Source organism: Mobula birostris, chromosome 30, assembly GCF_030028105.1.
Source record: "Mobula birostris isolate sMobBir1 chromosome 30, sMobBir1.hap1, whole genome shotgun sequence".
NCBI classification, from domain to species: Eukaryota; Metazoa; Chordata; class Chondrichthyes; order Myliobatiformes; family Myliobatidae; genus Mobula; species Mobula birostris.
In genome coordinates this window covers 16,304,724-16,376,812 of record NC_092399.1, presented here as the reverse complement: position 1 = coordinate 16,376,812, position 72,089 = coordinate 16,304,724, and the positions used below count along the sequence as shown (strand labels likewise).

At 41.2% G+C, this 72,089-nt stretch overlaps 1 protein-coding gene and 1 long non-coding RNA gene across 2 annotated transcripts; one reads left to right on the top strand and one right to left on the bottom strand.

Moving 5' to 3' along the window:
• Positions 1-22,525: 22,525 nt before the first annotated feature.
• rragca (Ras-related GTP binding Ca) lies at positions 22,526-65,949 on the bottom strand. The gene is made up of 6 exons (XM_072247062.1): positions 65,440-65,949; positions 42,770-42,969; positions 34,034-34,148; positions 32,341-32,483; positions 27,852-28,000; positions 22,526-25,133 (listed from the first exon to the last, which is right to left on the bottom strand). Exons 1-6 carry the CDS (start codon positions 65,827-65,829, stop codon positions 24,982-24,984), a joined length of 1,149 nt encoding a protein of 382 aa, XP_072103163.1. The 5' UTR covers positions 65,830-65,949; the 3' UTR covers positions 22,526-24,981.
• LOC140190453 (uncharacterized) lies at positions 65,446-68,638 on the top strand. The gene is made up of 3 exons (XR_011883614.1): positions 65,446-66,330; positions 67,442-67,517; positions 67,702-68,638. It is a non-coding gene; the product is annotated as an uncharacterized lncRNA (long non-coding RNA).
• Positions 68,639-72,089: the final 3,451 nt, after the last annotated feature.

The window sequence follows — 72,089 nt, the reverse complement described above, 5'->3', positions numbered from 1 at the left end:
ACCTAGTGCTGGGTCAAGTGTTGGCTCTGAGTTACACAAAGCAGCTGATGAAACAACAAAATGACAAGAGACATTTGACCAACCTGGGAGCTGATATTTATAACAAGGACCCAAGTTCCCTGCCTGCACCCAGCCCTGATACAAGAAGGATCACTATATAAAGCAGGCAATTTGCTTCAGCTAGCACAAGAAGGGGGAAAAAACACACACACACACTTTTTTTTTGGGAATAGATCAACGCTGACCGCAGTTTAAAATTCTGGTTCGTTCAAAGGCGGCAAGAAGCTGATCCCAAGTCAAACACCACAGGGCTGAAGAAGTAGTAACAACAGCTCTGTGCCCACTGCCTGTCTAATGTGGTTTGGTAACTGCAAGAGCATCTCACATTGTTAACTCCCTGCTGTGAGAGACGTGAGTTATAACCCTACATGATCAGATTAAAAATCTTGTCAGCCTGTGGAATGGCTGGGTCTGAACTCTTAAAATCCTGACATCAAACGCTGTCCTCAAATACAAAACTTGAGTCCAATTCAAACCAATCTGGATATTATCAAAAATTAACTAAAAGTAAGTTACGTATTTAGCATAAAAGGGAAAGATACAGGCAGGTTAAAAAAACTAGTGGAGGGGATAACAAGGTCAAAAATAGGTCAACAGACAGATTGGTAAGAGTGATACGACAATTTGCATTTACGTAATGACTATAACACTACAAAATGTATGCAAGATATTTAAAGGGAATATTGTTGTCAATCACGTCATAGGGTATGTTACAACTTTTTAATCAAAAGGAAAGTCGAAGGAGCATCTCAAAGGAGTAAGAGTAAAGAGGTGAAAAATTGAGGCTTGAGGAGAGCTTGGAACTCTGGCGGCTGAAATGGAAAAGCAGCAGTTTTGGAGAATTAAAATATTAAAAAGGGCAAGAGCTGGAAGAATGCAGATATAATGGGTCCTGAGAAGATTGCAGAGAAAGGGTATGGTAGAGGCCAAGGAAGATTTATACTTGTGTGAAATCTTTAAAAATGCCTTGGCAAAGTTTTAACAGCTAGTTGGAAATATGGAACCCATAAACACCTTCAAAGAATATATGTACTTACTAAACTACCCTGTCACCCATATAGTTCATATCCTTTCTCTACATGTTACCTGCAAACCACCTGTACCTCCCATTAAAAAAACATGAATATCTCTCACTGTTTCCACAAAGGCGGAGTCTCAGGCTCCTGCTGGGATATCAGAAAGTGGTGACAACCTTTGGTGAATGCTACTGTGAATTTGGGTGGAAGAAATCTATAAGAGAAAATGGTTTTACATTGGTCTTAAAATTCTCTTCAGATTAGTCCTTCGTCAATCCCCAATTAAAATGCCCTGGTGAATTTCAAATCAAATTTAGATCTTTTGTTTTGGAACGATTTCATGGTAGATTTAATTTTAAAAAAACGAGCAGGAAATCTAAACGGGGCCACCTTCCCGGCAACTTTCCAGTTCACATTTTGCCCTGACTTTACCCGCCATAGATTACTGAAGTTAACCATTTCACGGTAGTGTAGTGGTTAGCACAACGCTTTACAGTACCAGTGACCCAGGTTCAATTCCTGTTACTGCCTTTAAGGAGTTTGTATGTTTTCCCCATGACCACACAGGTTTCCTCCGGGTGCTCTGGTTTCCTCCCACAGTCCAAAGACGTATTAGTTGGTAGGGTAATTGGTCATTGTAAAATTGTCCCGTGATTAGGCTAGGGTTAAATCGGGGGTTTCTGGGAAGCATGACTCAAAGGGCTGGAAGGGCCTATTCCACAATCGATCTCAATAAAATAAATAATAAATAAACTGCCAGCAAGATGACATCTACCTTCCCACAGCCATTACTATCATCTCAATATTTACGATCATTCCAAATTCATTATGACAAACCTGAGGCCATCAGGACCCCTTTCGCCTCCAGTGATGTCCATCAGTCACAACTACTTAAAGCTCTATTTGAAACCTTGTTGTGAAGTTGTTTACTTGCGAGAACTATTTTGCACACAGTCGATTATTTACTTCTTCTTCCTTTGTGTAACTGTTTCTCCAATTTATGTATTTCTGGCACTTAAGATGTTTTAAGCTTTCAATTCTTTTTAAAAAAATATCTAAACTTTAATGTTTTATTGGTATAATTAATTTAAAATAAGTTTTGAATAATTTTCAGTTATTCAAATTCTCAGAGATATTCAGGTTTTCAATGCCTCTTGACAGCTTTACAAGCGGGAAATCTTCTACCCCTGGTGTGGCAAGCGGGAAATCTTCTACCCCTGAGTATCGCCCTGTCACTGTTTAGGGCCTTGAGGCTGAAGATCAGGCCACATCAAGAGCACAAGTTAACAATGTCAGGTTTGCAAAGGGTAAAGTTTTAGCTATCACATGGACAGTCCGGGGTGTGATGACACTGGCAGCTAGTTTTGGCCCAAATAGTTGAATACTTCCCAACTTACGGCAATGTTGTTCAGTCTTGAGGACCTGAGCCATAGATTGAGTAGGTTAGGAGTTTATTTCCTGGAGTGTAGAAGAGTGAAGGGAGATTTGACAGAGGTATACAAAATTATGCAGATTACAGATCGGGTAAATGCAAACAGGCTTTTTCCATTGAGGCTGGGTGAGTCTAGAACTGGAGATCATAGGTTAAGGGTGAAAGGTGAAATGTTTTAGGGGAACATGTGGGAGAATTTCTTCACTCAGAGGGTGAATGTGAATGTGTAATGGGCTATGGGCTGCCAACAAAGTGGTGAATGCAGATTCGATTTGAACATTTAAGAGAAGTTTGGGTAAGTACATGGATAGGAGGGGTATGGAGGCCAATGGTCCGGGTGCAGGTTGTTGGGACTAGGCAGGATAGCAGTTTGGCATGGATTAGATGGGGTGAAGTGCCTCTTTTTCTGTGCTGCAGTACACAGGCAGGGACACAGCAAACAGCTGATGCTGGTAATCACAAAATGTTTCTTTCAATTCCCAGCCGGCATAGAACAGTATTGCACAGTACTGGTCAAGTCATTGCATTAAATCTAGAGATAGTTTACAGCATCAGCAACTTCAGCTCTAACAGTCCCTTCCTGACCTTCTCACTCCCCCACTATTTCGCTTTCTGGAACTTTTTACCTTGAGCGACCTTTGGGACACCAGTCCAACTACTTGCTCATACAGTCCAAAAGCTGATGATCCTTAGTACCAGCTTGTGGTATTTCAGTTTGTTAAAATAATAATAGAGCTGTTGCTCTTGAAAGGAGGAAGGAAAATTCACCAACGATAACCATGATAAAATACCCGCTGTGTCCCAACTTTTCCTAAGCAAAAGCAGTGGCAATTCCGATGGGGGAATTTCAGGAGCTAGCTCCCTTCCCAGGCCTGATGCTGAGGCTGCTGGGCCCCTTTAGCACCTCCGGATGGACAGAGGCTGCAACCAGGAGGTGCCCTGCAAAGGGAGGCCTTCGAACTACTTTTAATGCCCGGACCCAGTGATGTACCCAGCACACTGTTCTGAGCTTCCCTTCAGAACCTATTCAGCCCACTGCCACGTCCGCCAGAACCATCAATGTTTTTTTAACTTATTTATTGAGAAACAGTGTGGAATAGGCCCTTGGAGCCACACCAATGAGCAATCCCCTGATATAATCCTACAGGACAATTTACGATGACCAACTAACCTACCAACCAGTACATCTTTGGGCCATGGGAGGACACTGGAGTGCCCGGAGGAAACCTACGTGGTCACGGGAAGAACGTACAAAATCCTTGTGAGCAGCGGCGGGAATTAAACCTTGGTCACCCGTACGGTAAAGCGCTGTGCTGACCACTACGCTACCGCGGGGCGTGTGCAATAAATATGTTGTTACACCAGGTGCCTGCACCTCACCATTCATGTGTGCACGACAATAAACCTGCCTCGAGGCACAATGACAACTTCCAGTCAAAAGTAGAGTTTTAAGCCAATTAATGATATTAATATTAAACCAGCAAGCACAAGTATTCTAAGTGAATTGGAAACAACTGGGCTGAAAATATTAGACCTTGCTCAAAGTGAAATTGTGCTAAACGTGAATGGAAAAGCAAATCTTCTCGCAGACAAGAAATGGATGCCAGCACGTGAGCTTAGAAATAATAGCATAAAATAACAATATGCCATTTTTTAAGAAGCTGTGAAAAGGATTAATGTACAATTCTTTACAAGAAATTAGTGACCTAATGAAGTGGCTAAGAATACTATCATAGATTTTTTATTAGATCTAAATTATGTAGCACAGGAGTTAAGTGCCTAACACATTATGACATAATGAATAATGACTTGAGCTGGGCTGCTAATTTGTCCCAAATCGAGTCAAGGCTGAGGGTTAACTTGCCAGAAAATGTTATATTTTCACACCATTTAAAGGCTTCTGGGATCAGTATAATAAACCACTGACACTATACCCTGGAATGCATCATATATGGTTGGTGTAGTGCATCGCTCAAGTGTCCTGTTGTGTCCTCTTCCATCCAGTCAAACTCAACGATCTAGTAAGGGCAATCGCCCAGCTTAGGGAGCTAGATTTTTCTGATTTTTACACAATGCCAATGATATGGTGTCAGACCAGTCACAAAGAAACAAACATGGGGAGTCAGTTTGCCTTAACTCACTTGGATCAGTAAATTTGCATAAATGCAGTTAGAGATGCTCAGGAAATTAAAGATTCCAATACAATCGTACGTTTCAGATAATATAGTACACCCACTTGCCTAGCGTTCCTGTTTTCGTGTCTTCAAGTTCCACTACTGAGTTAAGAGTGCAATGTGGAGAGATTGTTCAGACAGTCCTCACTAGGTGAGAAAGAATGGTAGCTCGTTAGTCACGTTTTATCAGAATCAGGTTTAATATCACTGGCATATATCATGAAATTTCTTAACTTTGCAGCAGCGATACAAAGCAAAACATGATAAATATAGAAAAAACTGTGAATTGCAGAAAGTATATCTAGGTATGTCAAATAGTTAAATTAAATAGGTAGTGCAGAAACAGAAAGAAAACAGTAGTGAACACGAGGAAATCTGCAGCTGCTGGAAATTCAAGCAACGTACACAAAATGCTGGTGGACGCAGCAGGCCAGACAGCATCCGTAGGAAGAGGTACAGTCGACATTTCGGGCCAAGACCCTTCGTCAGGACAAACTGAAAGGAGAGATAGTAAGAGATTTGAGGTAGTCGTGAGGTAGTGTTCACGGGTTCAATGTCCATTTGGAAATCTGATGGCAGAGGGAAGCAGCTGTCTGTGAATCACTGAGTGTGTGCTTTCAAGCTCCTGTAACCTTCTTCCTGATGGTTACCATGAGAAGAGGGCATGTCCTGGGTGATGGGGATCCTTAATGATGGACACTATCCTTTTGAGGCATCGCTCCTTGAAGGTGTCCTGGATACTACGGAGGCTAGTGCCCTTGATGAAGCTGACTAAGTTACTTCGATCCTGTGCAGTAGCCCCCTCCACCCTCCTCCACACCAGACGGTGGTGCAGCCAGTCAGAATGCTCTCCGCGGTATATCTGTAGAAATCTGCGAGCGCTTTAGGTGACAAACCAAATCTCTTCAAGCTCCTGATGCTCTTCCAATACCACTTTCCGTTCCAAAGGAATGGAAGCTGGCCCAGTAATTTGACCTCTGACGTGTCCTTGCAAACCATTTGTTTTTTTTTTATTAACATAGTATGAAGGTCTACAATAAGAATAAAACTGGGGCAACCTAGCAAAGTCCCAGTAACCAGTTCTATAGCAACAAAAGAGATTTTGAACTTGGTTAATCCTGAATTATCCTCCTCTCTGCTTTCCTGCAGAACGCCCAGTAGCTAGCTTGCCCGAGACATTAGGACTACGTTAGACATCACAGACTCCAGTAGAAATAATCCTGGTTATGTGATCTCTCACAGGAAGTGTGGTGCAGCGGTAAACGTTCAGAGGGCAGGTGCCTCGGATGCCTCTACTTTGACTCCAGACACGTGTCATCAGTTCTAATCCAGGCAAGGGAAGCGGGAGGCGGGAGGAGAAGATGGCGGCGCGATGCTGCGCGCGCAGCTCTCCGGTGAAATGATATCGTATTTGTAAGTAGGATGCTGTGCACAATTCTGATTTGATGGAGACAAACATGAGAAGCAGAGGAACATCTGGAGAAATTTCTGAAATGCCCGGTTTGCTGCCGCTGCTACTGTGCGATCGAGAATCTCCGGAGGGAAGGCCCCAAAATCCCCGGCTTTGCCTGCTGCTGGCGACCGAGGCTGAGGTCAAAGCGTTCGGCAGAGATGGTGCTCGGTACTCGGTGCCGGAGGGCTGATCAGAGCTCGAAGTTTTCGGCTCAGAGTCGGACTGTGGTCGGGCATGGCAGGGGGAGTTTTCTTCTTTCTCCTGTCTGCATGAGATGTGGGACTTCCAAGATACTTTGAACTTTTTTTTACTGTACCATGGCCTGTTCTTCATCAAGTTATGGTATTGTTGCACAGTTGTAACTATATGTTATAATTATGTGGTTTTTGTTAGTTTTTCAGTCTTGGTCTGTCCTGTGTTTCTGTGATATCACACTGGAGGAATATTGTATCATTTCTTAATGCATGCATTACTAAATGACAATAAAAGAGGACTGCGTGGTCCTCATAATCCAAAAAAAATCTCTCCCTAATTATCACCTGCTCCCTCTTTCAGATGATAAATCCATACACCTCCGTACTTGCAAGTAGTATTGAGAATAGCAAAGATACAGAAAGAGGGGTAGGGATAATGAAGTGATAGTGAATTGGGAGGGCATCTTCTAGATTCTTACTTCACCCCCCTCGCATGTCTTCACCTATCACCTTCCAGCTCCTTCCCCTCCCTCTCCCAGCTTCTGCCCCTTTCCTTTCCAGCCCTGATGGTCTCGGCCTGAAACGGCGACTCTTTATTCCCTCTCCACAGATGCTGCCCGACCTGCTGAGTTCCTCCAGCATTTTGCGTGCGATGCAATGCTCGGATATTTCCAACCATCCTCCATCAGAAATGTGAGGTCAGTAAGAACAGGAACGGCCTCCTCTGCGGCATCAAAGCCAGTCTTCCATCAATACAATTCACTCCACATTCTATTAAGAAGCAAGTGTCTCCTGGCAGTATCCCAGATCAACAATCAATATCCGGAATGAATTCTGCTCCACGGGGAAGCTAGAGGTCAGTTATTTTGTGACGAGTGGCTCACCTTGGAAATTTGAAAGGCATCCTGCCCTCTAGAAGGTGTGATCAAATGCTGCCCATATGCCCGTACTCTAAAGTAGCTGCAATGACACGAGATGCTCAAAAATATTCACTGATTCAGGAATAGCTTCTTCCCCTCTGCCACCCGATTTCTGAATGGGCGTTGAACCCACAAACACTACCTCACTACTTTATTTCCATTTTTACACTACTTATTTATTTAGGCTTTTGAATAAAAGAGGATAACTACATTCATTCTATTTCTTGTATTCCCACAACTAATGATCTCACTTTAAGGACTCTTTATCAAATGAAGTTGAATCATCATTCAAATCATACATGGATACAGTCGAACGAGACGCCGTTTCTCTGGGGCTGAGGTGCTTAAGATGCATACAAGATAGTGAGAGAGAGAAAAAAAACACACACACTTTGTTATGCAAGAAAACACATGTATAGTCTGAGACCCTGAGCGAAATGCAAATTGATGGTACAGATCCTGGCAGTTCAGCCTGCCATTCCACTGGTTAAACACTGGAGGGCAGCACTGACAGGAGCAGCCAGCTCCCAACCAAGCATGGACTCCACGCTACACCGCCTCCAGCGTCACCTCACCTGGACTGCAGCTGCAGGCACGCCCACTTGAGGCCAAGTCCTCGCTACTGCCTTGTCGCCGGTCTCACCACTGGGCAAGGGAAGCAGGCCTGTGGCATCTTACATCATCAATGCCCAACAGTGTCTCGCGATCGCAAGAGAAATGCCCAGGTCAGTCACTCACGGTTACGCTGCACGCTGCTTTCATGCACAAACTCCGACGCCTTCGAGTAACAGGCAACAACACGTTCTGCACCCTGGTCAGCTCCTCTGAACCTTCTCCTGGCCGACTGCCGGCTTTCACCTTCTCCCAGCGGAGTGCCAGCTCCTTTGACACCACGGCCGGCGGCTCCGCACAACGAACAAACCACTGATGCGGTAGACCCGCTGTACCATTGTTCTTGGAATCCAGTATAGACCTACGATCATAAGCAACATATTTTCAAAAGAATAGTGCACCTTTGGTTGGCCCCCAGGAGGCCACTGCGTTCAAGTGATCCGCCATCTTCCCAGAAGAGCCTTGTTATTTCATGCTCTCGTTACTTATCGCTATTTAGTTATATTTGCGTTTGCACAATTTATTGTTCATTGATCTTGTTTACAGTTACTATTCTATAGATTTGCAGGAAAAAGAATCTCAGTGTTATTTGTGGTGACACATATGTACTCTGACAATAAATTTTTTTAGTGTTGGCACATGGCCAAGTGGTTAAGGCGTCGGTCTAGTGATCTGAAGGTCGCTAGTTCGAGCCTTGGCTGAGGCAGCATGTTGTGTCCTTGAGCAAGGCACTTAACCACACATTGCTCTGCGACGACACCGGTGCCAAGCTTATGGGTCCTAGTGCCCTTCCCTTGGACAACATCGGTGGCATGGAGAGGGGAGACTTGCAGCATGGACAACTGCTGGTCTTCCATACAACCTTGTCCAGGCCTGCACCCTGGAGACCTTCCAAGGTGCAAATCCATAGTCTCACGAGACTAACAGATGCCTAAGAGAAGAGAATAAATTTTACTTTGAACTTACTGTATTTATATACACTTACCATAATTCACTGATTTTTTTCCTCTATATTATGATGTATTGCCTGACACTGCTACCTCAAAGTTAACAAATTCCACGACATATGACAGTGATTCGACCAGGTCAGCTCCTCTGTTACCTCAATTTAAAACGGGCACATTGGTCAACCTAAAACTTGTCCCTAGAGCTGCACAGCATCCCAATTTGGAAATACATTGCCATTCCGTCTGTGAGGTTAGGTTAAAATCCAGGAACGCAGCACTGACTGTTAGTTCATCTTCACCATACGTACTACAGTGATTCAGGAGGTGGCTCTCCAAAGGCAGTTACCAATTTGGCCTTGGTCCCTATGGCTCTAGTCCATGAATGAATAGATTGAACAAATTGGTCCTGTGTAAATGGATATCCAGCTACCACAACCTGTTTTCTTCCCCACTGGAAGCAGATAGGTTGGGCCCTCTAAACTAACAGTTCTACTAGTAGTGAGCAAGTGAGAAGTTATCAGACCGTATATTTTATGGATGTTAAACAAAATTCACATCTGCAGCTTTTTTTCTCATGCAACCTTATTTCACTCAATGATTAAAACCAAAGCAAAATTAAGCAAGAAAATTCAAAATTCTTGCCTAAATTACTATCCCCTTTATTAGCTTACCTTGTAAAATTGCTTCATGAGAATTCTTCAACCTTCAGCCCTGATGAAGGGTCGCAGCCTGAGATGTCGACTGCTCATTCATTTCCACAGTTGCTGCCTGGCCTGCTGAGCTCCTCCAGCGTTTTGTGTGCGTTGCTTTGGACTTCCTGCATCTGCACACTCTCTCACGTTTGTAATTCTTCTACCTTAAACCTTTTTGGCTTTGCACAAGAGGTAGGCAGTAATGCTGAGATCAGGAATTAGACTCAGCCTAGTTCTATCTTTTTTTGTCCTCTGAGTGCAACTTTTGATAACCAGTCTGCAGTATTAGTAAGCATATGGCTGTCATCTCTTAAAGAAATCCAGGTGACGGTACCATACCGTATGTGTTGTATCTTGGATATGTGATTTAAAAAGAGAAAATTTTACATTTACTAAATTATATAATAATTTCAAAAGATTTTTCATTGCACCCATGAATAGAAAGAGCCCAGCTATGTCTCAGGTGATATGAAGAGATGGCTTTGCAGCTCATCCTCTTACTAGCCCTAAATTTTTACCTGAAACACAGTTACCTAAAGACAAAGGCATATTTTAGAATATTAATCTTGTTTGTACATATAATGAATTTTGTTGTATTAAAATTTTCAATATACTTTACTTTTGTATTTCTGTTTTTGCACTATTTATTTAATTTAACTATTTATATAGATATATACTTACTGTGATTTTTCTGTGTTTATCATGTATTGCAGCCGTAAAGTTAACAAATTTCACGACATGTGCCGGTGATATTAAACCTGATTCTGAATTGAGTTACTGAATGGAAGACAGAATCTCATGCTTTGTAAATTCCCATCTGCAATAAGTAGAAGCATTAATTATTGTCGACATAAGGGTTCCTTGGGAAAGCGAAGAACACATTTCTTGGAAATGCAAAAGCTTCCTTATAGAACTCTGTAATATCGCTCCCAACTCCTTCAAGTGAATTCACTGCCATTTCTCGTCCTTCTTTGCCAAATTATCAGACGTAATTCCTAGAACTGCTCTTGCAAATGTCTCATAAATGGGTTAATTGAAACGAGTAAAAGAAGTCTAATTTGTTTAACCCAACCGGTTTGGCTAATTTTCTAACCTTGCCTCTTGTTAAAATTTAAGTAAATGCTGATTAGTGTTTCCACAGGCAGCAATCACCCCTCAGTATTTTGCTCAAAGGTTCATTGTTTGTTACTGATCCTGGAAAATGACTGCTAGCAATTCAGGCATAGACTGACCAGAGAAAAGCCTGAACGGCTGATAGGAGAAGACATTTTCAAAGCGTAGTCATCCACGGGGTGAAGACCAGTATGTGTTCCCCATCCGCAAGTTCCCTCAAGGACACAGCAGCAACACACTGCTGCCCTTGTCATGAAGAAACTTCTACGGTAATGTCGGGCAGAAAGTCCTGAGACTTCAACCCAGCCATGAAATAGCGGCTGCAAATCAGCATGGCAGAGGACTTTGAGATTATACGGTACCCACACAACTACTGCCTTTGCTTCATTGAGTAGCAGAGAGAGGAGGCAGAGGTTCTGGGGTGCATACGAAAGATAGCAGATACTCTAGCCTTGTGGCGCAAGGTGGAAACATTCAAGGTAGTGGATGAGGCAGTAAGCAGGCAGCTGCTTTGCTTTGATATTGACAACTTCCTTAAGCGGATAGTATTCCATTATTCTTTACTGCAGTGGAAAGAACGGAAACTAAAAGGATGGGCTCCTCACCCACCTCTCTAGACTTTGAACGTGTGTAGCTGGTCTGGTTATGTTTCTGGAGATGCTCACATTTCCTAGTGAGCTACTGGATTACAACCAGAGGCAGGATGATACTCCGTGGGTGCTGTGATCTGCACTCAAGATCAGCAACGCCGAGCACAACAGGTTCAGATCCGGACTTAGCTCACAGTGAAACACACCATTTGCGTGGACAACCGGCATACCCCAGGCAGTGCTGGGGGCAGCCCGCAAGTGTTGTCACACGTTCCAGCACCAACATAGCGCGCCTACAACCTTTCACAGAACAGCAACTGACACCTTCAGTTATTCAGGAGGCTTCAGTAAGTGAAAGAACCTGTCAATAGAAAACACAATCTCTCTGCACTAAACCCTTCCTGACCTGCTCCTAACTAACAGCAAGCCCACTGTAGCTAATAGTCAAAGTTCCAAACTTGGTTCTTCCTCCAGCTTCCTGGTTCTAAACTTCTCACATTTTCCTTTAGTTCCTTATATACATTTTAATAGCATATTTTTTTGGTTGAGAATCAGGAGTTTTAATAGATTGTTTACCAATCCATTTCTTCTTTTTCTGATCCTATTAATATGCTGTTCAGTGTTGAAGAATGCAAATTCAGATCCTAGATCGTTTGCTCTCCACGGCACACACCGACTGACCTGCTGAATGCTGCCACCCATTTCAAACGCTCCCAAGCCCATCTTGTAAATATTAAACCTGTATTGATTTTGAAACTATTTATATGCCCAGGAACTGCAGTCCTTGACAAATCTGAAGTGTCATTTCTCGCACTGGCTTTTCATATGCCAACTGCTCAAGATGACACACTCTTATTCTGTCAAGACATGGCGCTGCGAGGCATTTAAATGCAAAACAAAAAAAAAAGAAATAAAATGTTTAATGGATCAGCAAATGAACTTGACCTTTTCAAAATTGCTTCGCATGATGGTTTCAGACTGCCCACATCATATCAAAGCAATTAAAACGAATTAGCATCAACGATAGAAAACAGCTCCTACAAACCTAAGGTGTACCCAGTCAAAGTGGCTTCCTACAGATCAGCTGGAAAAGAGCTGCTTGAACATCACTTATGGATGCTGCCTTCTAATGTCATGTCACCAGTTTAATGAGACCTGAGGGACTGCCTAATATTTTTTGGCATAAATTGTTTTTTAATCTTTATGAAGTACTGCAATAATAGGCTGAGTAGAAATTCGATGTCTGTCAGAAGGTGGTTAGATTTCAGTAGAAAATCATGCTGGGTGCAAATTATGAAAAATTATTTCATTAATCAACATTCTTCACATTGCTTTCTTTACTAATCACATTTTGTTTATGACTTAAGGGCTGCTAATTTATTTTCATATTGAAATACACCAGATTCAATCTATACTTAAAGAATTTCTGTGCTTTTGTTTCAATAATATTTTATTTCCATGTTTGATAACCATCATTTATTGTCAGTTTTATTAAACTGATATTGCTGTTGAGAGCATGCCAGATTCATATAGCTGTTAATATAATTCAGCGTAATTATTTCAAATAAATATTAAGTTTTGGATTTAGGGCCAATAAATTTATTTGCATCAAATAACGAATATTATATGAAATTTCTTTAGGAGTATTGGAGTAGTTGTTGAAAAGTCTAGAATTAAAAGAGTTAACTTAAACAATAGAGTAATCATTTACTAATGCCTGCGAGTTATTAGCAGGCTTAGTTATGAGGATCTGCTGATCAAGTCTGCCACCTGCCGACGCATCTCATAAATGCAACCAAAGTAAATTAGTTTGTCCAAACACAAAATGCTGGAGGAACTCAGCAGGCTAGGCAGCATCTAGGAAAAGAGTTTTGGGCCGGAAACATTCACAAGGGTTTCAGCCCGAAACGTCGACTGTACTCTTTTCCTAGATGTTGCTTGGCCTGCTGAGTTCCTCCAGCATTTTGTGTGTGTTGCTCGGATTTCCAGTATTTGCAAATTTTCTTGTTTCTCCAAATTCAGTATCAGGAAAATGAAAGATTAAATTTAGCATGTTAGCTCCTGGACAGATAGGTAACAAGCTTTGACCTCATTGCGTGCATGTGATTGTCTCTAATGTTATTTCTTATCTCCATTATCTGTCAATCATAAACTTCAATTTCTTTCATTTATGAAATATTTCTAATTAAATCAATATGCCTTTTCAAAAGATATATATTTGCAGATTGGCAGAGGAAACTGACATTTCTACAACTAATACAAAAATATAAATACTGCAAATATTGGAAGTCTGCAATAAAAGTTACGAACCTGGGTAGGTCAGGCTGCGTCCATGTAGAAAAATGCAATGTTTCAGGGTCCTGCCAAAGAGTCTCAGCCCGAAACGTCGCCTGTACTTTTTTATCCCCCCATATGCTGCTTGACTTGCTGAGTTCCTCCATCATTTTGTGTGTTGCCAATGTTTCAGGTCGGAGCTGAAGAATTATTCAAAGCCAAATAATTAACTTGCTTATTAGCCATTTCTGAGGAATTGAACAAACGAATTTCGCACCTTGGGAGAGCAGCAAATACTTCAATCTGCAAAGATGTTCTGTTGGGTCTAGAATACATTGTGCGTCTTTTAAGAAAAATGCAAAGACTGATAAAGCCCAAAACAGCTAACAAAATGAGCAAAATTTGGCACGAAGCCACACAAGGGAAAACTCAGGGAGAGCGCGCATTTTTAAAAAAAAAACGTACACTTCAACAGGCAAAGAAATAGGTAGGAAAAGGAATTCCAGAGTTTAGGTAGCTGAAAACATAGTTGCTATGGTGAAAAATATAAACTGGGATTAGCACAACACTTTACAGTACAGGCGACCCGGGGTTCAATTCCTGCCACTGCCTGTAAGGAATTTATACGTTCTCCCTGTGACTGTGTGTTTCCTCCGACAGTCCAAAGACGTTCCTGTTGGTTGGTTAATCGGTCATTGTAAATGTCCCATTATTAAACTCAGATTAAATGGGGGAGGATGACTAGGTAGCTCAGCCCAAAAAGCCAGTGCTATGTTTCGTGCTACGTTTCATTAAATAAATAAAATTCTGGAACGCAGATACCTTGAAGAGTGAAGTCAAGAGGAGGCAGGAATTTCAGAGGCCATGAAGAGGGTCAAAAACAAGGATGGGAATTTTAAAACTGAGGCTATACTAGTGAATAATCATGGGAATGTTCCGTGAGTGGAACTCAATACAAGTTAGCAAACACAGGCAGCAAGTTTTTAATTATCTCAAATTTAGAGGGATTAGCCAAATTATACAGTGCAATCGTGAAGGAATGAAGTTCTTGGCAGTGGATGGACCACTACAAGGGCCAGGCTAGGTGCTGTTACAGATCTGGAAACAGGTAATATCAGCTACAACACAATTTGCAGTCCAAACTCACAAGATCAAACGTGCTACCAAAATTATAAACTCCAATTCATTTGCAAGGGAATATTTTGAAACTGATGGTTAAAGATTAACATTGGCAGCAGGACCTAAACACAATGGCCCAACCACTTTCTCAAAGAAATAAACTACAGAAGATCTTGAAGCAATTAAAAACAGAAGGTGCCTGTTACACTGTTGCCTCAGTTGTACGTACAAGGCCGGCGATGTTGCCATTTTTTTTTACTTTCACCTCCATTGGAGGGGAGGCAGAGATGAAATGAATGAAAAAGTTTAAATTTTTCAGTTAAGGACCTAAAGTCCATTTTTTAAATTTTTCTCTGCTTTTGATTCAGGGATTCTGCCTTATGATTTGAAGAACTCAGATTTAGAGAGAGCCATTTGAAAATCACTCACCAGAGTTTAACAACCACTGGTCTATTGGCCTTGTCTTTCCCAATCATCTAAAATGGCTGATACCAACATCTTTTCAGTCATAAGTAGAGAGTAACAAAGCTGGCCCCACTTAAATGCCTCCCCACCACAGGAGGGGAAAGCAAATTGCACCATCGCCAGCCTTGCACACCTGGGACAATGTGTTTGTGTCTTCAAATTCTTCAATCTGCACTTTATTCCTTTGAGGAAGAGGACTGGTCATCACCCTTGGGTCCTGCTACGAATGGTATTCTGCATCCATCAGTTCCGAAATATCCCCTAGCAACTGAATGGAATTGAACAGGAGATTGTAATTTTGGTAGCATGTTTGAACTTGTGAGTTTGAATTGTAAATGATGATGTCGCTGCTATCAATAAAAGAGTATATTGCTATCTAGTAACACATTTACCTTTCCAAAGGTATAGGAGAACCCCCTCCACACCCCCTCCCCCCCACCGGGAGGCAGGGACTCGTGGGCCAGAAGGGCAGGGTACTTGTACTGTTTCTCTAAGTAGTGTTTTGGGGCTTTCCCAGTTGAGCTGAAACTGCGTGTGAACGATTAAAGATGGTTATCTTCGTATTAAAACCCTTGCGCAATTAGATTACAATGAGATGATAATTCTGACATAATGATAGATGTGTCAAAATGGCTTTGTATCAAATCAAACGAAACATAATGGAGGTGGCTGCAATCACATGTTTTTAACGGTGGGGTTCTGACAAGTTCGCAGTAGCTGCAAAGATGCTGCTCTCACCAAATGCAATACAATTTTACTCGATGTCAGCAGCAAAACATATACATTACTGTGCAAACATCTTGAATATACAGAGTTAGGATGCCTAAGACTTTTGCACAGTGCAGTATTTGTCAATGTGCAGAAGAGCGCAAGTTTTTAAAATCTGGTGGGAGCAAAGGATGTGGGGAATGGTGAGGGTGGAACACCGTGGAAACGATGTGAGAGGGGTAGCAGAGGAGTAGTACCAGGGATGGGGCGAGGGGGTAGTGCAGGTGACCAGCCCTGGGACACCAGGCAAGGTCATCTAATTCCAAAAAGCTGGTTTATTGATCTTTACAGAATGTCTCTCTGGTGCTTCCCACTCCCTATCCTCTTCCTTCCCTTCCCACCCCCCCCCCCACCAACTATAATTCTCCCCTCTCTGCCCTGCCCCCTTTCCACTCTAAATCCACAATAGAGACACATATCAGAATCAGGTTTATCATCAAACATGTGTCATGAAATTTGTTTTTTTTTTGCTGCAGCAGTAAAGTGTAATACATAAAATATCTACAGTACTGTGTAAAAGTCTTGGGCATCTTGCTGTATACATGTGCCCAAGACTTCTGCACGGTAGTATTGTCTGAAACTCTACCCAAGAGTTATCCATTTCTCGTATTATAGAGCAGCCATCCCCTGTTAAACGTTCAACACATTGCCACTCATTTATACTATTGTGCATCTCCTGCCCTCTACTGGTGCAGGGCCAAAACAACAATGAGTGCAATAAATTTAGTTGTCAAATCCCAGATCATTTGCAAAGTTTAAACCAGGGTTATCAAATGTTAAGACACTCATTAATTACATTTTGTAGAAAAGAAATACCATGCAGAATGAAACTCCATTTCTATAAACGTCTGGTTGTCCTAGAGAAATTAAAACAGATTGTTAATAAATCACAATATCAGCTTCCAGGAACTTTTTTTTTGGCACTGCCTAGAACAACTGATTACATTTGTCCAGATATACACCGTTATTTGAATGTTGCTGTGTTAGACAGGTGAGCCCTGAATTATCGAGACAAATGCAAATCACTCGCTGAGATTGACAGACAAACTGCAAATTGAAATAATTACCATTTTTGATTACATTAGAGAATCAAACTTGGTGTGGAGAGGAAGGAGCGCAGGGATTTGCGAACCAAATGGGAGGAATATGGGAAGGGAATGAAAGTGAAACAGGGAATGACGTGCAGCTCTTTCTGCAGAGCGGGGCACACGAACATGGTAAAAGGAAGTGGGACTAAGAGGTGCAGTCAATAATTATATCCTCAGGTCTGTCTAGTGAACATGTGAGAACGCTTCCACTGGCGAATTAAAGAGATTAGCCTTACCTACCACATCAAAAGAGTGAAATGCATTGCTTGCATCAACGACCAACTCAGGCTGAGGATGGGTTGCAGAAGCCCACCGATGTGTGCATGCTTCTGGGACCAACACAGCATGTCCACAACTTACTATTTCCCACTTCTATTCCCTACTCTGGCCTCTTACCACTTCTTATCTGCCCATCACCTCCCCCTGAGTCCCTCCTCCTTCCCCTTCTCATATGGTCCACCCTCTTCTCCTATCAGATTCCTTCCTCTCCAGCCCTTGACCTTTCCCACCCACCTGACTTCACCTATCACATTCCAGCTAGCCTCCCTCCCCTCCCAAACCCCACCCTCACTATTTTTTTTATTCTGGTGTCTGCCCTCTTTCTTTCCAGTCCTGAAGAAGTGTTGGCCTGAAACATCAACTGTATATTCATTTCCATGGACGCTGCCTGACCTGCTGAGTTCCTCCAGCTTTCTATGTACGCTACTAACCTGTACGCCTTTGGAAAGTGGAAGGTAACCAGAGCACTCAGGATCTCCTCACTTCTTGCAGACAGCAGTGGGATTGAATCTGGCACTGTAAAGCATTGTGCTAATTGCTACACTACCATGCCACCCTAGGACAAAAGGCTCAGGGATCAAGGAGGGATGGCATGCTTCTGTTCTACATCGTCAGCTCCAGCCACCATGCACACCAGGATTGGCAGTGAAAGGCAGGCGAGACTGGAGATTGCAGATGTCACTCACCCCAGTATCAAGCCCCTTTATCAAAACTGACAGAAGATGTTGAGTGTGCAGTCAGGGCTCCAAGATTCACCAAACTTTGACCTCAGTGTACAGATAGGCCCATTCCTGCTTCCTGCTGTATGTTTTAACATAGCTTGAATAACACAAGGGACCAGATTTTTGAGCTAATCTCATTGCTGGACAAGCAGCAGCAGCAGCAAATTCAGAAGATCCTGGATCCAGGATAAAAATTATAGAGTAATGAAACACAGATTCAGTTATAAACAGTGAAAATGTGCGGATGCTGGAAATCCAGAGCAACACGCACAAAATATTCGAGGAACTCAGCAGGTCAGGTAGCTTCTATGGAAAAGAGGAAACAGTCAACATTCTGAGCCAAGACCCTTTTTCCAGATGGAGAAGGAAGGGGGAAGATGCCTGAATTAAAAAGTGGGGGGAGGAGGAGGAGGCTAGTTGGAAGGTGATGGGAGAAGCCAGGTGGGTAGGAAAGGTCAAGGGTTGGAGAGGAAGGAATCTGACAGGAGAGGAAAGCGGACCATAGGAGGAAGGGAAGGAGGGGACACGTGATAAGCGGTAAGAGGTCAGAGTGAGGTGGGGAGATATTGCAGAGGTGCTTCATGTGAACCCCAGTGCCCAACTAGCTCATTCCAAATTCCTGCAATCTGTCCATATTTCTCGCCCTGACCCTCCATCTACCTGTCCAGGTCCTTCTAATGAGTCTATAGTACTTGCTTTATTCACTTCCTCTGGCAACTTGGTCCATACACTCACTCCCGCTGTGAGAAAAGTTGCCCCTCAGGTTCCTTTTAAACATTTCCCTTCTTACCGTGTGCTTATGTGCCCTAGTTTTGGGCTCCGATCCTGGGGAAAATTACTTACCTTCAGCCAGGTTGATAACCTCAACATTTTAAACACTTCTGAAAGGTTGCCCTTTATTCTCCTACATTCCAAGGAATAAGACTTAGCTTAGACAAACTCTAATCAGGCCCTCTAGTCCTGGCAACATCCTCAAACCTTTGCTGCACTCTGGCCAACTTCATTGTCTTTCCTATAACAGGGGGTCCAAAATTCTACACAGGTCTCAAGTGCAGCCTCACCAACAACTTAATACAAGTGCAACATCATGTCCCAACACCTACAATCAGTACCCTGACTGATGAAGGGAGTGTGCCAAGTGCCTATTCCTCCATATCAGTTTCAACAAACTATGCACTTGTAAGACAACTGCGCTGCTCCAAGGAGCACTAATACGAGGTTGTTCTTACCCACAGCCATTAGGCTCCATAATGTGTTAGCCTATAGCTGCAGAGCCAATGACCCCCCCCCCCGTTAGACTTTTTTTTTTATTTGTTCTACTTCTCTTCTAATGTTTATATCTGTGCACTTGTAATGCTACTGTGACACTAATTTCCTTTGGGATCAATAAAGTATCTATCTATCCTTGGTCTCTGTGTTCTATTACACTCACTAGTGCCCTACGATCCATTGTCCACGTCCATGCTGGTTTCCAAAGTACATCATCTCACTCTTATCTGTATTGAAATCCATTCGCCTCTCCTTAGCCCACTTCCCTAAGTGACAAAACCCCTGTGTGACCTGCACCATCAACAACATCTAATTTTATGTCATCTGCAAACTTACCGATCAAGCCTGGTGTATTTGTAAACAAATCATTTATCTAAATAATGAACTTCAAAAGGTCCCAACACCGACCACCGTGGGACACTACTAATTACCGGCATCCATTCCGAGAAACCACCTTTCAAAGTAAATTTTATTATTAAAGAACATACGTGTCACCATATACAACCCTGATATTAAATTTCCTGTTGGTATACTCAACAAATCTATAGAAAAGCAACCATAATAGGGTCAATGAAAGATCATCCAGAGTGTGAAAACAAACTGTGCAAATGCAAATATAAATAAATAGCAATAAATAACCTGAGATAGTGTGATAGAGTCCTTATCATTGGTTGTAGGAACATTTCAGTGATGGGGTTATCCCCTTTCGTTCAAGAGCCTGATGGTTGAGGGGTAGTAACCGTTCTTAAACCTGGTGGTTGGGAGTCCTGAGGCTCTTGTACCTTCTACCTGATGGCAGCAGCAAGAAGAGAGCATGGCCTGGGTAGTGGGGATCTCTAATGATGGATGCTGCTTTCCTATGACAGCATTTTGCATACAGTAGATGTGCTCAATGGTTGGGAGGGCTTTACCCATGATATACTGGGCAGAATCCGCAACCTTTTGGAGGATGCTCTGTTCAAAGGCATTGGTGTTTCCATACCAAGCTGTGATGCAGCCAGTCAATCTCCTCTCCACTAAACGTCTGTAGAAGTTTGTCAGTTTTAGAGGTCATGCCAAATCTCAGCAAACTCTGAAGTAAAGGTACTGCCATGCTTACTTCACAATTGCACTTGCATGTTGGGTCCAGGACAGGTCCTCTGAGATAGTAGCACCCAGGAATTTAAAGTTGTCAACCCTCCCTATCTCTGATCCTCCGATGAGGACTGGCTCGTGGACCTTTGGTTTCCCTCTCAAGTCTATAATCAGTTCCTCGGTCTTGCTGACATTGAGTGAGACACTACTGTTTATGACACCACTCAGACCAATTTTCAGTTCCCTTCCTGTAAGCTGATTTGTCGCCACCTTTGATTCAGCCCACAACAGTGGTGTCAAACTTGAATATAGCACTGGAGCAGTACTTAGCCACACAGTCATAGACGTGAAGAGTGTACAGCAGGGAGCTAAGCACACACCTGTGCTGATGGAGATTGTGGAGGATATGTTGTTGCCAATTCCAACTGACTGGGGTCTATAAGCAAGGACATCCAGAATCCATTTGCACAAGGAGATATTGAGGCCAAGATTTCAAGTAAAATCACCACCCTGTACTTCCTACTTTGAGGAAATTCAGAATCGATCAAACTAGCTCCCCCTGAATTCCAAGGGAACTAACCTTCCAGACCAGCCTACCATGCAAGATCTTGTTGAAAGTCTTGCTAAAGTCAAAATAGACAATATCCACTGCCCTAACCTCATTTACCTGTACCCTTTTTAAAATCCAAGTTTCTTCAAGTATAATCTTCCAGTCACAAAGCCATGCTGACTCCCCCTAATGAGACTGTCCTTCTAGTAGTTTCCCCACTACTGATATCAGGCTAACAGGCCAGGACAGGCCAAGGTGCACCCAGTGAAGTCCTGTGATTGGCGAAGAACATTTTTAGCTTCCATTTCTTTGGCTAGCTTGCAGTGCACGTTGCTTATTTGGCATTTTGAGGACAAATTCTGAAACTGGGTTTGCACCCTGAATTGTACATTTGAAAGCTTATTTCTTCTAGTTGTCAGGGATACGCAAGAAATGTAGAACTCAGCACAATAAAGCCAAAATTCAGACATTGTTTACAGTAACATTTGCAAAACAAAACTAATCCCCATCCAAATGCGTCGAAGTTTTTGATGAATGCAGACCAGGACGTGAAATATTAGATCTTTCAAGTAGGTAGATCCCTATTTTCTGCTGTAGGTAAATAACCGATTAAAAAGATCAGATCTTTAACAAGTCTTTTTTCTGATATTTCCTAAAACAATTAAAATTTCATAGAAAGGAACTAGATACAACCTGATGGCATGAACATTGATTTCTCCTTCTAGTAGACTAAGCTCCTTCCACTCCCAACTGACCTTTTACCTCTTCTCACCTGCCTATTACTTCACCCTGGGTCCCCTCCTCCTGTGGTCAATTCTCCTCTATCAGATTCCTTCTTCTTTAGCCACTGACGTCCCCCCCCCCACCACCTTCCAACTTACCTCTCCTCCCCACCCCCCCACACCTTTTTATTCTGGCACCTTCCCCCTTCTGTCTCAGTCCTGAAGAAGTCTCAACCCAAAATGGCAACTGTTTATCTGTTTCCATAGATGTTGGTTGACCTGCTGAGTTCCTCCAGCATTTTGTGTGTGTTAGTTTGAACTAGATACAGCTATAGGTTCCAATTTGAAACTATACACACAAATTCTAATCTTAACTTCAAATCAGTGAAGATGGTGTTTATTGCTAAAAAAGTCAATGAGTTGCATCAGTTTACTGTAATTTTGAATAGACTTTGGGCCCCATTAACTTGGATTTTAATAGGCCTCTTGTTCAACATATCAAAGTACAAAGAACATGTGCCACATTACTTTGGGATGCTATCAACTATACAAGTTCTCCAACGTTTCATGGTTCGATGGTGTTTGTGGATTTGATCAGGCTAATTCCATATCTGGAATGCTGCTACTATTACCATACACAAAATCCTAAAAAGGAGCACGAAACATTTAACAATATTAACTATTCCTATTAAAATAAGACCAGTTATCAAAGATAACTGACAAAAGATTTTCAAGTGACATCTGTAAACAATATTCAAGATGGCTACCACTAAATGAGATAACTCATTACCAATTCATTAACTACTGTTCTCAAGTTTGACACTATTGGCAAGACCCAACAGCATTACCTTGTAATTTCAATTACAGGTATCACAAGTTTGTTTTTCCAAAAAAAATGTATTTTGATACTTTTAAGATTAGGGACATCAGAATGCCTCTGTGGGGAATGGAATAACAGGGAAAAGGGAAAGAAAACAATGGCACGCTGGAGGTGAAAAATTACAGATTTATTCTAGCACAAACACATTCTGACATCAGAATGTGTAGTTCCTTTTGGCGATGATACAAGGATTCAGTAGGCCATGTGTATATATAGTATCATTACACAATAATGAACCATGGGAATTACAATAATCAGCTTGGTGAAATATTAAAGCAAGGTATTTCACAGCTGACAGTAGGCAAGTAGGCTCCATTTTTGGTACGGGGTGCCAATGCACAAGCAGTTTTAAAGGAAGTGTGTCTTCCATTTTTAGGTCCCCATTTTCACCCATCACTTTAGAACAGGAACAGCAAATGACCAATACCAGAGACTCTCCCAAAAGCCATCAGACACTGGGTGTGTTCCAGTGAATAAAGTTGACCAGACTTCCCAATAAATTTATCTTGAAAGTAACCCCAATATCATTCTAACCATTACTAATCAAATTACAATGCAAATGAAACTTTAGATTAACTTTAAAGACCTGACTTAGTGAGTATTTCAATTAGACCACAATCACATACAATGCTGCATATCCTTTAGAATTTAACATTTTATCAAAAAACTTCTCAGCAGTTTCTCAAACCCTTTTGACTATAATTAAGAGATCTAGGGCAACTAAAACTATGCTTCTGTTCCCTTCTTCAAGATATTATCATATAAATTTTCTCTGACAGATTGTATTCACCATTTCAGAGCAAGCAAATTCAGTTGTGGAAATACAATTCTAGAAATGGGAAATTCAGAAACAGGTCTTCTTTTTCAAACAAAGGTCTGCACATTAACCATTGAACAGCAGTCTTTCTGATGACCAGTGGAAAATTTCCAAACAAATACCTACAAATCTCTACTCCTGTTAAGTGAAAGAAATGTACCGATTTATCTATCATACTCACTTAAATTGTTAGAATAGTGCCAAGAAGATTCAGGATTTCATGAAGAGTACAAAACATCCAATGCCAGTTACAGATTTATTGATAACCCAAGTTTAAAACAGTTTTGTGAAAGAAAGCTATAAATAAAAAAAAGGCATCACATTTCCAGCTGAGGAATATGGAGAGTTTTAAGTGAATACTGAAGCAATTCAACATCACAGTACAGTCAAGAATCACCTGCAGTGTCAGAATCAGATCTATTCACACTGTGAATGCATACAAGCATACAGTGGCATTTTTTTTTTAGGGAGTGTGAAACACAGAACAAGTAGTAACAAGAAATGTGCATTGGGATATGCAATATTGTTGTAAAGTCATAACAGTATCATTAAACACATGCTGGTTATTATTTGCAATATCTCCCTCTTTCACCCATATTATTTGATTGGCCAACTAGCCATAGTTTCAAGTGACTGAGTATTTTCCTTTAATCAAAGCTACGTCTCAATTCACTTTGTATTATTAATGATGAAATCCAATAATGGCCATCAATGCATGTGGCCATTATTGGTGGATTTTGAATGAAATATTATTCAATAAAACAAAGATAGGCTTCACACTCAATTTGCCTCATTACTAGTATGTATGCGGAATGTTCTGCACCAAACAGAATTGGATCAAAATTAAATAAACTTGTGACAATAGATTCCAACACAAAACCACGTCAGCTGCAATACAATTTGCAGAGTGCTGACAATTACTACACACAACCACACAGTAGGTTCAGCATTTCTATTTTACTTCACTCAAGGCTCCATTCATTTCAATTAAATCCAAAATTCTATGCATTTCAGTTGTGCATTTGCTCCCCCTGCATTTGCCGTGAAACTGGTCATCAAAAGAAATTGTGGCTGGAAAGAAACTGCATTCTGCAACGTACTGAACGGAATGATGTTAGTGCCAATACTTGCACACAAATTTGGAATCATTCTAAGCAGTAGGCAATGCAGATAGCATCTAGGTGACCCTGCATAAATCCCTCATAACCATAAGTGGTCTTTTCACAAAAGGTCAGGTGACTGCAGTCATTTTAACATTCTGGTCATATATGTGCTGCTACACTTTCACCATGGGTCCACAAACCAAAGCCTTCAGATAAAGGGACATGGGAAGAAAAACAAAATAATGGGAGGCAGTGGAATAGAGGTAAGAGTATTTATAACAATTAATTCAAAAGAGTTGTAGAAAATATTTAGGCCATGATAATGATGTTCACTTTTTCTATCTGTACTATAGTACAAATCAGATCAAAAGGCTAATCCAATGGAAATGTTATTCTGGCATGATTGCGGGTTTGGTACTTTGCAAAGCCACCACTGTACTGACACAGCTAGACCTCCCAGTGTACAGATACAGCTTACAGAATTGCTTAGCGTTAATCCACAAAAGTTCAGTACACAATGTTCTTCTCGAGAGGGCACCACTCTAGTCCTTAATGCAAGTCCTGATGTGCTCTGCTTCATTTTTTTGTCTACTGCTGCACCAGCAGACTTGAATCACAGGAACGTTGGCACAGTCATCCTTTGGTTGGCTACACAGCAGCTCTGGGTGTGCCATTGTGAGTTACTGTCTTCATGTTCTGCATATTGACTTGGTGGCTGCTTGGTCTATGAGCACTGACTCCAACCTCAAATACCTCGTGGATGGCTTTACGGAAACAATGGAAATTGTAGTCTATCAAACCTGTAAAAGACAGCAGCAACATAGAAACTTCAGTCCTCCACTTTTATCCATTCTGTATCTTACCTAAACAATTTTGTTGGAAGTGTAAGATTCTGTCAAGATCAGGAGCACAGATCCAAGAGATTTTACTGCACTATTCTAATGTGGAAACTAAATGACTTTATTGAATATTTATCTTTGCATTAAAACCATCTATCATGGTGGTTATGTTTAAGACTAAGTTATGCTAATAACTGAACAAGAAAACCATGCAGTAACTTTAGAATAAGGTACAATGAATGAGAATAACATATCTATACCTTAAGTGTTCCAATGTACAATGACATACAGTACAATTTAAATCTTTGAAGTGCAGTCTTGGGTCCAAACACATTTTATGACAATTTCCAGTGGGTGGTAAAGAACAAATCACTCGCATAATGACAACAAAACATAATTGTCTTGTGATATCAGAATTAGAACTGAATTGAACAAAACTAGTTGCATACTCATTAAGAAAACTTAATGAAAGTTCTGTGTAGGAATTGGTTACGGATGCATTCTCATACAAAGTGCCATTAGGATCATTCTTTTAATGTACAATCTCATAAAGCCATTAATAATACAATATACAGTGGATTCCAGTTAATTGGGATATATTTTTGGCCCATTTAAGCAGCTGCCCCAATTAGCAGAAGTTTCATGGAAATAGTTGAAAAGGTTTTTAAAAAAATACAAACTACCATTTAACTGAGTAACAAATTATGTATTTAAATGAAAAACAGAACAAATTAGACCACCAATACTGCTAAAGTATTATTAAACTGTGCATTCGTTCCTAATACCTATTGACAGAGGAGTTCAATGGTGTCTCGATCTTTTGACAGTATATGAACAAAATCAGCACAGACACCTAGCGCAAATAATAGACCGCCTTCATACAATCCTGTTGACGATTACATCCTCCAAATCTTCATTTCCATCGTAAAATTCAAGATTATTGTCAGTGAATGCACATTCTTTGTGGTTTCTAACTTGTGGTAAAACAGTTTCAGTTTCACTCCTGGCCATTTCTGGCATCTTCAAGCATGGTGTTGTGCACATCTGACTGACTAGTTAGAAATTATTCAGCAACTGTCTCCTGTCTCCATGAAGTGGCATAGAGTCCCAGATGAGCAAAAGGAGTCCCAGATGAGCGAAAGGAATCCCAGCTATTTTTTCAATAAGTTTTTGTTCTTTAAGAATTGTCAAATAAGTGGCTGCACCAATTAACTGTTGGCCCAATTAATCAGAATCCAATGTGCATGCAGGAGTTATTCTTTATATGAGATAAATAAATTACAAGCAGATCAAGAAGCTATTGGAAACGGATCCACCTCTGGCAGATTTTAATACTGACACATGTTGTATTCACAAGGGTAGAGGAAATGCCAAGGAGTAGATCAGTATCAGGCATGATAGCAAGCTCAAGGTAATCAATAGCAAAAGGATATTAGATGCACAATGTGGTGTGGCTACAGCAGAAGTATTAGAAAAAAATGAACAGACCATTAAATAATGTAGTTATGTTCTAAGCCCGTGGTTAGACCTTACCTAGAATATTGCATAGTTAATGGACTTAACTAATGCCAGTAATAACACAGGCAGAGATGGGGATCATTATTTGGAGGGTGAACAGGCTGAAATATTAATACCCAATTTAAAATGCTTTTCGTTACCACAAGTTGTTTATTTCCCCCACTCTAGAAAAGCAGACATTTTACACTTAAGTCGGCTTTTTTTAAAAACAAAATGCAGGTTAGGCCTATAATGGATATGTCTCTATTCCTTGCAACATAGGAGAATAAAGGGGCAACCTAAGTGTTTAAAATTATGACAGGCAGAGATAAGTTGGACAGTATCTCAGGGAAGGGTTCAAAGCCGGAGAGTATAGGTTTAGAGTGAGAGGCAATTTGACACACCCACCGACACAGAGGACAGTAAGTATATTAGATGAGCTACCAGAGGAAGATATAGCAGTATCATTTAACAAGCACTTCCAAGTGGACAAGCAAGAGAGGAGATTAGAGAGATACTGACTACGAACAAAGGAAGTTCAGAATAGCTGGATGGGCATTCGGTCAGCATGGACTGGTAGGGCCGAAGGGCCTGTATCCCTGCTGTATTAGTCCAAGACTCCTTGATCTCACCCAGTACAATTTGGGAGAAGAGAATTTTCTTCATTAATTCATCTACAGGTTAACTACTTTAAATCAAACAAGTGTGAAAGTTAATGTGATTAATGACAGGGAGATTTGGTGAGTATAATGATTCACTACAGAAGACATTCAACAGCCCGTTTATCTTCAGTACTATTTCTACATGGCTCAAACATTTAAAAAATGAAATTTAAACCAAACTAGTAGTAAAGTAACCAGAGAATTTATGTTCAACATGATCTGACATTCAGATATCATGTACCAATGATCAGAAATCACATTAACATATTTAAGGTTAAACATTGATTATAGCAAACTACCTCAAACTCAGGACTGTTTAGTGAAGCTTGAGGAAAACCAACAAAGCCCATTAAAATAAATTAGGAAAAATAACGTAAACAGCTGGAACCAAGAGCTCAGAACTAGAAACTAGTGTAACCAAGGCTCTGAAAAAATACAATAGAATTGATCTTACAAATGTGGTAGGGGGAAATTTTAGTGCATTATGGTGCTCGTCATTCTAGATCATGCTTTATATTACCTTTTCTTTCAAAGCTTTCTTCTCTCAGAATGCATACAAGAGCAAGAAACCTCGTCACTTCTTTAAGGTAGAGAACTGTTGTATTGTTGAGTTTGATAATTGCCATAGACTCCTTATCGTATGCACTTCCGGTGCCATCTTCTTTAAGTCTATAACCAAGATAATTCATTATAATTTTACATTCATGGGATACTAATTATATAATTTCAACTGCTAAAAAGTGTGTAATTGGCACCATAGATTGTATTTTAAAAAGTTCACTTCCAGAAATAAATGTCAAATCACAGCAGTATTACTGCGATGAGCAGACTGGAAGTTATCATGTGATTTCAAAAAGTGATAGCTGCCACACACTACAGTTGCAAGAAAAAGTTTGTGAACCCTTTGTAATCTGGTTCTCTGCATTAATTACTTGTAAAATGTGGTTTGACCTTCAAAGTCACAATAATAGGCAAACACAACCTGCCTTGACTAATAACACAAAAAAGTGTGCTTTTCATGTCTTTATTGAACACATTGTTTAATAATTCACAGTCCAGGCTGGAAAAAGTATGTGAACCCTTGTACTTAATAAATGGTAGAACCTCTTTTAGAAGCAATAACCTGCGCCAAACGTTTCCTGTAGCTGCTGACAGTGAGGAGGAATTTTAGACCATTCCTCCAAAACTGTTTCAATTCATCGGCATTTCTAGGATCCCTTGCCTAAACAGCCTTCTTCAGGTTATACCCCAGTATCTCAATTGAGTCAAGGTCTGGACTCTTGACATGGCCATTCCAAAACACAAATTTTCTTTTTAAAACATTCTATTTTTGATTTTTGGATCATTGTCCTGTTGTATTATTCAACTGCTATTAAGCTTCAGGTGATGAGCCACTACCCTGACTTCCTCCTGTAAAATGTCTTGATACAATTTTGAATTCATTATTCCCACAACTTTTGCAAGCTGTCTATACCCTGAGGCAGCAAAGTAGCCCCAAACCATGATGCTCCTTCCACCATGCTTCACAGTTGGGATGAGACTTTGGTGTTGGTGTACAGTGCCCTTTTTCCTTCAAACATAGTGGTGTGCGTTTCTGCCAAAAAGTTCAACTTTTGTCTCATCTGTCCACAGAACAATGCCTCAGAATTGCTGTGGAACATCCAGGTGGTCTTTTGTAAACTTGAGACATGCAGTAATTTTTTTTTCCCTCTTTGGAGAGCAGTGGTTTCCTCTGTGCTGTCCTCCATGAACACCATTCTTGTTCCATGTTTTTCTTATAGTGGACACATGAACAGAGACTTCAGCAAGTTCAAGAGATTTCTGTATCTCTTTTGCTGTTACCCTTGGGTTCTTTTTCACCTCTTTCAGCATTGCACATTGTGCACTTGGTGTGAACTTTGCAGAATGCCCACTCCTAGGGAGAGTAGCAATAGTACTGAATTTTCTCCATTTATAGACAATTTCTCTTCCTGCGGACTGATGAATACTCAGGACTTTACAAATACTTTTGTAGTCTTTTCCAGCTTCATGCATCTCTATAATGACGACTCATAGTCGGACTACTTTAAAGGCACTGGAAGGATACCAACAAAGTCTGCACAAAATTCACCAACAGGATAAGGGCACCAATGTTAGTGTACCTTTCCAAGTCACCATTGCTGGTGTCGAAATCTTAATTATACCCAATTCTCATAAGCAGATCGTATCATTAGGCCTGACACCCAACTTCCAAAACAATAGCATTCAAGAATTTTTCATTGCTCCTTGAAGTACTATATCTCCACCAACTGGTGGAAACCCCTGATACATGACTGTTTAAATGCAGCAGTAATATTTAGAACAGTAATGAGAAACTTGATTCCATTTCTCAAGAGCACAATCGTATGATTGCCAAATCTGTCCCATCAATCAACTCCTGCCTCATTAGTAGCAGAGTCTGCAGGTCCCACTTTGGCCTTAAAATTAGAGTACAAGATACTTTGAGTCCAAAAACTGACTCAGATGACATGGAGTGGTGTTTAGTTTCATCCACTAGATGGCAGAATATACACAGCTTCCACAAGTCCAAAGTTCAAAACATTACATATTTAAAGGGCATGCTGCTTTATTAGAAAATTGACAGTCTCATATGCCAAGACTTTCAGTGTGTTATTTTATATCTAAGCAAAAGGCAAGACTGATGTTAAGATTGTTTTTCAAAAACAAACATGGAATTCTTGGTTTCATAAGCAGAAAGTAGTACAAAAAGTAAATTAGCATATTTACTAATATGAATGCCATATTTTTGCCCATACCTAACTGCTCTCAAAATGATACTGGGTTCTTGAACCATCTTTAGATTTTATAACAGTGGTTTGATACAACTGAGGAGCCTATTAGCTCTTTTCTGAGTCAACCACAATAAAGTCTCAATCCATCACACTACCAATCCCAATCCTTCAACAGTCCATCATGATTATCTTTTAATAATCACTCTTACCTTAAAAAAATGTGTTCATTCTCCCTTCTTGCAGTGAATGTTTCTCATTTTAAATTAAAATATACTCACCTCTGGTTCATTCACCAGGGAGATTCAGCAAAGGCAACAAATCTATTTTCCTGTGAATAATTCAGTATTTTTTTATGGTCACCTTTATGGTTACAGTTTTTGCCTTCCCATTAACTAATTATGTGAACTTAATTCTCCAGGCTGTTATGATGGTCTTGAACTGTTGCCATTTGATATTTAGGCCAGATCTCTAGATGAATAATCCTGTAATAATCATTATGCCAGTATTCACATTACACCCTTGCTGGAAAAAAAGGAAGGAAATTGTCTTTTAAGCTCACGAGAGAGCATAGGCCATCAACTTTTTGCTGTTGATGTTTCTGTAGCAGGCAATTTCTTTTTTACGAGGTCGAGTTGCTAGCTCGACACTCAAACCAGCACGGATGGAAAGCGTGCACGGGAGCCGGCTGGATTCGAACTCGGGAGCCACTATGCCACCAGCCGGCTACACCCTTGCTGTGTTTATGTATAATTCTAGGCATTACAATTTAGAAAAACAGTCAGCGTCAGAAAGACTGACCAAAATACTTAGTTGAATATTACCATGAATACCAGACCCCAGTTACAGAAAAACTGGGGTTGTTTGATTTAGACTGGACAGATACAGAAAAATAAGAATACTCTCAATTGTGACTATTTTAATTAGTGAAAGTAAATACACACCATTTCTTCTGTTGAAGAGCAGGTAAACAAATAAGACCATAAGACATAGGAGCAGAATTAGGCCATTTGGCCCGTCAAGTCTGTTCCCCCATTCAATCATGGCTGATCCTTTTTCCCCCTCCTTAGACCCACTCCCTGGCCTTCTCCTCGTAACCTTTGATGCTGTGTCCAATCAAGAACGTATCAAGCTCTGCCTCAAATACACCCAACTACCTGGCTTCAGCAGCTGCCTGTGGTAATAAATTCCACAAATTCACCACCCTCTGACTAAACAGATTTCTCCACATTGCTGTTTTAAATGGACCCCCCCCCCCCATCCTGAGGCTGTGCCCTCTTGTCCTGAACTCCTCCACAATGGGAAGCACCCTTTCCACATCTACTGTCTAGGCCATTCAACATTTGTAAGGTTTCAATGAGATCCAAACCCCTCATCCTTCTAAATTCCAGCAAGTAGAGACCCAGATCTATCAAACGTTCCTCGTATGATAACCTTTTCATTCTCATAATCATCCTTGTGAACCTTCTCTGACCTCTCTCCAATGCCAGCACATCTTTCCTTAGATAAGGAGCCCAAAACTGTTCACAATGCCCAAGGTAAGTATGCCACAGACTTAATAATTGGCAAATGAACTGGGGAAGATGTGAAAAGTTTGGCATAAAATAAGCAACAGTTGTAATTGTATAATGCACTGCACAAAAAAAAATGGAGAGATTCAAAAATAACTTTCAAAAGGGAAGTGAGTGATTATTCATCCACTTCCCTCTTGAAAGGGAAGTTAATGAGTTGGGCTGTTTGGAAAAGGACAAGGACCAAGACTGATCATTTCTTCGAGCCAGAACAGATAATGGTCCAAATGGCATCATTTTGTGATGCAACATTAAATGCCTGCAGAATATCCTCAAATAGTCATAGTCATACTTTATTGATCCCGGGGGAAATTGGTTTTCGTTACAGTTGCACCATAAATAATTAAATAGTAATAAAACCATAAATAATTAAATAGTAATATGTAAATTATGTCAGGAAATAAGTCCAGGACCAGCCTATTGGCTCAGGGTGTCTGACCCTCCAAGGGAGGAGTTGTAAAGTTTGATGGCCACAGGCAGGAAAGACTTCCTATGACGTTCTGTGTTGCATCTCGGTAAATTATGTACAATTTAAAAGTACTGGCAGAATGTAGGTGCCACCTTTTTTTTACCACCCCTCCCCAGTCTACAATCATCAGTGATTAACTGTTTTGTCTGATTTCATCGTACAGAAATTGATCCAGAATTGCAAATGCTCATTATTGCTTACCCATAAATGCAGGAGACGTCAATCACCACATCTATCATATCACAGCACAACTCGTATGACTGCATGTCTACAGGTGAACTGTCTGTGGCAATATAGATTTTACTGACTACATCAAAAAGAAAGGCTTTTTCAATTCCTGAATTCTGTAAGGAAAAAAAAAGTTTGAACATTTAAGTTTTCTTAACAATTGCTCTAACTTAAAATCAACATAAAGCTTCAATAAGTTTTGCAATTTTTTTTAAATGCTCCAAAACTGTTACAGCAGTCAGTACAACAAGATGCCAAAACTGCTCAGATGATGATGCAAACAGGAGGGGGCACTCGGGAAAGTAATAACTTGTCTCTTAGGTTCTAGCTTTCCCTGTAGTGAATAAATGGATGCCACTCCTATGATGTAATAATTCAATTCTTTCAACACCAGGCTCCCATTTTGCTGAATTATTAACAATGCTTCATTAAATTATTCTAAAATTAAGATGCAAGCACTTAAGTATTATTACTCTATAACTCCAATGTTAAATAGTTTTGAACAACATTACTTACCAATTTTTAAAAAAACCTTGGGCTGGAGGGGCAAAGCAAGTTAATAGGAAAGACTGCAGATTTGCAAATTCTAATTAATTAAGTAATCCATTAAATACCAACCTCTATCAAGTACTTTGTTGAAAACTTAACGATTTAATTCACTGTGCTGGAGGAGTGAATTTGATGAAAAATCTTCAGAGAAAGGTTATTAGAGAAAAATAAGGCAGCTAAAAGCAGCTTGTGTTATACTGAAAATATGTTAAAAAAACATGAAAGGTTGCACTATTTCTCAGACAACTGTTAACACATTGCATGAATCCCACTGTTGTGACAACTAGGATTATGATCTAGGCAACTATCAATTACAGATCCAGTCTTGGTCTGAGAAAACCTCAAATATTATAGGAAAAAATGCTTGTAAACTAAGTAAACATTGAAAAATCAGGAGTCAACAAGTCATCTCTGGGTCTGTTATTATTCATTTACAGCTCAGACGTCCAGTTTCAGAAGTAAACTCTCACAATCTTGTTAAATGAAGAGTAGCCCCGAGAGCCTGTAAATGAACCACAGCAAGTGATCTTTATGCCTCCTTTTCCAAGAATACTTCGAAACTGCTGTTGAAAACCTAGCTCATTCATCACCAAAGCTTAGTGGTCTACACTGGTTCCTAAATGTTAAAACTCATCCCCATTTTCAAATCTCTCTATGGTATAGCCTAATTATAATCTTCTCTGGCACTGGAGCACTGAAATATCTGTACTCCTCCAATTCTGCTGTCATTACCTTCAAATTTAAAAATCACTCTTCCAGCAGACTTAGAACCATGTTCTGAATTCTCTCATTAAAACTCACCCTGTAAGGTACTTCTTAAAACTGGCTTCTTTTATCAAGCTTTTGGCCATCTGCAATAAATTCTCCTTACATAACTTAATGAGAATTTCTGTCTGAGACTGCTTTCTGTGAGAGCTCTTGATGTGTTAAGGCACAAAACTAATGGAAGCAGTTGATGTATTATTGGGATGGATCAACAAAACTACCTAAGACACATCACATTGAGTTTAACTGATAGTTTTACCATAACAGATAACTTCAGAGTGCACCAAAGTGTCAAATAAAATGTCTTTATTTAAGTAAAATCTTCATTCTTTATTCTGCAACAGATACTCACTGATATAAAGATGTTAAGTAGATTTTCCAGTGTTGGTAGCTGTGGGATAAGTTTCTGTACTACTTTACTAAATGCTTCAAATATTGAATGATCATAGATGCTGGTTAAGTAAAAGCTGAAAAAGAAAAGGGAACATTTTTAGTAATAATGAACAGATCTAAATCCATCAAGTCAAAAACATGAAGCTAACCAAAAGTATATTCACCCAAATTTAAAAAAGGTAGGAATATTAGTCACCAACATTTTTGAGAAGCCTATCAAATAGATTGTGCACTTCCTTGAATAGGCCAGCTGTTGCAAGAACTGGTGAAACAGTTTTACTGGGCAAACACTTACTTATTGAGATACAGCACAAAAATCGGCCCTCCCGGTCCTTTGAGCCACACCACACAGCAATCCCCAATACAATCCTAGCCTAGTCACCAGACAATTTTAAATAACCATAACCTACCAATCGGTATGTCTTTGGACTGTGGGAGGAAATCCATGTAGTTACAGGGAGAAAATACAAACTTCTTACAGGCAGCAACAGGAATTGAACACCGGTCTCCTGTACTGTAAAGTGTTGTGCTAACCACTATTTTACCGTGTCTCCCCTTATGTATAGCCATAGAGACATGAAAATTCACAATATTAATCTGTATTTTAGCCAAAAGGGCATCATTTTTGTTTAATTTTCAGAGATTCTATAGAGGAAGATACATGCTTATCAGACATACCAGCTCAGCGGTTGGTTAAATTTCTCCCTAACTAGCACCTAAGCAACAAGATCGCATCATTACCATAGAGAATGGACTGGTTTTTATGGAAGAATGACATTATTTTCACTAGCATCTATAATCACAACTATGGCCACAAATATCTGCCCGAACTGTTTCAGCAGTTGTTGCTTTATAAGCAGCAACAAGCCTGTCCAAGGTAAGTTTTTGATAAGTTTTGATTAAGTTTTTCCAAAAGTTTTGATTTCTAATGTTCCATCTTATATCATACCAAATTTATGTTACAAATGGGAGATAACGAATGTGCTACAGAACTGCAGCAGTCTTGATGAAAGATCTCGGCATGAAACATTGACTGCTATTCATTTCCATAGATGCTGCCTGACCACCCGAGTTCCTCCAGCATTTTGTGTGTTGCTCAAGATTTCAAGCATCTGCAGAATTTTTCATGCCTACGTTGCATACAGTGAATGTGCCAAGGTTACAGTGCACTCAAGCTCATCTTTAGCTGTTTCTACGCAGAGCTGCTCATATGATAACCTCACCTTGTACAGTCATGGAGATACAGAGAAATAACAGGCTGATGTCTGAAAAGTATAAAACTGGTCATCTTGGACATGTTCTCTTGCATTATTGGTAAATGCTGGGGAAGAAATATCCATTTAATTATTTTTTTTAGGTAAAGCTTCCACACGCTGCCACAATGTACTTAACTCCCTTTTTCATAAAAATGGAAAGAAAATGAGAATATGTAACCAGCAGGAACAAGTTGGTTTAATATTAAACTGAAAGGTAGCTTATTTCTGGAACTTAGCGTTCCTGGAGAGTACAGACTGGTTGATAGCTTGCTGTACGCTGCAGTTCAGTCTGCAAGGATGACAGAGCTTCCAGTCACCTGTCACTTCAATTCTCAGTCCCAGTCCCAACCTAACCTTCTTACACTGTTCTAACAAAGATGAAGGAACAGTGCCTCATCTTGCATTCTTTCAGGCATCAATACTGAATTCAATAATTTCAGGTAACAACATTCATCTCTCCACACACACGGTTGTACTTTCCTTTTACTTTATATTTTTTAAACTCATCTCTGCCAGTTTTAAAAAGATTGGTTCCTCGACCCATTCTTTCCATGCACCACCCCTACGGCCACCACCCCACCCCCGCAATTAAACGCACGATGCTTTCACACTCTGTCCACTTTAATGAAGGATCCTCAATCTGAAACATCCACTATGTTTCTCTACATATGGATACTGCATGACTTGGAGTGTTAAAACTTTTTTGCTTTTACTTACCGTTTTAGAAAGTGTTTCCACAAATAATTACATTCCAAATGTTACTCACATTAGCTATTTATGGAGAGATTGGTCCCTCCCCATGCATTACGTGACAACGGAATCAACTACATCTTCTATTACTAATAGAGAACAGACTCACTGGTTGGTGATGAATCTGAATAAACTCCTCCTGCTTTTTGTGAATGCTCCATACCTGTACAATTTCACTTGAAGCATTGTCAGGTGGAAGCTTCCTCTCAGTTAACTATTTAATCATACACCATTTCCAACTAGATATGACAGATCTCTAGGTCTTCAATTGGAAATATTGCTCGTGGGATCACTTAGCATGGTGATGGAACTTCAAAAAGAAAAGGTTAGCATCTTTTCATGCCAAGTGCCAATTCTGGTGTATCCTCCTGCATTTTTCATTTAAATGTTATCTCCTGGCATAACTATAACAGTGGACTGAAGGATATTCCTACCAGCAGGTTACGTATTGTAGTGGTATTTAATTTTTGCTGCTGTAGCTGGTTCATAGCACCTCAGACCTCCAGGTGTGCAAAATGTGTTGTGATTTGTACACCATGTCATACAACTGGTGCTAAATAATACAAGGCATTAATGTCCTCAGTGCGAGGCTGGGACTCCATAGAAACCATAAAAAAAACTACAGCACAAAAACAGGCCTTTTGGCCCTTCTTGGCTGTGCCGAACTATTTTCTTAGTCCCACTGACCTGCACACAGTCCATATCCCTCCATACACCTCCCATCCATGTATCTGTCCAATTTATTCTTAAATGTTAAAAAAGAACCCGCATTTACCACCTCGTCTGGCAGCTCATTCCATACTCCCACCACTCTGTGTGAAGAAGCCCCCTCCCTAATGTTCCCTTTAACCATTTCCCCCCTCACCCTTAACCCATGTCCTCTGGTTTTTTTCTCCCTGCCTGCTTGCATTCACTCTATCTATACCCATCATAATTTTATATACCTCTATCAAATCTCCCCTCATTCTTCTACGCTCCAGGGAATAAAAGTCCTAACCTATTCAACCTTTCTCTGTAACTGAGTTTCTCAAGTCCCGGCAACATCCTTGTAAACCTTCTCTGCACTCTTTCAACCTTATTAATATCCTTCCTGTAATTTGGTGACCAAAACTGAAGCCAATACTCCAGATTCAGCCTCACCAATGCCTTATACAACCTCATCATAACATTCCAGTTCTTATATTCAATACTTTGATTAATAAAGGCCAATGTACCAAAAGCTCCCTTTACAACCCTATCTACCTGTGACATCACTTTTAGGGAATTTTGTATCTGTATTCCCAGATCCCTCTGTTCTACTGCAGTCCTCAATGCCTTACCATTTACCCTGTATGTTCTACCTTGGTTGTCCTTCCAAAGTGCAATACCTCACACTTGTCTGTATTAAACTCCATCTGCCATTTTTCAGCCCATTTTTCCAGCTGGTCCAAGTCCCTCTGCAGGCTCCGAAAACCTTCCTCACTGTCCACTACACCTCCAATCTTTGTATCATCAGCAAATTTGCTGATCCAATTTACCACATTATCATCCAGATCATTGATATAGATGACAAATAACAATGGACCCAGCACCGATCCCTGTGTCATACCACTAGTCACAGGCCTCCACTCTGAGAAGCAATTCTCTACTACCACTCTTTGGCTTCTTCCATTGAGCCAATGCCTAATCCAACTTACTATCTCTCCATGTATACTAGCGACTGAATTTTCCTAATTAACCTCCCATGCGGGACCTTGTCAAAGGCCTTACTGAAGTCCATGTAGACAACATCCACTGCCTTCCCTTCATCCACTTTCCTGGTACCTCCTCGAAAAACTCCTCCACAAAGATTGCGCAGTGGGAGCAGACAACAATGAACTGCCACAGGAAGACTTGCAAGGAAGAGTCAAGATTGCTTGCCCCTCATTCCTTTTGCTTCCTGCAGTGCACTGTAAAAGTATTCCACCCCTATAACTATTCTCACATTTTACTGTCTCTCTTTCTAAATTTAATATATTGAAGGATTTTTCTTGAGCTAATCTACAACATAGTGCATCATATCAAATCAAAAGAAAAACTCCAAAACCTGTCAAGAATTTACTAAAAATTATAAACCAAACTTGAGGCTGAAAAGTTTCATCCTCTTTGTAATTACTACGCTCACTTTCCTCAGGTGCAATACGGTATATTACCTTACTAACTTACCCAATTTGTTAATGTGGGAAGTTGGAGGATCACTTGAATAAATATCCTGTCTGTAAGGTCCAACAGTATGGTAGAAATAACTCAATACAAGAGGACATGGCTTTAAGGTAGGGGGTGGGAAGTTCAAGGGGGATATTAGAGGAAGGTTTTTTTTTACTCAGAGAGTGGTTGGTGCATGGAATGCACTGCCGGAGTCAGTGGTGGAGGCAGATATGCTAGTGAAATTTAAGAGCCCACTAGACAGGTATATGCAGGAATTTAAGGTGGGGGGGGGGTATATGGGAGGCAGGGTTTAAAGGTCGGCATAACATTGTGGGCCGAAGGGCCTGTACTGTGCTGTACTGTTCTATGTTCTATGTTCAGAGGGTGATAAAACTGTGGAATTTGTTTCCACTAGCAGCTGTGGAGGCCAAGTCATTGGGTATATCTAAGGCAGAGATAGATAGGTTCTTGATTAGCCAGTGTATGAGATGAAAGCAGGGGAGTGGGGATGACTGGATGAAGTGGATCAGCCCATGATTGAATGGCAGAGCAGACATGGGCTGAATAGCCTACTTCTGCTCCTAAATCTTATGGTCTTATGGTCAAATGAAAGCAAAAGAGCATTCAAGCCAAGTCAAGGAAATTCTAACAGAAGCACAAAGTTGGGGAAAGGTACAAGACCACCTCAAAGGCACTAAACATACCTTGGAGTTCAGTGCATTCCATCATAAAAAAGTGGAAAAAATATGAAACCACAGCCACACTGCCTAGGTCAGGCAACCAACTCCTCTAAAGTTAGTTGCTGGAGAAGAATAGCACTTATAAAAGAAGCTACTGTGATGTCAATCGTCACTCTGGGTGAGCTGCAGAAGTCAGTGGCTGCAACTGGAGATGAAGTTCATAGCTCCACAATCTCCAAGCCTTGCACAAAAGGGGTATTTATGGAAGAGAGGCAAGGAAGAAGACCTGGTTTTTTAAAAAAAAAGCATATCCTTATCCATAAAGACTTTGCAAAGCGTCACTTAGAAGATATTGTAAAGATATGGAAGAAGGTCTTGTGGTTCAGATGAGACTAAAGTGGAACATTTTAGCCTCAACACAAAGCGGTACGTGTGGCTTAAATCTAATACTGTGCATCAGCCAAATTATAGTATGGATGGTGTGGTGGAAGTGTGGTGGAAGTAGCATCATGCTATGGAAATGCTTTTCAGCAGCAGAGACTAGAAATTTGGTCAGGATTGATGGAAAGATGAATGCTGTTAAATACAGAGATGTCCTGGATAAAAACCTGCTAGCTTCTGCCAGAAAGCTTAAATTGGGGAGGATTAGTCTTTCAGCAGGACAATGACCCAAAGCACACCACCAGAGCAACCATGGAGTGGCTTCAAATGAAGAAAATTGATGTCCTTAAGTCCTGACCCTAACCCAATTAAGACCTCAAGACTGCTGCCCACTGCCGCTCCCCAACTAACCTGGCACATCTTGAGCAATTTTGTAAGGAGGACTGAGCAAATCTTGCTCAATTACATTGTGCAATGCAGGATGGCTGGCATTTCAATTTTTGAATTTTTAGTTTTTCCATGCTTTACAATTTTCTGTTTTTTTTTTAGTTCTGTGAGAAAATGAAAAGGCGATTCACAAATAAAAATTTTCAGTTCAAGTATTGCAACCAGGGATTTTGATCAACTTATTTACATGAACAAAGGGTTGGGGGCTAAATACTTTTACCAGACACCCAGGCCCATCTGCAGCTGGATCCTGTGAGACTTTGCCAGCTCAATTACTCAAGTACTAATGTCACCCACCAGATGTCCATACCATTTGCTTACTCAAAGTGCAGTTCAACATTAAAGACGATAGAGAACATAGAACAGTTACAGGCCCTTCAGCCTAGTGTTCTGCTGAACCAGCTAAAAAGTAAATCAAAACATACAAACACTAATCCCTTCTACCCACACAATGCTCATATCCCTCCGTCTTCCTCACATACATATGCCTATCTAAACATTTCTTAAAAGCCTCTATTGTATTTGCCTCTTACCACTATACCAGTTAGCACATTCCAAGCATCCATCACTGAGAAAAAAAAACTTACTACTCACATCCCTTTTGAACCTAATCCCTCTCACCTTCAATGCATACCCACTGATATTAGGCATTTCAATCCTGCGAAACAACTACTCCCTGTCTACTGTATCTATGCCTTCCATAATAACTGATCCCTCAGCCTCCCCCACTCCAGAAAAAAAAACAACCCATGTTTTTCCAGCCTCTCATGGTAGCACATGCCCTCTAAACCATGCACGCAGCATCCTGGTAAACGTCCTCTGCACCCTCTCCAAAGCCTCAACATACTTCCTATAGTGGGGCAACCAGAACTGCATGCAATACTCCAAATGTGGCCTAAACAGAGTTTTACAAGGTTGCAACACAACTCCATGATTTTTGAACTCAATGCCTCGACCAATAAAAGCTAGCATTGACAAGCCTTCTTAACCACCTTATCGACCTGCGTAGCCTCTTTCAAGGAGCTATGAACTTGGGTCCCAAGATATCTCTGCTCAGCAACATCATTAAGGATCTTGCCCTTAACAGTATACTGTCTCCTTACATCTGCCCTACCAAAGTGCAACACCTCACAATTATCTGGGTTAGTAGCTAATAATCAGAAGCTAGCATCAACTATATTTGTGGGGTCTGTGGTCAGTGTTGAGGACATCTACAGCTACTTCCACCTGTCTGTATACTGTCATCCCTCCCCTTCTGAGGTTAACTTGCTCAGACACTGATGGAATCTTAACTGCACAGTACGATTTTGTGCATCACTGTCAACCATGAGGAACATCTTTCACAATTAAGACACCTGTCCCCCAGATGTTTGGGAAGGACTTTCCAAGGGAGAAATCATTCTAGAGCTGTAGTTTAACCTATTTAGGCAAAGCTTCAACTGTCCAAGAGGTAAGGTAAACAGCAATTGTAATGCAAGTTTAGCTGAAGCTCAAACAAATTGATAAGTGCGAAACGATGAACTGCAATGAAAGCCGAATAGAAATGCCGTGGATTCCAGTTAATTGGGCCATCGGTTAATCGGAGCAGCTGCTTATTTGGTCCAACTTCTAAAGAATAAAAACTAAATTGAGAAAATAGTCAGGATTCCTTTTATTTATTTAGAATACTATGCTGCTTAATTGGGGCAGGAGGCTGTCGCCAAACAGTTTCTAACTATCAGGCATGCACACTTGTATGGCTTTAGACACTATACTGTGCTTAGAGCAATCAGTTTTTAAATAGCACCAGTTGCGTGTGCTTGTGTTCAAGAAGCAGTGATTTTTGTCACTCACAGTTGGCAAGAAATAAGCAGCAAGACAGTTCAGAAGATTTCCAGCATTCCAGATTTTCTTTTGTTCAAGACAGTTCAGAACTACGGTTTCAAGCATTCAGGCTTGGAGATGCCACGGAAGGCCAGGAGCGAAAATTAAATGATTTCACTACTTACTAATTACCTTCATTTACAGTCAAAAGAACACAGTGTACTCACAGTTCTTCCATTAACTGTTAGAAACTAATATAATTTTAAATTACTGTAGTAGTATTGACAGTGTTCTAATTTGTTCTGTATTTCATTTAAATATACAATTTTTACTCAATTAAATGGTAGTTTGTCTTTTTTTCATGAACCATTTCCAGGAAACCTTGGCTAATTGGGGCAGCCACTTAATTGGGCCAAGATGTACTGGTACTGATGTGTCTCAATTAACTGGAATCCACTGTATAAACAGTGGAGAAACAACTGAAACCAACGTGTCAAAAATAAATTGAAAATAAAAATTATGCTGAGAACCTAAAAGCAAAGTTGAGAAAATGATGACTACAAAACCAGGTGATCAGACAATTGAATACATTCCTGCATCCTTTATCTAAAACTTTTTCTGCTGCAATCTGTAGGAAATACAGGTTGCTAACAATGCAAGAGCGAAAGGTACAGGTGGGAACTCAGCAAATAGAACTCACTGACAGTGATTGTCGAAGTCATTATTTTTTCCAATCCACTGAGTAGAGAGAATAAGTCAAAATGAAATGCCAAAAGGATTAATATTCAATTGAGTCAGGAAAAAAAGACCAAATAAAAATCCCTGACTTTATTCCAACCAACCTGAAAGATTTGTGGTAAATTTAACCAGCAATTAATATGCAAATTCAGAAATCTCTTTAAAGATTTAGAGACAAAAGGTGAGATGTTGCTTATGCAAAGCAAGTGGTGAAATAGAATAAACTGGCCACCAATTTCTAAAAAGTAACTTCACTTTTTTTTAAGAATTTACTCAAATTAACAGCGTTCATCACTTAGAGAAGGATTACAAAAATATTTTAGGGTTCAGAACAATCACAACATTGAAAGCAGCGAGTATCAACCAAGGCCTTTTACTTCAGAGATCCTCAGTCACAAATCTACCATGCTGTATTTCTTTGGGGAAAGAACAGTGCATTTTACTACTGGCATGTCCAATAACAACACCGCTTACCTTAGGTGGAGTTTCTCTAAACCAGCGTCAGCAAGGTCATCATTGGCTCGCTGGTGAATGTCTCTTTGAGTTTCTATCTTGTGATCATCTGACAAACCATCTACTTTGTGGATGAATACTTCAAAATTAATTTCAGGATTGACTTTGTATGCTCGTGATACTGTCAGGTGAAGTCTTGCTAGAGCTTCCATATAATCATCCTGTCAAGAACAACACTCGTCAGTAATCTGCCATTTGAATGGAGGCTAACAAAAATAAAAGCTACTTGGAGCGCACGTTTGAAAAAGCAAATCAAAACATTTTTTTGTAAACCAGAAATCATTGTCCTCTTCAATTTATTTTTCTGTCAATCCAACCATCACTGTTAGGGTTAATAAAACATTAGAAGGGTACTTGGCAATGGGAAAGATGAAGAAACAAGAAAAAACAAATCCTATACACCTATTATTAATTACTTTTAAATGTTTTTATAGGCCCTGTATATTTTCCTGATGGAAGCTAAATACTAATCCTGACAGAAATAGTAATTCATTTCTCGAGCTTCCACTAATTGCCACCCCGTCCTCTCCTTCACTATTCCCCATTCCAGTTTCCTTCTCACTCCTTCTCTTACCTGCCCATCACCCCCTTCCCTTTCTTCCATAGTCTTCTGTCCTCTCCCATTCGATTCCCCCTTCTCCAGCCCTTCATCTTTCACCAATCAACTTCCCATCTCTTTACTTCACCCCTCCCCAGTTTCACCTATCATTTTGTACTTCTTCCTCTCCTCACTTTCTTACTCTGACTCCTTCCCCTTTCCTTTCCAGTCCTGATGAAGAGTCTCAGCCTGAAACATCAACTGTTTACTCTTTTCCAAAGAGGCTGCCTGGCCTACTGAGTTCCTCCTGCATTTTATGTGCGTCACTATTAATTCATATTTACTGCTGTAAATATGGGGGGGGGGGGGAGAAGAGTGGGGGTGTGTACAAGCAATGGAGAGAAAGGGAAAATCGAAATCCAATTGTATGCAGATAGGGGAGAGACAACGACATGGGGTGGTAGCACCAGCTGAAAAAGGATGGTAAGGGCTAATGAATAACAAAAAGGTGTCTGGAGCCAGTGTACAAGAAAGATCGTAAATTGTATCTGAAATTCAGATTTACTGTATCTATCACATGTATAGTGCATGTGTATCATGCATACAGTGAAATGTGTCTTGTGTTAACAACCAACACACCCAAGAATGTGTTAAGGTCAGCCTCCAAGTGTCACCACACATTCTGACACCAACAATAGCATGCACACCACAATCCTCCACAGAATACAAGCAGCAACAAGAAACAACAGCGAAACAAGCCGCTTTCCCCTCTCTCTGACCCAGACGGGCCTCCATTTCATCCCAGGCACAAGTTGATAAAGGAAACAAATGCAAGACTGGAATGGCTGTTCATCTGAAATTATTAATTCATTGTTGAGTCCTGAAGACTGCTATGCGTCAAGTTCCTCAAACTTAACATTGAGTTTTGTAGGCAGAATGTCAGAGTAAGTGTAGGATGGAGAATTAAAGTTACAGGCAATTGGATGTTGTCACCAATACTCCACTCAACTCCCACTGACCTTAATGAATTTTAATTTTAGATAAGCCTTTTCATTCTTGTATTGTACTTTTTCACAGATTTTTAAAAATAAACCCTTCTCTAGTATTTCGAACTTCATTCAACACCTCCTTTTTACACCACCTCCATTTAGCTCTATTCTCTAATCTTTACCACTTTCAGCCAGCATCACCACTACTTGTCTAGTTTAAACTCTCGTCTCCAACTTCATCACAAATACCTTTTTTCAATTGCCCCACCAGAATTTCTCTACATTAAGGAAAATATTTAATTTAAAAGTTTTCAAAGTATGAGGAAAAACCATTGTTCTGAAATGTTAAATTTTTCATGCAGCCTTTTCTGCTTTTATTCCTTCGAAGCTTGAGGAGTGTTCCTCTTGGAAATACGAGTCCAGAGAGATATTATATCCTGAACCTATCTAATGTCCACAAGCAAACATGGAGAGCACAAAGGCAGAAAAGGGCAGAGAAAAACTGAGTGTACTCGGGTGTAGGGAGTTAGAAAATTCAAGAGCCAGTGTGTGCTGGGCATGACAGAGTGGGTGGTGTGATGTGCGTAAGAATCAGAAATAAGGACATTCTTCTCCTCACCATTAAGGTCAATTTCTTTCACTAGTCTCACATCTGTTGATAACCTCAGTAATTGAACCTTCACATAATCTTCAGAGAAATTATTTGTCTTTATCTCCTCACCTGTCCCATGGGATTAAGGATTACTTTCTTCCACTCCACTTTCAGGAAAGTCTGATATACGAATTGTCTAGCACAGACAGGGAGCACCAAGTATTACATTTAGTTAAAACTGAATGAGGTTAATTAAAATAACAGGAATTCTGCAGATGCTGGAAATTCAAGCAACACACATCAAAGTTGCTGGTGAACGCAGGCCAGGCAGCATCTGTAGGAAGAGGTGCAGTCGACGTTTCAGGCCGAGACCCTTCGTTCAGTTAGTCCTGAGGAAGGGTCTCGGCCTGAAACGTCGACTGCACCTCTTCCTACAGATGCTGCCTGGCCTGCTGCGTTCACCAGCAACTTTGATGTGTGTTGCTTGAGGTTAATTAAACCAGGATATGTAGACACGTCAATCATTTTAAAGTCAAGAAACTGCTCTCGTATCTGCATTAACTGTTGTTGGCTGCTTTTAACACGACACACTCCAAGATGTCAATACAGGAGGAGGCTACAGCGCAAGATTGGGAGTTGAGCAAATTCATAACAGAAACCACCCATCCATGGTCTTCATTAATTTGCAATTATTGCAGATATATTTATATCTTAAGCCCATTACCCTTACTGGGGCACAGGCCATCTATGCCCTGGGTCAAAGAAGGTTGATCAGCCCTGCGGCTTCCCCTTTCAGCACACGACCTCATACGTCTTCTAGGTGAAGATCCTTTCTCGCCCTGGAGTAAGATCTCTGGAGCTTCTGGAGCTCTGGGTTTTTTTTTAAAAAAAAGGGATGGGGTTGCAAGCCCCATGACCAACCCTCCTCCTTTCGCAGCCGGGCTTGGGACCGTCCATGGCGGAGTTATAAATTTTCACAAGTGGTTTCAATTACTGAATGTGAGCAGAGGAATTATAATGGAAAGATTTGACTAGAAGTCCAAGTAGACAGGAAAGGTAATACAGATTGTGCTTTGCATGGTTCTCCAGCTCTCAACACCTTAACTACACAATATTCCCTCAAATACAGTAACTACCAGTGACTGAATATTAAGTGTCAAGTTTTACTAATTTCCTTTATTTATGAGGCTCATTTGTATTCAAAATTATCAAGTCAAAATCATTTTAGATGATCTGAGATGATCCATCCGTGCTGGGTTGTGTGTCAAGATCGCAACTCGACCTCGTAAAATAAAAGGGAAAAATACTGCGAAAATGTCTGTGTGAGGAGTGGCGCGCCACACAGTCTCTCTCTCGCTCTGCGCCTTGTAAAAGCCATGAAAAAGACATCATGGATACATGCACACACACGAACAGACAAGCACGCATGCACATGCAGACGCACACGCACAGACTCGCACACACGCAGGCACATGCCAAAAAAATAAATTAAATACAACACTTTTGGAAATAAGTGAGATTGAGAAGGTGAATTCCAGAGCTTGGGATATAGACAAAGCAGTTACCACTTCCACAATACAATGAAATAACCTCACAACTATGTATGATGGCAAATAATCCAGGAAATCAAAGATAACTCAAGATTGAGTTAACATCTTGCACCATTCCAAAACTGGGGATGGAACTAGGATTTTTTGTACTCTGCAAGATAGCATATGGATGAAATACTTAGAAAATTAACCTGTCAAGATATTCTCTTCAAAATATTTTTCCAGTTTATTGAACAATATAGGATTTTTTACTCATTACTGCAGACGTACAAGTTATTGCTTTGTAGCCAGTTGAATAAGCATTACATGAACAACCCTTGCACAACAGCGATCAGACAAAAGTCCAACTTTTCCATCTATCCCAGATAATGGCCTGGTGTGGGCATCTTAAAAACACAATAGAAAATCATCCAATGACAATTTCTGCAAAACAAAGTTTGAAAAACCAGGTGTTACAAGATTAGGAAAAAAAACTGCAAGTTGTTTGAGCAGCCTCCTTCACAATACATTGGCTGGAATATTGTACAAATTCCAATAATCACAGCGCACGGTAAAGTGCCAAAAAATCATGCAATAACTCAAACATGAGGAAATCTGCAGATGTTGGAAATTCAAGCAACACACACAAAAAAACGCTGGTGAACGCAGCCGGCCAGGCAGCATCTATAGGAAGAGGTACAGTCGATGTTTCGGGCCGAGACCCTTCGTCAGGACTAACTGAAAGAAGAGATAGTAAGAGATTTGAAAGTGGAAGAGGGAGGGGGAGATCTGAAATGATAGGAGAAGACAGGAGGGGGAGGGATGGAGCTAAGAGCTGGACAGTTGATTGGCAAAAGGGATACTCTCACAGCTATCTGGACTATTCCTCTTCCCACCCTGTCCCTTGCAAAAATGCTATCCCCTTCTCGTAATTCCTCCATCTCTGCCACATCTGCTCTCAGGATGAGGCTTTTCATTCCAGGATGAAGGAGATGTCCTCCTTTTTTAAAGAAAGGGGCTTCCCTTCCTCCACCATCAACTCCGCTCTCAAACGCATCTTCCCAATTTCACGCACATCTGCTCTCACCCCATCCTCCCAGCACCCCACTAGGAATAAGGTTCTCCTTGTCCTCACCTACCACCCCACCAGCCTCTGGGTCCAACATATTATTCTCTGTAACTTCCGCCACCTCCAACGGGATCCCACCACTAAGCACATCCTTCCTTCCCCCACCCCTCTGCTTTCCGCAGGGATCGCTCCCTACGCGACTCCCTTGTCCATTCGTCCCCCCCATCCCTCCCCACCGATCTCCCTCCCGGCACTTATCCTTGTAAGCGGAACAAGTGCTACACATGCCCTTACACTTCCTCCCTCACCACCATTCAGAGCTCCAAACAGTCCTTCCAGGTGAGGCAACACTTCACCTGTGAGTCGGCTGGGGTGATATACTGCATCCGGTGCTCCCGATGCAGCCTTCTATATATTGGCAAGACTCGACGCAGGCTGGGAGACCATTTCGCTGAACACCTACACTCTGTCCGCCAGAGAAAGCAGGATCGCCCAGTGGCCACACATTTTAATTCCACGTCCCATTCCCATTCTGATATGTCTATCCACGGCCTCTTCTACTGTCAAGATGAAGCCACACTCAGGTTGGAGGAACAACACCTTATATTCCGTCTGGGTAGCCTCCAACCTGATGGCATGAATATTGACTTCTCAAACTTCTGTTAATCCCCCACCTCCCCTTCGTACCCCATCCCTTATTTTTTTTTCTTTCCCCCGTTTTTCCCCTCTTTTTTCTCCCTCTGTCCCTCTCACTATAACTCCTTGCCCATCCTCTGGGTTCCCCCCCCCCTTCTTTCTCCCTAGGCCTCCCGTCCCATGATCCTCTCATATCCCTTTTGCCAATCAACTTTCCAGCTCTTAGCTCCATCCCTCCCCCTCCTGTCTTTCTTCTATCATTTCAGATCTCCCCCTCCCCCTTTCAAATCTCTTACTATCTCTTCTTTCAGTTAGTCCTGACGAAGGGTCTCAGCCCGAAACATCGACTGTACCTCTTCCTAGAGATGCTGCCTGGCCTGCTGCGTTCACCAGCATTTTTTGTGTGTATCATGCAATAACTGCCAAGTTTGAATAACAGATTTCATGAGTAATTTAAAATAGTTGCAGGGACATTTTCCTCAAGACGTGTACACAATTTTATAAAAACAACTGCACAATACCCATGCTCCTCGCCATAAACTACTGCATAACTGCTTGGTCTTCACACAAATCAAAGTTAAGATAGTTTTTATCCATGAAATAGTCAATAATTGAAAAAAATAACTCCTTAAATGTTTTCAGCTTGCCACAAAAAACTAAGAGACGTAAGTTATAAAGAATCTAAGGTGCTTCCAAAGACCACATCAGCATGTTTTTTGTAAGAACAGTGGATAACACAATTGATCTTTAGATCTTAATGAATATGCCACAGTTGTCATCAAGACTTCATCCTGTGTGGACCAGTGTGTGTCTTCGAAAACATACGGGACATTCTCAAACCAGAAGTTGTGGATAAACCAGGGGATTCACAGTTTGCTACGGGGGGATCTGAGGCATTCAAGACCAATGATTCTGAACCTCTGAACTCTGGAAGAAGTCCAGGTATGGCCTATGGAAGGCTGTCTTAAGAAGGAAAAAAGAAATTCTGAGTGAAATAATTAGATGCACATCAGCTATGGCAGGATTTGCAGGCCATTACTTCCTCCTACAAGGTGAAACCTAACATCACTGGCTGTGATGCTCCATTCTCTGATGAGCTAAACACCTTTTATTCATGCTTTGAAAGGGAGAATAAGACTACACCAGTGCAAAAACCTGCAGCATCTAGCAATCCTGTGACATGTCACAGAGGCCGACGTCAGAACATCTTTCAAGAAGGTGAATGGTTGCAAGGAATCAGGCCCTGATGGTTCGCCTGTCAGGGCATTGAAAATCTATGCCAACCAATTGACTGGCACGTTCAAGGACATCTTCGCCCTCTCATTGCTGCAGTTAAGAGATTCTCACTTGCTACTGCAAATGAGCAATTATACTGGTACTGGAGAACAGGATGACCTGCCTTAATGTCTATCGCCCAATAGCACTCACATTTACTGTGGTGAAGTGCCTAGAGTGTTTTGTATTCGCTAGAATTAGATACTGCCTGAGCAATTTGCCTACCACCACAACAGCTCTCTAGCCAAAGCAATCTCACTGGCTCTCTGCTTGGACTTGAAGCACCAGGACATACCTACAGTATGTCAGGCTGCTGATCATTGATTACAGCCCAGTATTCAACACCATTATCCCCTTGTTAATCAGCAAATTTCAAAGTCCAGGCCTCTCTACTTTCCTCTGCAACTGGATCCTTGACTTCCTCATGGGGAGGCCAGCAGGGGGTAGAAGAATCAGAAATAACATCTCCTCCTCACTGAATTAACACCATCGCAACTCAAGGATGAGTGTTCAGCCTGCTTCTCTACTCTCTCAACACACCTAACTGTGTGGCTATTCAAATGCTGATGAGGCGAACAGAAGTGATACAGATTGGCTACTTAACTGGTGTCAGTAAGACCAAGGAATTGATTGTGAACTTCAGAAAGGAAAAGACAGGAGAACACACACCAATCCTCACTGAGGGGTCAGCAGTGGAAAGGGTGAGCAGCTTCAAGTTCTTATGTGTCACCATCTCTGACGGTCTATCCTCATTCCAACATATTGATGAAATGATAAAAGAGGCACACCAGAGGCTCTGTTTCATTAGGAGTTTAAGATCTGATTTGTCAAAGACTAGCAAATTTCTACAGATATACCATAGAGAGCATTCCAATTGGTTACATCAACATCTGGTATGGATGTACCAATGCACAGGATAATAAAAAGCTGCAGAAGGCTGTAAACACAGCCAGTTCCATCAGAGCACTAGCCACCCATTTAATCGAGAGCATCTTCAAAAGATAGTGTCTCAAAGCAACAGCATCATGAAGGATACTCACTATCCAGGACATGCCCTCTTCTCATTACTACCAACGAGGTTGTACAGGAGTCTGAAGACGCACACTCAATGTTTTAGGAACAGCTTATTCTCCTCCACCATTGGATTTCTGAATGGTCCATCAACCCACTAACACTACCTCACTATTTCCACTCTTTTTTCACCATACATATTCTTAATGTAATTTATAGCAATTTTAGTATTGCTCTGTACTGCTGCTGCAAAGCAAATTTCACAACATATACAAGTGTTATTAAACCAGATTGTGATTCCGTCTGCCCAGAGAAGATGCAGTACATTTGATGTTGCGGTATTCACCGAGCTCGGCAATTAGCTTGCAGACGTTTCATCACCAGTCAAGGCGACATCCACAGTGCACAGCTGCTGGTGTCTCTTTTTGGGACTGATTGCATTTATACAGCATCCCCCACCCCCATTTACTTGCCTCAGTCCTGATTGGCTACATCTTCAGTTGATCTTTGGCTCACATTTCATTGGCTCTTAGGGCTCTTTGCATGGCATCTATTTCAATGTTTGTTTAGGGAATTACCATAAGAGAACGATGCTTCTAAAAAGTCACATGCCTACTTCGTGTTTGCCTGTGCCAGAATCTCCGTTGTGTCCCAGTTAAGTGGTGTCCATTTCAGTCTTCATGTACCGTGATCAGTGACAGTAGATCACGTCCCCGTACCATCAGCTTGTGTTCCCACAAACAAGTTGAGTTTACACATCCTGACTGGCCAACATAGTTCTTGATGCAGTCTCCACAGGTAATCCTGTACATCCTATTGCTTTGTTCGTTGTCTTTATTGATACCTTGTATCTTGAGACAAGCTTCTTTAAATTCGCTTTTGTTACAGTTTACCAAGCAACACATACTCAGAAGTACATTGTTCATCAATAAATGAAGTTATCAAAAAAGGTTATGTCTGGTACAGCTTTAATTAAAACAGCAGTAATGTCCAGCTAACCATCTTCCAGTCATTCCTTCAAATCAAATGGACTCATTGGCAATATGTTGTTAAGAAATGCAAGGAACCATAAACATTTACATGTGTTTACAAGTTCAACAATGGACAGTAATCCATTCCACTACTAGCACAGAATGTTTCTATTAACAAAATACAATCTTCTCTATATCCCAAGGTGACATTTATAATCCTAAAGTTATCAGATGCCGCAAAGCAGCCTGGTTATTGATAGCACAACAGGGAACACATGCAATTAAGGTAGTTGTCATGAAGCTGTCCAACAATGAATATGCTATACTTTTTATATTTCTGTAAAATAATGTGTTGCAGGTTTGCAAAACCAACTCATGTTGAAATTACCATATATCATACCATACAATGGCAAATAAAATTGATGTTATGCAAGTGACTTCAGTAAATCCAATGAACTTAAATGCATAATGCAAGTTGCCTATACCATACAAAGTTCAAGGTGACACAAATGAAGTATAGTATTCACAGTTCTTTGCATTGTCTCACACAAAGACATGCACTTCTTTGGGGAAGAGAAACCCAGCAAGTACTCATTGCAACACAAACTGGAAACCACACATTTCACACAAAACTGACTATTCTCAATGAAGGCTTGCCGGGTTTAATCATGTATGGACTTTTGAAATCAAACTCCAGCTGTTTGAAAGCCAGCTGGTTAACAGCAAATTATTGGACTTCCCTTCAACTGCTGGTACTTAAGTGACCACTACTCTTCAACAATGAAGATGAGCACATTTGCCAAGTATTCTGTAGCAGACTGTCACAGCTGGAAGGTATTACATTCAACAATGAATACTCTATTCCAGTGCAATGACAAATTGAAAACCAGCAGCCAGCTAGTGCACCATTCTATGAAGCACATGAAAGAAACTGATGATGTACTGTTGCCATCTGGGAGCGTACAAAGTACAAATACTTCCACATGAGGATTTCCAAGGAAATGGTGATTTTGCCTTGTATGCCAAAGTTAGCATTACCAATTTAATGCCAGGCAAAGCAGTAACAAACTCAATTAAGAAAGTGATCAATGGTGTTATTCAACAAATAACGGTCAAAGTAAATGACTGTAATTGCAGGATATTGGTCATGCATGCAAAACTGACCTTTTCATGATATTGGTAGCAGCATTAACATTAAAATTGCAATCCCAATTGACAATATCATTCCTCACACTGTAACTGGAAAACGTGCTCCCCCCTCCACCTCCAAAGGGGTTAGATCCCACAGTATAATGTAGAGAAAACTAAATATAGAAACAAATATTGATTCTTATGACACTTCCTTTGTTTTTTTTTAAATGACTGCTTGACCTTACACTAGGAATAGCAGCAGTACAGAAATAAGTATTTTGTGATTCTCAGTAAAGAAAATAAACTCATCTTTCTTCTGCTTCAAATTAAAAGTTAATAAAGAATCTGAAGCTTTTTAAAAACAGATTATTATATTTATTTTTCAATATCTTTGAGGCACTTACATAAATAGATTTTTCTCCTCTGGAAACAGTGCATTCACAGAATCAGACCTTTCAGTCAATCTAGTTCATGCCAAGCCACTTAAACTGCCTACTCCTATCAACCTGCACTGGGACCATAGCCCTCCATACCCCGACCATCCAAGCTTCTCTTAAATGTTAAAATTGAGCTCGTATGTACTATTTGCACTGGCAGCTTGTTCCGCACTCTCAAGAACCTCTAAATGAAATTTCCCCATGTTTTCCCCTTAAACTTTTCACCTTTCACCCTTAACCCACGACCCCTAACATTCACTGTGTAAGACCTACTCTGGTTAGTCCTATCAAAGTGCAACAAGTCACACTTGTCTGCATTAAATTCCATCTGTCAATTTTCAGCCTTTTTCCCCTGCTGGTCTAGATCCCATAGCAAGCCATGAAAGACTTCTTCACTGTCCACTAAACCCCCAACCTTGGTGTCATCTGCAAGTTTGCTGGTCCAGTTAACCACAGTATTAATGAAAATTGTTGATATACAGTAGATGACAAACAACAATAGACCCAGCACCAATCCCTGTGGCACTCCACAAGTCACAGGCCTCAAGTCAGAGAGGCAACCATCTACTACCGCTCTCTGGCTTCTCCAACAAAGCCAGTATCTAAACCAATTTACTACCACATCTTGAGTGCTCAGTGACTAAGCCTTCTTGACCAACCTCCCACATTGAAGTCCATGTAGACAACATCCACTGGCTTGCTTTTATCAACTTCCCTGTTAACTTCCTCAAAAAGCTACAGGACTGGAATAGACATGACCTACCACACAAGAAGTCAAGCTAACTAATTCTAATCAGTCCATGTCTATCCAAATACCTGTATTGCCAGTCCTTTAGAACACCTTCCAATAACTTTCCTACTAGTGATGTCATGCTCACTGGACTATAATTTCCTTGTTTATTTTTAAAGCTTTTCTTAAACAGCAGAACATTAGCTATCCTACAATTCTCTAGTACCTCACCTGTCTCCAAGGATGATTTAAGTATTTCTGCAAAGGCCCCATCAATTTCTGCACTTACCTCCCACAGGGTCTGAGGGAACACCTTGTCAAGCCCTGGGGATTTATCCACCCTAATTTGCCTCTAGACAGCAAACACCACCTCCTCAAATCTGTATACAGTCCATGAAGCTGATGCTGTTTTGCCTCACTTATAGACTCATATCCTGAGTAAACACAGATGCAAAAAATTTAAGACCTGCCCCATCTCTTTTGGCTCCACGCATGGATTATCATTTTGATCTTCTGGAGGACCAATTTTGTCCCTTGCAATCCTTTTGCATTTAATATATCTGTAGAATCCCTTAGGATTCTCCTTCACCTTGCCTGCTAGGGGAACTTCATACTTTTTTTCACCCTCCTGATTACTTTCTTAAGTGTTCTCTTGCATAGCCACCTCATTTGCTCCTACCTGCCTATACTTGCTATGCGCTTTTCTTAAACAAGGCCTCAATAGCTCTTGAAAACCAAGATTCCCTAAAACTTCCCACACACCGCAGTTCCCGTTTCTACCTCCTACCCAAGATCCACAAACCTGCCTGTCCAGGTAGACCCATTGTTTTAGCTTGCTCCTACCCCACCAAACTCATTTCTGCATACCTCGACACTGTTTTATCCCCCCCCTTGTTCAATCCCTTCCCACCTATGTTTGTGACACTTCTCACGCTCTGGATTTTTTCAATGATTTCAAGTTCCATGGCTCCCATCGTCTTCTTTTCACCATGGATGTCCAGTCTCTATATACCTCCACCCCCCACCAGGAAGGTCTCAAAGCTCTCAGTTTCTTTTTGGATTCCAGACCCAACCAGTTCCCCTCTACCACCACTCTCCTCCATCTTGCGGAATTGGTCCTTACCCTTAATAATTTCTCCTTTGGCTCCTCCCACTTCCTTCAAACTAAAGGTGTAGCCATGGGCACCCGTATGGGTCCCAGTTATGCCTGCCTTTTTGTTGGCTATGTGGAACAGTCCATGTTCCAAGCCTATACTGGTGTCTGTTCCCCACTTTTCCTTCACTACATAGACGACTGCATTGGCGCTGCTTCCTGCACGCATGCTGAGCTTATTGCCTTCATCAACTTTGCCTCCAACTTCCACCCTGCCCTCAAATTTACCTGGTCTATTTCTGACATCTCTCTTCCCTTCCTTCATCTCTGTCTCTGGAGACAGCTTATCTACTGATGTCTACAGTGGCATGCAAAAGTTTGGGTACCCCCGTCAAAATTTCTGTTACTGTGAATAGCTAAGCGAGTAAAAGGTAAACTGATTTCCAAAAGACAAAATTAAAGATGACATATTGTTAATATTTTAAGCAAGATTACTTTTTTATTTCCATCTTTTACAGTTTCAAAATAACAAACAAAAAGGGCCTGAAGCAAAAGTTTGGGCGCCCTGCGTGGTCAGTACTTAGTAACACCCACTTTGGTAAGTATCACAGCTTGTAAACGCTTTTTGTAGCCAGCTAAGAGTCTTCCAATTCTTGTTTGGGGGATTTTCGCCCAGTCTTCCTTGCAAAAGGCTTCTAGTTCTGTGAGATTCTTGGACCGTCTTGCATGCACTGCTCTTTTATACCCACAGATTCTCGATGATGTTTTGGTCGGGGTACTGTGAGGGCCATGGCAAAATCTACAGCTTGTGCCTCTTGAGGTAGTTCATTGTGGATTTTGAGGTGTGTGTTTAGGTTCATTATCCTGTTGTAGAAGCCATCCTCTTTTCATCTTTGGCTTTTTCTTTTTTTCCCCCACAGACAGTGTGATGTTTGCTTCCAGAATTTGCTGGTATTTAAATGAACTCATTCTTCCCTCTACCAGTAAATGTTCCCTGTGCCACTGGCTGCAACACAAGCCCAAAGCATGATCGATCCACCCCTGTGCTTAACATTTGGAGAGGGGTTCTTTTCATGAAATTCTGCACCCTTTTCTCTCCAAATATACCTTTGCTCCTTACAGCCAAAAAGTTCTATTCAAAAGGTTCAAAGGAACATCTAAACAAGCCTAACGCATTTTGGAAACAAGTCCTGTGGACTGATGAAGTTAAAATAGAACTTTTTGGCCGCAATGAGCAAAGGTATATTTGGAGAAAAAAGGGTGCAGAATCTCATGAAAAGAACCCCTCTCCAACTGTTAAGCATGGGGGTGGATTGATCATGCTTTGGGCTTGTGTTGCAGCCAGTGGCACAGGGAACATTTCACTGGTAGAGGGAAGAAATAATTCAATTAAATACCAGCAAATTCTGGAAGCAAACATCACACTATCTGTAAAAAAGTCAAAGATGGAAAGAGGATGGCTTCTACAACAGGATAATGATCCTAAACACACCTCAAAATCCACAATGAACTACCTCAAGAGGCACAAGCTTAAGGTTTTGCCATGGCCCTCACAGTCCCTTGACCTAAACATCATTGAGAATCTGTGGATAGACCTCAAAAGAGCAGTGCATGCAAGACGGCTCAAGAATCTCACAGAACTAGAAGCATTTTGTGTGTGTTCCCTAAAGCTTCTTCATCTTTTACCCTGACAGACACATCCGAGCTTTGTACTCTCAAAATTCCAAGTATACCTTTGCCAGAAAACAGCCTGTCCCACTCTACATTTGCCAGATCCTTTCTGATACCGTCAAAGTTGGCCTTTCTCAAGTTCAGAATTCTTTTTGCACATTTACTTTAAAACTATTGGCATTATGATCACTAGATACAAAGTGTCCCCCTACACAAACTTTGTCACCTGCCCTGTCTCATTCCCTATTAGCGGATCAAGTATCATGCACTCGCTCATTGGGACTTCTACGTAAGGATTAAGGAAACTTTCCTGAACACATTGGGCAAACTCTATCCCATCTAGTCCTTTTACAGTATGGGAGTCCTAGTCACTATATGAAAAGTTAAAATCACCTTTTATAACAACCTTATGTTTCTTGCAATAGTCTATGATCTCTCTATAAATGTGTTCCTCTGAATCCCTCGGACTGCTGGGTCTGTAATATAGCCCATTAACATCGTCATACCTTCCTTATTCCTCAGTTCCACCCGTAACTCCTCAGTAAATTAGTTCTCCAGTCTGTCTTGACTGAGCACTGCCATGACTAGTAACGCCACCCCTCCTCTTTAATACTTCCCGTTCTCATGTCTAAAACAATGGAACCCCAGAATATTGAGCTGCAGTCCTGCTTCTCCTGTAACCAAATTTCACTAATAGTTACAATATCATAACTCCAAGTACAGGTGTCCCCCGCTTTTCGAACATTTGCTTTACAACACCTCGCTGTTACGAAAGACCTACATTAGTTACCTGTTTTCGCTAACAGAAGGTGCTTTCACTGTGACGAAAAAAGGCAGTGCGCGCCCTGAGCAGCCAAGCTCCTCCCCCAGAACTGCATTCTAGTCAGCATTGCTTAAACACGTGCCTATGAGCATCTGTGCTTTATCTCGATTCATTCTGAGCATCCGTTAGCAAGATGAGTTCTAAGGCAGCGGTCCCCAACCACCGGGCTGCGGACCGATACCGGGCCGCAAAGCATGCGCTACCGGGCCGCGAGGAAACGATATGATTTAGCGATAGGAGTCAGCTGCACCTTTCCTCATTCCTGGACTTATTTCCTGGCATAATTTACATATTACTATTTAATTATTTATGCTTTTATTACTATTTATTTTATGGTGCAACTGTAACGAAAACCAATTTCCCCCAGGATCAATAAAGTATGACTATGACAATCCCTGTCACGCCCACTGTTGAGCTTGAATGCACATGAGGTCATTACGCACGCGTCATCCATGTCAGCACGGGAAGGAGATCAACTCCTTGAGCTTAGAAATGACAGCGGGCTGAAAAGCATGTTTGACATAACATCTCTGCCGGAATTCCGGATCAAAGTCAAAGCTAAATATCCTGAGATAGCCACGAAAGCACTGAAAACGTTGCTTCCATTTCCAACATATCTCTGCAATGAATGCAACGAAAACTAAATTGCGGAATAGACTAGACATAAGGAACCTCCTTCGAGTATCGCTGTCTCTCGTCACTCTTCAATAGGACCGTCTTGTGAAAGGAAAACAATCCCAGGCGTCCCACTGATTCAGCGATATTGGTGTGTTGCAATGATTTTATATGTTCATACGGGGAAAATATGTGCTGTGTGTTTAACATCCAAACGTTACTTAAAATGTTATGATGCTATTGCCTTATATAACCATATAACAATTACAGCACGGAAACAGGCGATCTCTGCCCTTCTAGTCTGTGCTGAATGCTACTTTCAACTAGTCCCACCAACCTGCACTCAGCCCATAACCCTCCATTCCTTTCCTGTCTATATATCTATCCAATTTTTCTTTAAATGATAACACCGAACCTGCCTCTACTACTGTAAGTTCGTTCAACACTTACTTCAAGCTCCCCTGATAATTGACTTATCGCTATATTCATGCGAGGAAAATATGCGCTGTGTGTTTAATATTAAATTCGTTAGATAAACCCTTTTAGAAACGAAATTGAGTGTATTAGCCACCTATCACCTATATTGCATTCGTGATTAACACCCTCCCCAGCAGAATCGCCAAAAACGATTTGTAGAAAAAAATCAGCACGTACACGCATGCGCACTGGTGCCCGCGCAAGGCTTCATGGTCATTGTAGTCTTTCTCGGGGTAAACAATGTACAGTATTTGACTGCTACTCTTGTTCGTTGGCAACCTTACCACCCACCGCACCCCGCCCCCACCCCCGGTCAGCCAGTCCGGAAGAATATTGTCAATATGAAACCGGTCCACAGTGCGAAAAAGGTTGGGGACCCCTGTTCTAAGGTATTGGAAAAGCCTAAAAGAGCTCATAAGGATGTCACACAGCTTAAAACTAGACATAATTAAGCGTTTTGATCGTGCAAAACAAAGTAAGGACACAGTGAGTTTGGCTTGTGGAAGTTGACGAAGATGATGTTGAAGAGGTTTTGGCATCCCATGACCAAGAACTGATAGATGAAGAGCTGATGCAATTGGAAGAGGAAAGGGTAACAATCGAAACCGAATGCAGTAGCAAATGGACCGAAAGTGAAGTCGTCCAGGAACTGAACGTGAAGCAACTGCGTGAGATTTTCGTCGCAATTGACAACAATGATTGCAGAAAAGTACGACTTTAATTTTGAAAGGGTACGTAGGTTTAGGGCATATTTGCAGGATGGTTTGAGTGCTTACAACAAACTGTATGATAGAAAACTGCGAGAAGCTAAGCAGTCAAGCATACTGTCATTTTTCAAGCCTTCCACATCAGCCACAGCAGATGACAAACCTCGACCTTCGACATCGAGGCAGGCAGACATAGAAGAAGACCTACCAGCCCTGATGGAAACAGACGACGATGAGATGACACCCCAGTGTCCCACCACCCCAGCCTCCGACGACTCAACCTAACACACCATCAGTGTGCTCGCTGTCTTCCCCATTCTGGTAAGTGATACTACACTGTACATACACTATTTCTACTTTATATAGGCTGTGTATTTTTATGTGTTATTTGGTATGATTTGGCAGCTTCATAGCTTAAAGGTTACTGGAGAGAGTGTTTCTGCCGAGAGCATTTGTGCCGAGTGTTTCAGCCAAGAGCGCTTGCGTGAGATTTTCACTACGGTGGACAGTGCAGCAATGATTGCAGAAAAGAATTTCTACTTTATATAGGCTATGTATTTAATCACATCGTTCCTGCTTTTACTATGTTACTGTTATTTTAGGTTTTATCTGTTATTTGGCATGATTTGGTAGGTTATTTTTTGGGTCTGCGAATGCTCACAAATTTTTCCCATATAAATAAATGGTAATTGCTTCTTCACTTTACGACATTCCGGCTTACGAACCGTTTCATAGGAACGCTTTACCTTCGGATGGCGGGGGAAACCTGTATTGATCCATGCCCTGAGCTCATCTGCCTTTCCTATGATACTTCTTGCATTGAATATTGTGACTAATGTCCTGAGCTCAGGACATTAGTCACACCATGCTCAACATTTTGATTCCTGACTTTGTTTGAGGTCTGAATAACGTCTCCACAACCTCTCCACTATCTGTTCTAGCACTCTGGTCCCCACCCTCCTGCAAGACTGAGACTGAGATTCAAAATTGAGATATTCTGATAACTTTAGAACTTTCCAGCTCAAGTACAAAACCATCCGTGAAAACTTCCAATTTCGTATACTAGCTTATATTAATTAATTCAATCCCTAATTCAAAAAGAACAAGGCATGCACAGAATGTTGCTCCACGTTGCAATCCACAACGCACCTCTCGAAGCTGCAATAATCTTATTATTATAGTTGTACAAAATACGTATTTGAAGGCAGAGAAACATTTTCTTACTAAGTGCAAGTTGAAAACTTCAGGATAAAATTCATTTCAGATCTTTTTTTTAAATATACAAGTCTTGTGACATCACAGTACTTCCAAAATGAGAAACAAGTCACTGGTACTTTAACTTACATGCATCACATAAAGCACTGAACACTAAAGACGTCTGAAAACTGACTAACAATGGACAGCTAATGGCATGGCAGAAACTTATGTTTCAAAACTTGACATCAGTTGTCATTCTCACTTGTGCTTCATCATCTTTTCCAAATTTTACCTCCATCTGCCAGCACCATAATTAAAACATTTATTTTTCTGTTTAAAGAGGATATAGAAGGTGTAGAAAGTTGAAGTTAGTGGTAAAGTACCTAAAAACACCACCTCCTAAACTTCTACTTTCAAACAATTGAAATATCAATGTAAACTTCTGACATTAAAAATTATTTTATATATTCAAAAGAATATTGCCCTAAATAAAAAATAGAGCAAAAGAAGAACTTCAATTCTGGAGATTTGTCGTCCATATTTGATCAACACCTACAATCATGCAAACTAGTCACTGTAATGATATGGTAACTGCACAGAATCAAGGAGCACAAACTGCTTTTCACATACTGTATAGTTAGTTAATACTGAGGCGAAGCAAAGTCAAGATGGCGCTAAACAGCAACTCCTTTGCTTGCATCTTTGGAAACAGCTCTATTTCTATCTTTGATATCTCCTTTTTTTCCCCTTTCAAGGTTCTTTTGGAGATCCTCAGCAGGAGTTACACTCTGACTTCGATTCTTTGTGGGAATGGGACCTACTCGCAGGGCCTCACAACCAGCCGTTTTTTTGATGTCCCAAGGATTGGCCTGGAAGACTAGCACACCTACAGGGTGCTGGATTTTCGTGGCTCTGGAGACGGCTGATTCAAGGCTGGTGGCCCTGATGAGGCGTCACAGGAGAACACAGAACATTAGGAGCGGCTGTGTGTCCAGAGACCTGAGTCTCGGGGTCGGTTCTATAGGCGCAACAGACTTTTAACACCATAAATCTGTGAGTTGTTTGTTATGTCTCCCCGCTCGCTGTGAAATGGGGACACCTCTTTTTCCCTTATTAGGGAAGGAGAGAGCCTGTGGTATGTCGAATTACCAGGTGAACAAGTAGTCTTTGAGGTACTGCAAGTCTGTGTCTTTACTGATGTTTTGCTACACGTTCGAGTGCTCGGTGGAGGGTGCTGATGCTTTTTTAGGCTGGTGGGGGAGAGGTTATTGCCTTGCTGCTGCGTGTGCGTGGGAGGGGTGAGCTGGGGGGGAGCTTTGGGGTTCTAACGTTTAACTGTCATTCATTCTTTCAGACACTCCTCTGTTTTCGTGGATGTTTGCGAAGAAAAAGAATTTCAGGATGCATATGTATACATTTCTGACATTAAATCTACCTATAGAATCTATTGAAGAGAAGCCACTATCTAAAAGTATGTGACAGAAGAAGAGTGGCATTAACTCAATTACACAAACAAGATGCAACACCTTTTAGTGTATTGAATTACTATATCCAAAATGAATAATTGCTGCTCAAGTCAAAAGACCTATACTTAATCTGGAAAACTTAGCATCTTCCAATGCATAGTATTTATCTTGTTAAGTAGACGTGCTAGGAATTAAAAGCAACCGATAGCTGAAGTTTCACGGAAGCAAAAGAACACAGCTGATCGGACCGCACAATCGAAGGCTGAATTATTGCTGATTGCAATGCTGACAGAGCAAGTTTCTAAAGGTTATAGTGGCATGGTATGCAATTCAAGTGGACAACCTTCAGCTTCATTTGGCAAAAAAAAATGTATTCCAAGTTAAGAACTGTGGGCAACTATCACTTCCAACTGATCTCACGTAAAAGTAGTTCAAAGAAAGGAGCTAAATCATTCTCATGCGTTGGGAGCCCAGGTTTTTTTTGGGAGGGGGCAGTCTGTAGAAGAGAGGAAGAATTAGAATATAGGATGAGAAACTACAAGGAGAAAACATTAAAAAATATTTCCCTTAGGATCAAAATATCAGACAGAAATTCATAAAGTTATTAGAGTTAAGTGAATGATTGCTATCTGCACCATCACTGGCATCCAGGTATAAACTTAAAATGATTATGCTGTGTTACATTAACCGTCAGCCTGCCTCAGTCAAAAATGAACAGAAGTGTAACTTACAAATCTGCACCTTCCTCCCACCGAATGGAAACGCTCTCACCTTTTCTACAGAAAAGCTTCATTTAAGATCATAGTTCCCTTAACTGCATTAATTCTTAGTTGATAGCATCCAGATTCAAACTATTAGTTCCGATATCAGTACTGCCATCTCTATTAACATTTTTATTTCAATTTGAATTTTAACAAAAAATTTAAAACTACTAAACTACATAGAATGGGACACTTCATTTTCAGCCTCAACACAAACTGCAGAGTACTGAATCCCAACACATCAGAATGCCATTGAAGCATCCAGCTGCAAAAACATCAAGGATTCCTCTATTATCTGGAAGAGATTCAAAAATTAGAGTCTAGTTATTTGATCAAGAGTATAAATAAGAGCACAGAGACAGTCCAATACATTCCAAAAGCTAAAAGAAAAATTGCAGAATACAAGTCAGAACTAAAAACAGAAAATTGCTGAAAATACTTAGTTTGAGCATTGATAATGTAAAAAATTTATATTTCAGATATAGGAACTATCATTAGAAAACCAATAACATTCCAAACTTAACAGAAATATTAGTGTTTAATTGCTGGAACTACATATTTCAGCATTTGTTAAAAAAAAATACAATAGTAATGTCTGACAACTTTTGCTTCTGCTAACATGACTTCAAGCACCAGAGGATCTGAAAGTGGCAAGTGAATTCCCCTACCTTCACAGCTGCATGTTGAGCACTCGGTTAGTAGCTGCCAGATCAAAGATGAAGGCATGTCACAACTAAAGCTCCAACTTAAATACAACAATCCCATCCCATAAATCAGGAGAATGACAGCCCAAAACTCAACTAGAAGAGAACCAGGAAGTTACTTGTAAATTTCATTTCTAACAATAGATCTCAGATATACCAGCCATTCCAATATGCTACCCAAACTAACCTGGTCAGAAATTAAAGTTCAAGAAACTTCTTCTTTAATATTTTCAAAAATATCACGGAAGGTAGAAATTCTAAGGCTTTGAAGTGTACATGAAGTTAAATGCTAAAGTTAGGAGAAATAATGGAGAAGAAATAGTACTTGTGCCTGAACCTTTCCTGTAAACTTGTCACCATCATCGTTATTTCTCATTTTAAGGAAAGATGCAGCAATTATGCTGTGTAACAAAGAATGGAACAGAAATAAGATGACTACTTGTACTGAAAGAATCCTAATGTTGCTATATTTTGTATAATATTTTATATAATGTAGATTGGTTGACCGTTTCATGGAGCACCTACGCTCTGTCCACCAGAAGAAGTGGGATCTCCCAGTGGCCAACCATTTTAATGCCACTTCCCATTCTGATATGTCAATTCATAGCCTCCTCTACTGTCGTGATGAGGTCACACTCACGTTGGAGGAGCAACACCTTATATTCCATCTGGGTAGCCTCCAACCTGACAGCATGAACAACGATTTCTTGAACTTCTGGTAACAGCCCCTCCCTACCACCCTTCTCCTTCACCATTCCCCATCCTCCTTTCCCTCTCTCACCTCATCTCCTTGCCTGCCCATCACCTCCCTCTGGTGCTCCTGCTCCCTTTTCTTCTTTCATGGCCTTCTGTCTTCTTCAGACTCCCCTTTCTCCAGCACTTTATCTCTTTCTCCAATCAACTTCCCAACTCCTTACTTCATCCCTTACCCCCTCCCATTTCACCTGTCACCTTGTGTTTCTATCTCCCCTCCCCCACACTTAAAATCTACTCATCTTTTTTTTCTCCAGTCCTGCCGAAGGGTCTCTGCCTGAAATGTCGACGATACTCTTTTCCATAGATGCTGCCTGGCCTCCTGAGTTCCTCCAGCAATTTTGTGTGATGCTTGGATATCCGGCAGCTACAGATTTTCTCTTGATCTTAGTTGCTATATTTTGATCATTTTGCACTAAGAATTCCGTTAGTCAGGGACTGAATACATTCTACAAATGTGAATGCTTACTGTCTATTATCCACAGTACACCAAGAGCCACAGAAGGCCAAGGCCATGAATAATTATGCAAGGTAGTGACTGGCATAACTGTCTACAGAAAAGGGTTTACCATTTTCTTTAGGAGAGCACAACACATTTCACAAAGCCTAGATAAAGACAGAAATATTTCTCAGCTCAAATTATTTCAGAATTAATTAATTAGAGCAGGTGGGAATGTATATCCAGTTTATCACTGAGATGCCAATTGGGGTTGTTGATCATAGTATGCAGCCAGGTTCTGTAACTTCTAGACGGCAGCTCCATTGATAAACATGGTGGTATTTGAAATACAATTAAAGAACTTAAAGGATAGAATACTACTAGAATCAATTGTTTTAGGGCATTCTACTGGGGCTAAAGAAATTCAGAAGTTTGAAAATACTTCCAAGGTTTGTTCATACCTAAACAAGCTATTATTTCAGGCTTTCATTGCAACCAAAGTTGAACAGTTGAACAATGTTAGGTATGCAGTTCACCTCTAAAGATATTTCAAAATAAGCACATCATGTGGAAAAATCACTGAAAACTGGTCACTGTGAGCCATAAAGAAAAGCAAGTATCACATTTGTAAAAGAACAAATGCTGAACAGTACCTATCCCAAATATATCAGCGCTATTTATCTATTACACTGTGTGAGAAATAATACTTAAGGTTTTCCTGGGCCAAAGCTCCTTAAACATATCCAGATAATCCCAATGCACCACAAGATATGGCTAGCTGTTGAAGTCAATAAAACCAAGCAAGGTGGATGTTTTCTTTTAAAATACGCGAGGGGACCTACACATCTGTTTAGGATTGCACATGATGCTGCTACTCAAAAGGGGAGGGGGGAGAAGAAAAGAGGTGGAGATACACGGCTGAAGTTATCAGCTCCCTCCCCTCCATTTTAAACAGATTACATCATTGGAATAAGTGTCTACACTGCAAAGCCCTCCGTCAATGCGGTTAGCTCTTACCTGCGCGTCTATCACGAAGATGAGCGCTCCCGTGCCCCTGAAGATCATCTCATAGTCAAAGGTGGGATCGAAGAAGTCCACCTGCCCAGGGAAATCCCAGATCTGGAAGTTGACGAAGGAGCTGTTGGAGATGTCGTCTTTGTAGATCTTATTGGTGCTCTCCAAGAAGAGGGTCTCGTTGGGGGACATCTTATGGAAGACCACCTTCTGGATGGACGACTTGCCACTGCGCCTGAGGCCCATCAGCAGGATGCGGGGCTTGCTGTCCGATTGTGACTCGTTCCCTTCCATGTCTGCTTCTTCCACCCCATAACCGAAGTCCTTGGGGAACGAGTCCACCCCACCATAACTGCCAGCCAGCGGCTCCTCGTCACCGTACTGTATGGACATGTCGCGACCCGCGAGGTTGAGCCGCCGCCGCTGCCTCCCTGCCCGAACTCGGCCGCACTCAGCTGGACAACAGCGCTCGAGCTTCCCGAACCGCGCAACCTAACCCGCCTCACCTTACACCCTGCTTCCTCCTTGTTCGCTTTCACCGCCTATTGGCCGCGTCTCCCCACTGCGTCAACCCCTACCGCACGGTGCCTCACGCCCATTGGCTAAACCCGGTGTCCATCGGGGGCTCGGGGCCGTCAAGTTTGGTGGCATCTGTCATGTGTTAAAATCACCTGACTTGCCCAGACCACTTCTGACTTCCTCCTGAGCCAGGAAGCGGCTTTTGGCAATGGAGCAAAGGGGGAGTCAGGTGGAATTGGAGGGATGACAGCTGATTGATAGAGAGGAGTGCTGATGGTTGAGGGAAAAAAGTAGGATGAAAGGAAGTGGCTGAATTCTGGCACTAAGACTGGACTGCAGCCCCTGTGATCAGAGTACAAGGTGCATCATGTGACTGTAAGGAGTGATTTGTTTAACCAATATGCAACAAATCCCTGAATTGCTTAACTAATGTAAGGCAGTAACTGTTAAGTCGCCTGGTTTGACTGTAGATTATTGTTATCTGTCATGTTTTTTTTCCCTGAAAATATACAACACAAATACTCTATTTTGAAGGTTGTCTGTCATTTTTTTTCTGAAAATATGCTATAAGAATTAAATGCTATCTGCTTATCCATCCTTAAGAATTAGATCTTGATATAAAGAACAAGTTCTTTAGGGACTGGAAAAAATGCATTTAAATGTGGTTCACTGTGGCTCAAAGACTCTTGCAGATTTCTACAACACACATCAAAGTTGCTGGTGAACGCAGCAGGCCAAGCAGCATCTCTAGGAAGAGGTACAGTCGACGTTTCGGGCCGAGACCCTTCATCAGGACTAACTGAAAGAAGAGCTAGTAAGAGATTTGAAAGTGGGAGGGGGAGGGGGAGGGGGAGGGGGAGATCCAAAATGATAGGAGAAGACAGGAGAGGGGGGGATGGAGCCAAGAGCTGGACAGGTGATTGGCAAAAGGGATACGAGAGGATCATGGGACAGGAGCAGCAACTTTGATGTGTGTTGCTTGAATTTCCAGCATCTGCAGAATTCCTCGTGTTTGCAGATTTCTACAGATGTGTGATGGAGAGTATTCTGACTGGTCGCATCACAGGCTGGTATACAGGTTCCAGCGTGCAGGGTTAAAAGAGGCTGCAGAGGGCTATACACTCAGCCATCTCCAGCACAGCCACAAGTTTTCCCACCATGAAGGAAGGACATTTTCAAGGCACATAGATGACAAATTATTAAGGATCCTCACCATCTGGGATGTGCTTTCTTCCCATTACTTCCATCAGAGTTGAGGTACAGAAGCCTAAAGGCCGACACTCAATGTTTTAGTAACAGCTTCTTCCCCTTCACCATCATATGTTTTGAAAGTCCAGGAACACTACCTCATAATTCTTATTTTGAACCATTCATTTATTTTTGTAACTTAAAGTAATTTTTTTATGTCTTGCACTGTACTCCTGCTACAAAAACAACACGTCAACGATAATAAGCCTGATTCTGTACATCTTTTTCCCCCTCAAAGGCTCATCATTGCACATCAGGCCTGAGGCTCCATGTTCAATTTTATTCCTGAACTTCAACATTGCGAAATGAGCAGGGTAAATGAATTAATTGTGAGTTTTGTTTATGGATAATAGATGATGGATGCAGGGGTACCGAGAGAGCCAGAGAGGGGTGGTGGGGGGGGGACAGATAGGTGTAAGAGTGGTCAAGGCATTAGTTGGGGAGGAGAGGAACTGGGATTTCTAGGATCAAGTCAAACAATTAATGTTATCCACACAGGAATTTCGGTCGGGGTTGCTATCAAGGATGAGCAGCAAACTGGAGACCTGAAAGTGCGGCCATGGAGGATGGGTTTTTACTTGAGCATCGGACACCCTGGGCTGCAGCCTGTTCAGTTACGCTAAAGCACGCTTCAAGATCTCGCAAAGACTCACTTCTGCATGAGTGACGTGCAAACACCAAAGATGGAAGAAGCATCTGGACGTGCATAGGACTCCTCTTTCCACATTCAGCAATCCGGGTATTGCCACATCATGTACGTGAGCAACTTAAAACAAAGCTTTGAACAAGGAAACTCTACTATGTATCATGTATAAACGTAGTCCAATGCAATGGAATTTCTAAGACAATATATGGGGGAGGAGAAGATGGCGTGACGCAGTGCGCGCGGCCGTTACGAATGAATATCGATTATGTGTAACTAGGGGGCCGTGCAGAATCCAGATTTGATGGGGACAGCCGTGAGAAGCGCAGAGGAACACCTGGAGTAACTTCTGAAATGCCCACTTCGCTGCCGCTGCTACTGTGCGATCGAGAATCTCCAGAGACGAAGATCCCAAATCCTCGGCTTTGCCTGTTGCCGGGGCCGGGGTCGAAGCACTCGGCAAAGATGGTGCTCGGTGCATCGGTGTCGAAGAGGTGGTCGGAGGCTCGGAGTTTTCGGATGGACTCGGAGTCAGACTGTGGTCGGATGCTTCCAGTATGCTGCATCAGCAAGTTTGCATGAGATGATGGGACTTTCAAGAGACTTTGAGACTTTTACTGTGCCATGGTCTGTTCTTATCAAATTACGGTATTGCTTTGCACTGTTGTAACTATATGTTACGATTATGTGGTTTTTGTTAGCTTTTAAGTCTGTTTGTCATGTGTTTTCATGATATCATTCTGGAAAAACATTGTATGATTTCTTAATGTATGCATTACTAAATGACAATAAAAGGGGACTGCATGTCTTCATAATCATAATCATATTTACAGCATCTTCAACACATACATTATTGGACATAAGTGGAAAAGTCAAACTAAGCCAAAGAGAAGACTAAAAACTTTTCATGGAAGTACATTTAACAAAAAGATCTTAAAACCGGTAAGGTAGTGAAGCTTTTGAAAGAGAATTGCTGAGCATGAGACCTGGAAGCATGAAGCAACAGCCATCATTGATTACAATTCCATTTATACTTTATACTTTATTGTCGCCAAACAAATTTCAGGCGATGGTTGCAAAATTAGGGTTAAATTCAGTCAAGTTGGGAGAACTGAGAGTTTTGTTGTTCAGCCAGTTCTCATTTTTGTAACACAGTATGTGTTCACCTTGGCCAACAGGAAGCATTAATACGATGTCCTTGTAGATAGTGAAATAAGATCTCATGGGGGAAGGGGACATCGATTTCTTCTGCAAAGCACAGAAATGACTGTTGAACCACTATATTAAAAATAGAAATTTTCTCATAAGGATTATAGTTTTTAAACCACTGTTTTCTGATTATGAACATTCAGTTTTTAATGCATATAACACAAAAGAAAGTCATTTGGCCTGTTGGGTCTATGCTAATCACCCTTGTTTAGTGTTTTTTTTCCTTTATCTTACCCTACAAGGTATAAGTCAGTTAACTTACAAGCAATTCTTCGGTGTGCTGGGGTAATCCGGAGTACAGAGAGAGAGAGAATGTGGCAAACTCTGTTTGGGCGGTACCAAGGTCGGGATTGACTATAAGTCCTCAAAGCTGTGCAGAAGCAGTACTATCTGAGCACCACTGTGCCATCATATTTTCATTTCTTATGTATTTAGCGATACAGCACAGTAACAGGTCCTTCCGCCCCAACAAGCCCTTACCGCCCAATTACACCCATGTGACCAGTTAACCTACTAACACATACATCTTTGAAACATAAGAGAAAAGCAGAGAACCCGGAGGAAACCCACAAGGTCACAGGGTGAACGTATGAACTCCTTACAGACACAGTGTACATGTATTAATATTTCAACCAATTTAAAATAAAATAGAATATGAATCAGTACACATGAAGTACTGCCATTCTAAGCGATAAGACGATATTAAACATAATCCATTTCAAATTATGTAGCTCATGGGAGCCTTTCCATTCTTGACAAACAAGTGAAAAGAGGTATATCTCTGTACGCTCTGCACAGTTTACAGCATTTTATTCTAAAGTTTACTTTTTGCAGAGGCAAAACATTTATGAAACGGGACAGTTGAAAAGCTATCAACTATGAGTTCAGTTAGGGAGAACATTAACTGAGATATCAGTGGAGTTCCCTGACCTTTGAAGAGCACCATGTGATTTTTGAACAAGGAGGTTGGTCCTGAATTTGATATCCCAGCCAAATGACAATTACTCTTTGTTAGAGTGATGCGTAGGTTTAGGTGTGGATCATGTGTTTCATTTCTAGGCTGAGGCAGACTTTGAGGTATCAGTGCTACAACTGAGAAAATCGGTCAGTGATTATACAGACTTATCTTCTGTATCGACCAGTATCACTCAGGCTATTCAGAAATCAAAATTGGGAGTGAGGAGAAGATGACGGCGCAACGCAGCACGCGTGGCTTCTCCGGTGAATGATATCGTATTTGTAAGTAGGATGCCGTGCACAATTCTGATTTGATGGAGACAGATGTGAGAAGCATGGAGGAACTTCTGAAATGCCGGGTTCGCTGCCGCTGCTTCTGTGCGATCGAGAATCTCCAGAGGGGAAGGCCCCAAATCCTCGGTTTTGCCTGTTGCTGGCGGCCGGGGCTGGGGTCTAAGCGCTCGGCAGAGATGGTACTTGGTGTCGGAGGGCTGGTCGGAGGCTCGAAGTTTTCGGACGGACTCAGAGTCGGACTGTGGTCGGGTGCTTCCAGGATGCTGCATCGGCAAGTTTGCGGCGCTGGAAGCTCATGGCAGGGAGAGTTTTCATCCTTCTCCCATCTGCGTGAGATGTTGGGGCTATCGGGACTTTGAGATTTTTTTTTACCGTGCCCATGGTCTGTTCTTCATCAAATTACGGTATTGCTTGCACTGTTGTAACTATATGTTATAATTATGGGGTTTTTTTGTCAGTTTTTCAGTCTTGGTCTGTCTTGCGTTTCTGTGATATCACACTGGAGGAACATTGTATCATTTCTTAATGCATGCATTACTAAATGCCAATAAAAGAGGACTGCGTGTCCTCATAATCTAAAAAAAATCTGTGATAAATAAACCCTGATTTCCATCATCTTATTGCTGCAAGTTAAAATGCACCTGGATCAAGTAGGCAGAATGTATTTCTATTATGTAGCTTGGGCCAAGGTCTCTTTTTTCGTTTGGCTCACTTGGCAAAGAAAAAATCCTGTGGACAAAGGAATGGAGGCTCGAAGGGACCACAAAAGAATAATTTACATGGGGATGTGAGGAGCAGCAATGTACAACACCGCCATGACAAAACTCTATCCAGGAGCTTGTTAGCTTGAAGTTAAGGATGAAGTGATTGAAGGGGGCCGTTTGGGGGGTGTCATTGATTGCACCTTGCGGGTGGTTGCTTCCATGGCCAATGTTACGATCATCAAACAATGGCAAACTGCATCTGGGCCCATTTGTTACACAGGGTTCAGTAATTCTGTAAGTGCGAACTATCCCATGAAATGATCTGGACTTCTGTGTGAAGAAGAAGCTAGTGTGTTTTTTTTTCTGCCAGCCATCTGCCCAAGTGAGAGCATGCCAGGTGATGTAATGAGGTAATCCTCAAACTACAGCTAACTGGAGACACAAGGAGTTCTGCAGATGCTGCAGATGTTGAGCAACACACACAAGGTGCTACAGGAGCTCAGCAGATCAGGTGTCATCCATGGGAGAAAATGAATAATGACATTTCAAGTCGAGACCCTTTGTCAGGACTGGAATGGAAGAGGGTAGAAGCCAAAACCAGATCATAGGAGTCTGTCAGCCTTGAGTCAGTGTCACCATCCTTTCTGAGAAACAGAGACCTGGGCACAAAACCTAAATATATCCCACTGCAGTACGTGCAGGGTGTCATTTGTGAGAGATGCCGTCTGTTCAGTAAAAAGGATAAAATGCAGTGAACAGAAAAAGATTCTCTCACTATTTATAGAAGAGAAAACCAGTTGTATCCAGCTTTTTGCCTGTGATATATTGCTTAACCAACAGCAGTAAAATCCTTGTGGGGCACTGCTACAAAAAACTTAGTTGTCATATTTCCTACTTTACAATGGTGATTACACTTAAAATGCCATTGGTATAAAGTGTTAGGAAGCTTATTGTGACAGTTTATAAAGGAATATAAAACTTTATATTGGATCCTGTTAAAATAATGTCCAAAACAACCAAAGCTGTTAAAATTGTGATCTATTACGCTCTGCTTGTGTTGGGAAATGGCACAGTGATAG

Bases quoted from the DNA above. Each gene is read 5' to 3' on its own strand.
- rragca (XM_072247062.1), bottom strand. From the start codon at position 65,829: ATGTCCATACAGTACGGTGACGAGGAGCCGCTGGCTGGCAGTTATGGT. The intron at 34,149-42,769 runs GTAAGCGGTGTT...TTTCTTTTTCAG, and splicing joins TTAGAGAAACTCCACCTAAG to CTTTTACTTAACCAGCATCT. The intron at 28,001-32,340 runs GTAAGCAATAAT...TCTTGGTTATAG, and splicing joins GACGTCTCCTGCATTTATGG to ACTTAAAGAAGATGGCACCG.